This window comes from Seriola dumerili, unplaced genomic scaffold (assembly GCF_002260705.1).
Source record: "Seriola dumerili isolate Sdu_G_001 unplaced genomic scaffold, Sdu_1.0 BDQW01000169.1, whole genome shotgun sequence".
Taxonomy (NCBI): Eukaryota; Metazoa; Chordata; class Actinopteri; order Carangiformes; family Carangidae; genus Seriola; species Seriola dumerili.
In genome coordinates, this window is record NW_019174424.1 from 750,484 (window position 1) to 822,572 (window position 72,089).

A 72,089-nucleotide genomic window follows, 5' to 3' on the forward strand; every position below is an offset into this window, starting at 1 on the left:
AGTCTGCCAGTTCACTGGTGTTGTTTGTCACATTTTCATCAACAAACACCAAGAGAGATTTGTTTGTTCCTCAGGACATGTTAACATCAATGTAAAAATAAAGTAAACCTCCAAGAAGAAACATAACAACATAAAACACTGTTTATGGCACTGTGTTGTCTCTGCTGTAAGTGAATTCACCAAAGTGCCCCCATGAAAAGGATGATCCGTCCTGGTTTGACTGACTGGAAACTGATGTATTAAATGGAAGGTTCATCAAGATTAGAGCATTAATCATGCTGGTGAGGAAATAGCGAGCGAGTCAGGACACCAGAGCTGACAAGCACCATGCTTTTCCCAGAGCAGCTCCTAGAGGAAATGATGCTTGAGCAAATGGAGTCATCGCTGTGGACAGGAAGATATGGAGAATGACAGAATGATAATAAATTAAGATATAACAAGCTGTTTGTTTTTTTGCTGCAGGAAGGCTGTGAGCTATAACTGGATCTGATTGGATGGCCATAGACATTTGTGGTCTATTACAGATGAAGAACAGAGGTCTGCGTATTACTAAACTGTATATGTAGCCTACTCCTCAATGTATGATCCTCAACATCAAACTGTATTAACACAAAAATAACTGAAGTAATTCTAGTGTTTGTTTTCTGCTCTGGAGATTACAGACAAACAGTTCCTGTATGTTCCTTATCATTGGGAATAATACATGGTGTTAGTTATAATTATTAATTATATAATTATTATTCTAAACGACATCAATAAATGTATTCATAGTTATTATAGATGTTAATTATATCTGCATCTATTATATAGTCTGCACTTTATTATCAAACAACACCACCATGTATTACAATCTGACATATTCATTTTGTGAAAGTTTTGTCCACCTACATTTACTTGTGGTGGACGGATTTTTTTTTTTTAAATGTCTTATTTTGACAAATTTGACCGGAAGTGAGAGTCTAGTAGTGTTGTGTCTGGTTTAACGTCAGAAGAATGAAGGTTTGTATTGAAAATCCTAAATATTCACTGCCCTCCAGTGGTCACAGTGAGAAACTACAGCACTACATTAAATTGATGGCTAACAGTGTAAATAACTCAATATTAGTGTGATTATTACAAACAACAACAGGAATAGAAGTGCTGACAATAATTGCTAGTTAGGAGTTGGTTTAATTACTGTTTTCTAGTCTGGAGTCTAACCTGTTGCACACCAGCTTCATGTCAGCTTACAGCTTACTTACTAACACCTGTGAGGAATGAATGTAAGTGAAAGGATTCACAAATACATCCACAGTGATTTTCTCTTTCTCCGTAGAGGTGGTTGGAGTTTCATAATTATCTTGAAGAAAAACAATGTATACATTTTATTTCAATACTCGCCAAAGATAGTCATAAATCTCAAGTCACATAGCCTATGAATGAGTTATAGAATCGTGTATTTGGCACCATGAGTATACACTGCCCTCTAGTGGTCACAGTATCATTAAAGGGCTGTTAATAACAGTTTTATACCAGTCTAACCTCTCAAAGATGTGCATACCATCTTCAAGGCACACATGGTGGCATGTTTACACCTCTGTGGATATGTTTAAAATGAAGTAACCAAACTGAAGTGGGAGTTATAATCCTACTGAAAATCATAACTATTATTTAGATATATCAGCAATTACATTCAGTATACTAATGTTACTAGTGTCTCTATTATGTATGTTATCAAACAGCAGCTCCTTGTAATGCATTATATTAACTTGCCCTGCAATAATACTGCCTCTGTGAGTGTGCGGCGGAAAGAATATTAGGCAAGGTAAGGCAAATTTATTTGTATTGCCCAGACCATTTAGTGACTTATAGACGATAAGTAAGACTTTGATTTCTCCTTAGCAGCAGCATCTGAATAAGCTGTTTCTGTCTCATGGTCTTATTTGGTAAACCAGTGAGGAGAGCATTGCAATAATCAACTCTAGGGGATGTAGAGGCGTGAATGAGTTTCTCTAAGTTTTGGTTTGACACTAAGTCTCTGACCCTAGCTATGTCTTTTGAGATTTAGTTATAGCTTGGGAACACAGCTGCTCTGCTGAATGTTTTTTTACTGGAAGTTTTGTATGTATGTTGTTGTTTCCACCTTCACACCATGGTGAGTGGACGGTAGGCCTAAGTGTATGACTGTTCACTGCCCTCCATTGGGCAACGTGAGGAATTGCAAAGTCTCAGTCATTAATGGTAATAAGAGAAGTGCAGCCAAAATGAAAAGGGCTATTAAGCCGTGGTCATAATTCAGGTAATGTTTCTATTGAACATTTTTAAGGATCTTATTTCATAGGCCATCTTGGCATAAACTCAATACAATATACAGGACTGTATCCTGTATTAAGAACTTCAGTGCTGTTATATGGCTCACAGTTTCCTACCACCCAGGGGCGGTATTGTATCGTTCTGAATCTTCATTCTCTGCCCTGAATTTTTCAGTTCCCTCTGAGAAACAAACAGGTAGCCAGGCTGGAGGTAGGTGGTGCTAATGGCGCAAGGGGCGCAAACTACAGTATAAGTGAATGCATATTCTCCGACCAGCTGTTATGGATAAACGTCGAGGGAGAGGTGATGTCTTCGACTTGAACACGTCTGCAGTAACATTAATGATGCTCTGCTGGAGGCTCTGAAGTCCGTGCACGCTGCGACGGATCAGTTTTGGAGTCGCCAGCAGTGCGCCTCAGCTTGGACACAAGACACACGATCTGGTGGACTGGTTGCATCGTTTTCTTAAAGTTTATATTTGCTGCCTTTTTGAATGCGTTTAGTAAAGTGTGATTTATTCTTTTGCGTGCATTTTGGAGCTGCTAACTTTGTGTTTTTGAGTTGTTTTAGTATGGGGGAGAGCGTGCGTATCGGGCAGATATGTTTACGCTCTGTGGAAGTTTAGCCCTGCGCCCGCTCTCCTAAACTCCCCCATCTGTGCATTTTGATTATCGTACTTCAACTGAACTCTGCAGGAGGTTTAAAACGACAGGGGGAAATGGCCAGCGAGCGGAAACCGCGGCTTTGTCTCATGACAAAAGGGGAGAACGGGTATGGATTTCACTTGCATGGTGAGAAAGGGAAGAGCGGACAGTTCATCCGCAAAGTGGAGTCTGGCTCCCCTGCAGAAGAGTCGGGGCTGCGCCCTGGGGACCGGGTGGTTGCAGTGAATGGGGTTAACGTGGAGAAGGAGACACACCATCAGGTAAGTAGATGAGAATTCAGATTTGTGGCAATAACTGATGTCACAGGACGCCTGTGTAGGGGAACATCAATAGGTGACACTGACTGATGTGTGCATCCCGACACAGTGCGCTATATGACGGTAACAATCATGCCAGCCAGACGCCCACACTACCCTCCTCCTGGCACGATAAACCAACCGTCTGCAAGTTATTAACTGTGAAACTCTTTGCCCACACATAAACACGTGTTGCTTTTATTAAAAATCAGTTCTTGCACTTTCTAATCACAAGCTCCATTTCATGTGACTGTAACTCACCTGCACAGTCCTTTTGTTTGGGAAGAAGGTATGTACTGACAATGGGCTTCAGGCGGACTCACAAGACTGTCTACTTTTGGATCCCATAAGCTATATACAGTATTCACTTCTCCCATTGGTGTTTCTGCTGAAAATCACCAGCTCACTGGTGAATGTGTACACAGCTCAGCTATGCTCAAGTTTTAGGATTCCTTCATTGCTTTTTCAAAGGAAACAATTTTCAGTGTCTTAAAATACCATCCCATCCCTCAGGTGGTACAGCGGATCAAAGCCGTAGACCATGAGACCAGGTTGCTGGTGGTGGACCATGAGACCCATGAAAGTCTGCGCAGCCTGCGCCTCACAGCCACAGAGGAGATGGCCATTCTCGGGACAGGGCATCCCTCCTCATCTTCTCCCCCGGCATCCCCCTCTCCTTCCCCATCCTTGGTCCCATCCTCCCCCAGCAAGAAGCGTGAGAACGGCTCAGTGTCCAAGCAACCGGCCACGCTGAGCAGCCAGGTGCAGAAGCCCACCAGGAGGTCACCGTCGAAGGCTGCAAAGAAGGTAAGCTGGTCCTCCATCAATGCAGGACATGTGGGATTGAGAGTAAAAAGAGTGTTGTTAAACTTTTATCTCATTGTTCTCTCAACTGGGAATAGCTAACAGACCATATGTGAAACTGAGGTTAATTTGAAGTCAGTGAGTCTCTTTTTTATCAGTGTAAACAAGATGGGAAACCAACAAATAACTAGCTTTAGCCTAAAAATACAAGCTTTCCCAGACACTCAAACAAAACATTCCTAGAGATTTGTGTACTCCCAAACACAAGAGTTAAAAATACTAAACACATTAGCGAACAGATTGCAGGTAGTGAGTCAACTCTTTGAACAGACTGTCCTCAGCTCACACAAGCTTTCACCCCAGACTTGTTTTCTCGCTGCTTTGCCAGTTTGATATTAGATTTAAATGGATGGCATGCGAGCTTCCATCCTGTTCTGTAGCCTTCCATGCATGTGTGGTGTGTGTCTGTCTATGTATGTTGTGTCCTGAGGGAAGATCTAAAAGCAGTCCAGATGTTGTGTTGGAGGTCAAAGAAGGCAAGAAAGGGTCAGAGGGTAGGACCTGTCAGAAGTTAGGAATCTGGAAATGGACAACGCAGTGACTCTACAGACCAGGAAATCGTAAAAAACAAAAAAACAAAAAAAACAAAACTATGAATAAGAAGATTTTCTGAATGCCTTTGTTTTATAGCGTAGATATCACATCTATTGTGAAATGATATTCCAGAGGGATAGTTTTTTACAAGCCATTCACAGCTCATCTTCATGTGTTTATATATACATACTTATTGACACTGCTGTATAATGGTCTATAGGCGCTCCCTACATTTATATTTTCTTTCTTCTTTTTTTTTTTTATAATTCACTGTTTGATTATTCCATGTTGACATGAAAACAGGATGTGTTTCCGTCCGCTGTGTCTCTCCTGGAACGCAAAGATCTGATCGTCTTCGGTTTCACGTGCTCCCTATCAGCGAGACGAGGCCGCTCAACTCAACTTCTGCTTTCTGCATCCACACAACATGTGTTTTCACTTAGGTTGGCCCTGCCAATATGTGAGCGGCACTGTTTCTACAAGAGCAGTGACAGGGCCAATCAGTTAAACCTTAAATGTGTGTGTTTGTCTTTGTTCAGCTCTGGCTTTGTGACCTGTGGGGAGAAATCCCAGCACTTGGTGGGGTCGGATTGGCCCCAGCTAAGGCTCAGGAAATGCTTTGAGGTCTCTCGTTTCTCTCAGACTTTAATGACTCTAATGAAAGAATGGAAAGAAAGTTTAGCAGGATGGGCCAAAAGGTATTAGCTGTGCAAAACGAAAAGCAGGAAAATTGGAGGACAAAGATGCTTGAGCTTCTGTTAAACACTAATTGACTAAAAATACTTCATATACGCAGGGAACATTGACAGAACATTGGAGCACTGAAACCTTCCTCTGTCACTTGATTGGTACCTTCTGAGTTTGTAAAGATTTGGATGTCTCTGTGTCCTTTCCCATGACACTCCACGCTGATACAGCATATTATATCTTATACACAGTAGTCTGCAGAGTAATTACCACAACAAAAGCAGAGGGGAAAACAGACTGATCAGCGATGAAGCCTTTAATCACCAACTGAACATATGAGCTAAAAACAACATAAATAGCCTTTCACAGCTGTAATGGTCTGCTCAGTTTGCTATGAGATGTTTCATTCTTCTTACTCTGATCTGTAGGAAAGTGCTGAGAGCAGCACATTTTCTCTCATATTATATTTTTTTAAGTAAAGGTAGAAGGAAAAGAAGGAGGGAGAGCAGACAGCACTTGGACCGAGCTAACCCGGGACTAAGAGCAGCCAATAACAACCTTGAAGATATTTGGGAAGGTTTGCAGGGGAATGGAGTCACACAGTGGGGGGGGGGGGGGGGGGGGGGGGGTATGTGCATGTGCCAGTATGTCAGTGATTGTGGATATGTATGTGCACACAGGGATATGCCTGTTTGAACTGTCTGTTTTCAGCACCTTTACTTCTGCTGAGAAAACAGTCTGTGAACATTCGACTACCAGGTTTAGAGACAACTGGATTAACTGAGCTGCACAGCACGGGTAATACTGTTTTATCTTGTTGTGCTTTCGGTACCATTTACTTTACTTTGAGCAGATTGTGTTTTTAATATTGAATGTTACTATGAAAGAGAGGTGCAGAGGGAGAGATGTGAGGTAAAGATACTGAGGGGAAACCGGCAGGTGCATGAAACAGAGGAAGTTAGCTGTTGGAGTTTGGCTTCTGATTTGGCCCACTTACCAACAGACAGCAGTTGCAGCTGCAGCAGTGGCTAATAAACAGCACTCAGAGGCAGTTAAGGTACTTTAAAAGTCTTACCACCCAATTGCAGCATTAGAGTATAATGCTGCACTTATAACTCAGTCAAATCTGAATTTACAGACATGATACACATATTTTTAGATTCAGTGGGACTTCCTGAAGACATTGTCTCTGATGTCCATCATGAGTAAACGTCCATACATCCACTTCGAAATCACAGAAAAAAGATGTTCCCTACAACTTGCTTGAGAATCATCATGCTTTTAAGTTGTCTTCAGTATCAAAGTCATCCAGCAACAGTTGTGTGTGCATCCATGGTTTGCAATTGCAAACAGGAACTGCTAATAGCTAATTCAGCATACTTTTAGTTGTGTCAGCTTGCCAAAATGTAAACAATTAAAGGCTAAAAGAAACTGGGACTCAAGTTGTAGCCTACAGCTAATGATCTGATTCCATGCCAACATCATACTTCCTGTTTACATTCCTTAAACCCCCCCAGATTATTAAAACTGTAGTTCCAGAATTTAGACCTTAACTACCCCCCCCCCCCCCCAAAACAGAAGGAGATGGGGGGTCTGTGTTTTCCCCACTTTTGTCAGAGGAGGGGCCCACAGTGTCAGGCATTGAAAACCCCTGCTAAGGAAAATAAGGTCTTTTAGCAGCTACAGATTACAGCCTAAGGTCCTACAGGACACATATTATAGACTCCACACACACATACTATCGAGGCATGTACATGGACACAGTAGAAACCTTTTCTGCAACTGTAATCACTTGCACATTTGCCCAATAAATATCCCCAATAGAGGTTTTCTTGTGTGTTTGTGTGTGTGTTCCCCAGGTTACAAGACCCTGTCTGTATTTTTCCTCTGTTTTATGACCACTCATCCCCCAGGTTTCTTTTCTGTTGCATTCCTCTCGTGTTTATCTTCCTCTTGATTTGTGACACAGCAGAGAGAGTCAAAGGGAGACTGTTGACCCGCAGACTCAGTGCTTCTGTATCTGTGTGTCTACATGCAGTTTGTGGAGGTTGTTTTTTTTTAACCCCTTCATTCTCCATTCCCTTACTCCTCCATTTCAAATCCATGGCTCAGTCCAGACCTCTTTTTTTCTTTTTCTTTTTTCGGAGGGGGTGGTGGAAGGGGTGGTGGTGGGGATGGGGATATCAAAATGTTCTCACACTGCTGATTTGAGCTGATTCAACTATCTTAAGTTTTACTGCCAATCGTGATCACTCAATCATCAATCGATCATGATGGGGCCAAAATAGTCACGTGACACACCGCTGGAAGACAATCAAATAGGTATAATGTGAAATATTTGTGTGTAATAATTGGCCCTAACTTTAAATAGAATAATAATTTTATGATTTACGTGTGTTATACTGTTGATAGTGAAATGAAAAATGAGTTTTGTGACATTAGTAACATAATGAGTGCTCAGCAATACCGCGCTTCTGTCCTCTCCTATGCATTTCTAACCCAGTATCACAAACTATAAACCATGACTTAAAAACCATTTTCTCCTTCTTCCTCACATCCTAACAAAATCTCCTCAGCGCTACAGGATTACAACTGAGTCAAGGCTGTTAGAAATCCAATGTTCAGGCCTTAATAGGCCATAACTGTTGACCATGAGCACCAGTGAAGCACACAACCTTAAGCGTAGGGGCTTGTGTGTAGTCGAAATCTGTTTTGTTGTTATATTTAGGCCTGATGACTCGAGGGCCAATGTTGGAGATAAATGCTGCTGTCACTAATTTTTCATACTTTAGACCCACGCTCAACAATTTTTGAGCCTTTTTGTCTGATCAAGTCTGGCTCACAAAACCCATGAGCTGAAGTTACATCAAATATTGCCCTTGATGTTGTCCTCATCAAACCATAGTTATCATCCATGAAACAACTTTTTTATTTTGAAGTAGAGACATCCTTCTTTTTCATGCAGTAAATGTGAGGCTAATGTCAGTGAATTAGAAAAAACAGCATGTGAATTTCCACCTTGAAAATAATCTTGTATATAAATATTATACATTGTGTGTCTTTTACATGCCTTTTAGAATATATCGTAGTTAATAATCGGAAAGCAAAGTAAATTGAAGTGAAATGTATGAAACAGACCTGAACTAAACCACAGTGTGTACAACACTTTAAAGAAATCTTGTCTTGCTCTCAGTCCATCTCTCTGTGACAAGAACAGAGGAAATTGTATCAAATTGAGGCATGAGATCAGTTCTGTCACCTTTTCGCTGTCCTCCCACAAACAATTTTCTCTTCACTTTCCTGTTGAGTCGTTTGCTTGAAGGCACGATGGTAGCTAGCCAACTGCATCAAACATGTTGAGCAGGAACAATGATTGATGCTCAGGTCCTATAGGGAGAAAGGAAGAGGCATTTGAAGGACAAGAACACTATGACTAAGGTATGAGATGGATCATCTTACCTTAACACGCACCTGAGGTGTCAGTGCTCTGTCTCTGTGGTTATCTCTCTCCCCTTTGCACACGCACACATGTACCGAGGCGTGCCATGTGGGTGTGTCATTAACACTAAAGCCCAAGATAAAGTGTCAGGTGTCACTTTCTCACCAGAACCTTTTTTTAACTTGCAAACACATACACATGGCTTGATGAGAAGATAAAGGATGACTTAACTGTTGAGCATGAATCAAAAGTAGCTAAAAAATGAGTGAAATGCATAAATATATGAGTCATTATTATTCCACAGCCACAAAGAGGCAGATATATTGCTGGCTTGTTTATGGAAGTTCTGGGGGAGATATAGTTTGTTCTTCCTGGCCTGAATTTTCCCTCTCTGTTGGTAGTGAGGCCTCCACTACAGGCACAAATGTATTGTGGTCTTTTGTTGTTGTTCTTTCCAGTCTTGCTGCTCTCCTGGTTTGTCACACTGGGCTTGTTAGGAAGTACACATAAAGTTGTTGCTATGGTGATGGTCCGCAGTAGAATTAGTGCGCTGGAAAAAAATACATACGGCAAAATAAACGATTGTAAAGTGTTTGAGAAAGGGAAAGAGGGGGGGTGAAAAAAGGGACGCGATGGAGTTCAGTGGGCCACAAACGCACACATAAATGTGTTTGTGATGCCTTTATTTTTCTCTTTGATGTGGCGTTGCTGAGTTTGACCTTTAATAAGGTTATTTCCAAGAGATTTGGAGCTTAAAGCGTCATATAATAGCTCAGCTCAGACAGATACAGCTCAATATGAAACTGCTGTAGCATCCAGGTGATTGGCTGCTAGCACACAGGTTAACATTTGAACAGCACTTTATGTTGCAGTAAACTTCAGCTAGAGATCATCTGCCCTCAGTAGAGTGCACACACAAACACACACAAACACACACAAACACACACACAAACACACGCACGCACACACACATCTGGTAAACAGTTTTAGAGAGAGGAGGGGTGTGTGTTTGTATGTCTTTGCGTGGTCAAGAATGTAATACAGCTTTGTGTGACATTTGAAGATTCATATTGTATGTGTTATACAGTATGTGGGCTGAACTAACACAAGGTACAAGTTTATGTGCGTATTTGTGTATGACTATGAGAGGAACACATATGGGCTCAAGTTAGAGTCGGTAAGATTTTGAGCTTTTAAAGTGACAGTGTCTTTGTGCAACCTCACCACTGATGTAACTGTTGACACATTTTATTCACACTGTCTCTATTTGATTTTGTGCCGATGTGCTGGCAACAGCCGTGACCAGACGCATTATGTTTTTGGGTCCATCCGTCTCATTCTTGTGAAAGCGATATCTCACGAACGCCTTGAGGGAATTTCATTACATCTGGCACAAACATCCACAGAGACTCAAGGATGAACTGATTAGATTTTGGTCGTCAAAGGTCACTGTGACCTGACAAAACACATTTTTTGCTATAACTTAAGAAATCATACACTAATTATTGACACAATTTCACACAAATGTCTGATAGGATAAAATTATGTTTTATATCCAAAAGGTCAAAGGTCTACTTCACTGTGGCATCATAATGTTCAGCAAAAACACTTTTCTGGTCATTATTCAGCACTGTAAATAAGGAACAGGGGAGATTGTGACCATATTTTACATTTGGTCAGATACTGAATTGGCAACAATAATCTTTGATGCCCACAATGAAACTCTATTGATCGGACAAATCTTCTGTGCTGCTGGGTTGAAGCTGTGTGAGAAGCAGCCATATTTCAGAATTTGTAGCTTCTTTGCAGCAACATCTATATTTCAAGTACTGTCTGCTGTCACGGCTACAGCTTTATTTTGTGATTTTTGTTTTTCTTAATAAATTCACGCACTAATACTGTAGACATAGCGAACAGGAACAACAAAGCTCAACAAAGTCAAGTAAAAGTCTGGACAGAAATGGATGTAAACTGCAACTTGACTGATTAGCGTAGGCATACAACCACAAGGCGGTAATTCTACTTACAAATTCAAATCTTTTCTAGATTTGCACAAACTGTCTAGTGCAGATTCATTTTATAGGTTCACAAATGTTGATTTACAACTACAAACTTTGGAATTATTTGTGGAGATCACTTTACAAGCTCAAAATCTTATTGACCCTAATTTGAGCCCATATTCACACGTGTCACCATGACAAAATTCAAAATCCTTCAACAGAAAACTATAAATGCTCATACATTTGCATCTTGAGGATCGATTCATTTTTGAAGTTGTGGATTGTGGCATTTGAGTGAAAGCGATCTGCGTGAGAAAAGCATGGAAAGAGAGGACAGCGTTTACGGGTCAGGGCTTGAGGTCATGGGGTTAGGGCTGAATAAACACAAATAGCAACACTCGTGGATCTCTGAGGAAGAGCAAAAGAACAGAGGTCGTTGGTCAGAACAAACAGAAGGAAAATGCATCTGTTTGGCATTAAACAGTGATTTCTGCATTGATATTTAGTCGCCATATTACCGTAAATAAACCCACAACTGCAGCAAACATGTTTTCATGTGTCCCAGTTTTTCTCTATCACTTTGTACATGTTGTAACACTGTTGTGACAAGATAAACTGCTCATTTCTGCTTTTTTTTATGTATCAGGCAGCTAAAACATGATCATCTCTGGCTATTAGTTTCTAACCATACAAAATGAGATGATGGCTCAGGTCAGGCTCCCTGACACTGGGAGAGTCACATCTCTTGCTTGCCCTGCTCCTTGGCTCGGTGTCTCATTTTGCCTGGGATAATAGGAAAAAGATGTTGCCTGTCAGTTCTAATGAAACAGCTTATAGTGCAGGAGTTGTCTGGAGGTAGTCAGCACTTCAGCCTGTGTGATCATCTGTGCACGATTTCTGCCACCCAGATAAATGTGCAGGTTGTTTAATGTTCCTTTGACAAAATAAGGCATTTGAGGTTATGTAATGTTACTTCAAGGGCTGAACAGCAGCGGTGCAGTGGATGTGGGAGCATGGAAACAATATCTCTTTTTGGCAAAGAGGAGGCATTTCATTTTTTTTAATCTTTATTTAACCTGGCATGCCAACCAGCCAGTTTTCCTATTTGCTTGAAGTGAATATGAATATTTCAGCTTGCTCTTAGAATAAAACTATCTATGTAAGCTCTCAGGTGAATTATAAATTTACATACATTTTATTTTAAGTGACCTCACATTGGCGAGAGGGAGTGTGTGATTCTCTTCCTAACATCTGGAGCTGCTGTTCAAGGCCCCCTCCCCCCTCTGTTGAATACCAACTGCGTTACATCAAGATGCAGGGGTCCAGATTCAGTGTGTCTGTGTGAGTGTGTGTGTGTGTGTGTGTCTGTGTGAGTGTGTGTGTGGGTGGGGGGGGGGGGGGGTATACCAAATTCCTGGAGTAAAAACATGGCCTGTAGGATGTGGAAGGGTCACAATTGGGGAAAGAGGGTGTGTGTGTGTTGGGGGAATCAAGGAAGAGTGGAATTTAGTAAGGTGGGTAATGTCAGAGAGAACAAGCACAATTGAGTGTATTGTGCTTAACATGTGTGCATGTGCGTGTGTGTGTGCGTGTGTGTTTGAGCGTGAACACAGCTGTGTGTCTCCATCTGTAATCTCCCCATGCAGAGCTGATAATATATTCAAATGTTGCCCTTGTTAAACCAGAAGACGTTGGCCTGACTGCCTGTCTTCAGACGCACAAACAAAAATAATTCTTTGACTGCTACAGGAAATGTTTTTGTCACTGTGTCATGGATTAAGTTACAACGCTTACATAATTTGATATGAAATAATAAAGAGCACCCCCTTTTCCATGATCTCAAGTTTCAATCTGGCTTTCATGCAAAGCATAGCACTGAGACTACTCTACTAACATAGACCAATAATCTGCTCCTTGCTAGTGGTACTCTTGAAGAATCGGGCCCTTATTTTATTTGAATTAAGATCTGCATTTTATACAGTACATCTTAATCTTAGTTTGTTGTCTAAGAGACATTTAGAAGTTGCAGACACTGCTCTTGATTGGTTTACCTGCAGAGTACCTCAAGACCCCATCCAAGGTCCTCTTTTGTTTTCTTGCCAGATAATCATAAAATATCTTTACGTTGCTATGCAGATGAAACGCAACTGTATGTATCTGCAAAATCAAGTCCTTCAATACCATCTGACTGACAGCAAATGTTGGATGTCTAATAACATCCTCCAACTCAATGAAGAAATAACCCTGTTTCATTAAACACATCAGAATTTATTGATAAATTAAATAACCTGGTTCCCTTCATTGAGCCTATAGTGGCAGAAATGTCAGTAATCTTTGATGCTAATCTAATATTATTAATTGTAATATTGTACTTCAGTCCTGTTTTCATCAACTTCCTATTATTTTGAAAATCTGATTGTTTATATCACTTTAAAGTCATTCATGCTTTCATCTTTTCAATAATGAATTATAGTAACTCACCTAATGAATAATGCAGCCAGACCATTAACAGCAACAAGAAACAGAGATCCCTATATACAGCCCTAATTTTAGCCTCTTTGCACTTTCCAGTTGACTAAAACTGATTTTACTCATTACTTTTAAAGCAATTCACAGTCTGGCTCCAACATATATATGTGAGCTTTTGAGCCAGTATGTACATTAAATATAAAGGGCTCCAAACTCTGGAACAGCCTTGGTTTTGCTACATCAGTGACCTCCTTTAAATCTCTAATTGATTTTCATAAACTTCTTTCTGTGCTGTCTATTTTTCTAGTTTGGCTTTTTTAATATTTGTAAAGCACTTTGTAACTTTGTTTTGAAAAGTGCTATGAATGGCTTTAATTTTTCTTATTATTATCACCCAAACCATAATTATGCCGACTATGAAGCTCTAACATTTCTTTACTGAACCACAAATTGTATCTGTAGCAATTAAAACTTGACCCAAATCGTCAGCATTATTTATAGATTGCACTACTTTTGTATAGCTCTTAGTGGGTCAGAATGTGGGAAAACAGACCTGCGATCTCCTGCCATCTTTGAATCATCTGGGACTCATCTCTTACATCCTTTTAAGAGCTCATTAACGCTGGTATTTGATGAGTTTCTCGCAGTTTGGGAAACATACATTTACACGGCTACTCCATCTCCATTTACTTAATCTCATCTTTTAACTATCAGTTGTTGGACGTGAGACTGTCAGCGGAGCGTAGGTTGGCTGTAGCCAGGATGAGGATCGATCATTGTGCTGCCTACACAAAAGCATCACCAGGAAATACAAGACAGAGGGAGAAAAGGAGAAAAAAACACTGTAAAAACAGAGATCTTGAGAGGCAGGCAGCAAGAAATTCTTCATTGTTGTGTCTCATCATTCCGAGAAGTCCTTGAAAGCAGTGACCACAGCTTTGAACCTTGTGTGTTTCTGTTGTTATGTGTTACTGGATTGACTAGCAAGAAATTCACTCTCAATTTCAGCCTTGCTGTCACAACTGTGCTGTTTCACAGGTTTTTGTTTTTTTTTACCTACTCCTGACCACTCAGCATGTTCAGTCCCTTCACATTTTCACAGTTTGTTTCTGCTCCCTCCTGCACTCACAGCTGTGAGCCAGCACACATTCCCACACAACGATCCATGCAGTGTACACACACACACACACACACACACACTTAAAAGAACACACTCATGTGTTTGTTTCTTATGTCTCACTGGCCTCTGCTCTGTTTCGCTGAGCTCACACATCGGCATCTTGGATCAGTTTAATTGCGGCCATGCTTTGCTCTGTCTGTGGGAGCATAGTAGATGCGATGGGAGAGAGGCTTCATATCCTTATGAATCAACTGGGAGTTCTATAGATGCTTGAGTAACACTTGACAAACGACAAGGGGAGGTTTAGTTTATGTGTGTGAGGTGAGGTTAGTATGTGTTGAAAGTATGAGAGAGGATGTGTGTGGGGTAGCAGGGGACAGGAATCCCCTCTAATTGATTCTTTATGCCTGGGAAAGTGGGAGAAGGAAATGTGCATCTTGCAGACACAAACACACACATACACTCACATGCACAGAGGTACGTAACTCTTTGGCCCGGTGTCATCTGTGAGGCCCCTGCAGAGCATGTTTGTGTCTCTACAACGTCACATGTACAGTACCTCTTCCTCCCTCTAAGGGTTTAAATACACACACATACAGGGCTGCAACCATTTAACTATGATTATTTTCATTGACAATTAATCTACAGAGAATTTTCTCAATTAACTGGATATTGTTTAGTCTACACATGTTAGAATAGTCCAACATGTTGGACCCTGGAATCAGAAACTTTGCCACATTTTTGTAAAAAAAAAAAAAAACTTTAATGACTAATCGATTACCAAATTGGTGCTGATACATTTTCTGACTCATCAATTAATCAGCTGACTTTTTAAGCTCTACTCAGATCATCCACACATTTTTTACACATTCAAACACCCTCAAAAAAAACACACAGACCAACAACCACCACCACCGTATACTCCCGAGGGACGAGGGATATCTGCCACACACTGATAACAAGGGTGTGGACCTACACACACACATCACATCACTAATATAAACTGCTGTACAGTCACACATGAAAAACAGATAGATGAAAATAACCAGAGAAGACACGCACACATGCACACACATAGCAGCATATAACTGCTGAATATATCAGTATCGCCAGCAGCCCACACAATTAAAATTGACATTTAAATGCAAATCGGCAGAAATGTTGTATTCTGCAGCCTCTTCAGTGCTGCTGCTGAAAACTACATGTGAATGTTTTGCAACACGAGGCACTCAAAGATAAGAGGCGGAGAGAAAGTAAAAGAAAGAGGGTGGAAGGGTTAAAGAATTTGGGCTGAAGGAAGACATGAAATGCCATGACATGGAGGGTGGACGGATGAAATGCAAAACAAACAGGAGCTTAAGGAAGAATGAAGTGTAGAAAGATAGTGAGAGACAGATGGAGAAAATGCATGGGAGGGGTTTAAACCACCTGTTGGTTGGCCTTCTTTCCTCTCATAGTTTCACTGACATCCTTATGATATGCTCTGACCATGAAAATGAAACAGACACACTTGGATATGTTGAGACACCCGTTATCGTACAGTCAGCTGAAATCGATGAGGGGGAGAGTCTGTTTTGACATAGTCAGTTATCTGGACACTGATACTGAGTATCAGTCTGGCTGGGTTATTTGTCTACATCAATGCTTTTCATGCTTTTTCGTCTGCAGTGTCCACAAGCTGCTGTAGCATGAAAAGGGTCCATGACAATGAAATCAGCTCCATACAGCAGTTTCTCGTGGAAACTAAAGCTGTGACATGTACAGTTGATGCTAAAGAACTGGCCTCAAGAATGAATGTGAAATGACACATTTTCATGCATAAACAGGGAAAACAAATGCCAAACATTCTCAGCTTTCAGCTTCTCAAACTGATTGATTTTCTGTGTTTCTTTGTCATATATACTAAATAAAGATTGGGATTTGAACTTAGACAAAACAAGACATTTGAAGACGTCACTTTGTGCTCTGGGAAGTTGCAGTGTGTATTTTTCAAGTTTTTTGACCAAATGTTTCACTGATTAATTGAAAAATAATCAGCATTTTCATAAAGACACAACATTACACACACATACAGTACTGTAAAGTCACTTCAGTGGGAGAGAAGTTAACTTCAGGCTTCTGAGTTAGTTAAAAGTCACAAAAGCCTTTTTAATAGACAAAATAATGCAAGCTAGAATGTAAAAACTAGCTTATTGTGGTACTATTAAGTCTTAAATAATGAGCTGTCAGCTGAGTCTATAAATTCTTATTTTTCCACAGCAAGGACATTTAGGAGCCAAAAAAACACTTTTCCACTTGGAGAAAATTGCTCTGAGGAATAAAAAGGAGAATTTCCCAAATGTGGTCGGTAGAGAAGATTCGACTCATCTTGTGGACTCATTTTGATGGGGTGTGTTGTGTAGATCCTTAGTAACTCCTCACACAGCCTGTTGAGAGACACAGCTGACCTGAGAACTTCCAGAACCAAGGAATGGCATCAACAAGGGGACATATTTGTTTGAACTATGTGCGATCAGCAGTAGTACCATTAAAGGACCACACCATGGGGCTTTTGCACATATTCTTCACATTACAGCAGAGCCTTCGGTTCATGTGGGCGACAACGAATTCTGTTCTTCAGAGGCCAGTAGTTTCAGCCTTTGTATTTAATTGCTTTGAGTACAAGCAATGTGTTTGGATCACTTATGAGTTTTCTGATTTTGAATTTTTCTTCCAGCACTGATGTTGAACTTCATAAGGCAGTTTAACCATTGAACCTTCAAGAGTGTAAGGAGTAGGAGTGGTGCAGTGTCGGTTGTGACAAAGGACAAAAACATGTGCAGTGAAATATATATTGTTTTTGGCATCTCCAAGGCTCATTGTTTTTAGATCAGAAATGTTGGGCAATTGAGAGAAAAGTATTTGTTTCCTTTGACGTCATAAAGTAACACTATGCTGGAGAGGCAGAGTCTAATCTTGCAAATTATTCTCATAATAAGTCAAGCTGGGCGCCTTCATGTCCGTCATGATCTCATCTGTGCTCAGTGACAGTTCAGCCTCCAGCTACAATATCCCGTACAATATGTTTGCACTCACAGGGGTTTTGCAGATCATTGCAGCTTCAGCCCTGGAGCTTTTCAGGCAACCTGATACTCCAGCTGCAGGCATCCTCAGCAGGTGTTAAATGACAATAAACATCAATATCAGTAGGCTAATAAATGGCTTTTTTGCTGAATGAAAGAACATGGATACATTTGGATCTAGCTCAGTATCTTAATTTCTTTTCCGTCCATCACTGATTTCTCGCTCTGTGAACTTTCTAGCACAATAGAAATGCTGCCTCTTTCCATTTGAAGTTGACTGACATTTATAAAGTGATCATTGCAAAGTACTACTGCTCTTCTTAGAAAAAATAAATATCCCCTGCAGCACAATTCTTGAAAGTTTTGGCCGTGAAATCAAGGCACAACTTCTGCCCTTACAATAATAAACAGCACAATACAGACAGTTATGAGGAACTGGAGATCAAGGCACAATGACAGGCCCTCACTCAGAAGAAGATAGCGATGTGCAGACTGACTGCCACCTATGTATTACCTTCCGACAGAGCCAGGTTAGCTGTTCCCCCCTGATTCCATTCTTTATGCTAAGCTAAGCTAACAGCTGCTGGCATCAGCTACATATTAACCATGCAGACACGAGAGGACACAACAGTGGTATCAATCTTTACATTGACAAGAAAGTGAATCAGATTCATTAGAATGGGGATATTTCCCAAAATGTCAAACTATTCTTTTCATCCACTAAATTGGATTAAATAGCAGGAGTCCAACTTTGAATCTCAAACCTCCATTGACCCAGATTTCTGGTGTAGAGTAAAACTAGTTGCTATGATAGATCTGATCGATGTCAACAGTACATTACAGTACCGTATGACAACTTAATCCATGACTAATACATCAGTTTTGCAATCTGTTTTGCACTGTCGCTCTTTGGCTCTTGTCACGTTATCCTTCCCATCTTTCTCCCTCTCTCTCTCTGTCTATCTCTCTCTCTCTTTCACTTGCTTCTGAGGTATGAGCTCAGGAAACACTTAAACAGCAGGTTCCGCACGTTTACACACACACACACACACACACACTGCGGCAGAGCAGGGGACTTTGTAAACAGATCGCAGCAGGTCTGTCCTGGTAGAGCAGCACTGGACACACAAAAATACACACACACACACACACACACACACAGCTAGCTTTCGTGTCACAGAGCTGTTACGCAACACACCACAACACCAGTGGGAAAAACTGTTGGTTATCGAGTTCTCTGGCCAGTTCTCGTGTTCTCATGTTCTTCTTGTCCTCCACATGCTGTGCATCATCTCCCCCTCTGCCTGCCCTATTTCTCTTTATCTTCTCTCTGTCGTAGCTCATTGTCACTTTTTTTCCTATCCCCCTTTCCTTCATCATCTTTTTAACAAGCCCCGAATCCCTCTCAGTTTTTCTCCAGCTGCCTGTCATTTCCTTTCTCTCTCATTCCCTTCTCACTCCTCTCTCTTTCTCGCCCACTGTGAGCACCGGCCAGGTCGGCTCTGTTCCTCTCTGATTGAGCAACACTTGAAGCAGCTGCATGTGGGGCACACACATGCACACATGCACATGTACACACTAACCAGAATGTCTAATGCAAAGCGATTTTTCTTGATTTGGTTAAGCCCTGTTAAATAATCCTCATATGGGCTTTGCTCAAACTTTTGAGAAGTTGTAGTCTTTGCATCACGGTGTCACACAGAACTATGTGCCGGTGGACAGAAAATAAGCATTATATATGTATGTAGTCCGACTGTTTTAAAATTCATGTTGAAGCTGCATCACTTGTCACTGACAAGTACAACTGGCTCCACTGGTTCCACTGCTGTCTCCATGGCAACTGGTTGTCAACCACGACATCAGCTTAAGTCCCATGTGCTTCTGTTGTTTGTACATCGCCAGGACGTCATGCAACGTCAGCAACATTTCCATTCAGAGCTCCATTTTTAAGCCTCTGGTTTTCCGTTCCATTCTTGTGAATGCGATATCTCAATATCACCTTGAGGGAATTTCTCTCAAATGCTCACTTGGACTGAAAAATTAACTGATTTGATTTTGGTGGTTAAAGGTCAAAGTCACATCACAGTTTGTTGCCTTTTTGTAGCAAAAAGTCTGCATCCTCACCAGCTGATGATCCTTGGCAGGGTAGAGCTAGTTATCCCCAGCATTATAGTACAGTATTATTTATAAAAGTGCAATTAAAATGTTACTTGATCTAACATGGTGCTTGGATTGTTTGGATCCACAGTGTACAAAAGCAAACTTGGACAAGTTAGTTGACAAAAAAGAGACACAATTGCCATGGGTCAGTTGTTACAGGAGTACACTTGACTGTATCCTCCAACTTGATTGATCACATTCATTAGAAATCAGTATTTTCAGCAGTTTTGAACACTTTAAGCTCATGGTAATTTCTTCACAGCACACCCAGCTGGAAAACAGGCTGTCGACGTCTGTAGATTTTTTCCAAGCAGTGAAATAACATTAGCAAACTGGGATACAGTTTTTAGGTCATGGAAGAAGGGGCCATGGAACAAAAACTGATGAATGCGCTTTTAGTTTAACTGCAGATTGGATTTTCCTTGAGAAGGGTTTGACATAGTGCTCTTTTGATTGTTTAAACTGCCATCTACTGATTGACTTATCGATTGATTTCCACCAGCTTATATGCTTGTTACAAGATTCTCTTTAACTTTACCTGTTACTTGCATTCAGTAGATGTACACTTAATTATAGTGTTTTTGGTCAAGAAATTGTTGTTTATCCACAGTGGTGGGTGTGTTTGCAGTACACACATGTAACTGTAAATAGTTCATATATACGCTGGCACAAAACCTGCATACTTTTGACTCTGGGCTCAAAAGAAACTTGACCTTCTGATTTAATAGAATGGGCGTATTAAGTTTACGATAATCCCCTGTGGGAAGCATCCAAGTGAGAGCAATGTTGACGAAACTCTTAACATGCACACATACACACATACACACATACACACACACAAACACACACACACACATACACACACACACACACACACACACACGCATAACCAAACACACTTCTCTGTGTTGTGAGCCAACACTGAGCCAATGATCCTTGGCTGTGAAAGGGTTAACAGCGGTCATGATCCATCCATCGCAGTAGGCCACAACTCAATTATTCAACAAGCTGCGATCTAGTTTCATCAGCTGCCAACGCCACTGCCAGCGGTCACAGAGGGAAATATGCATGTTTGTGTGTGAACATATATGCACTCATATTTAACATGTAAACAGGTATGTCTTCATTCTTAGTCATGCACTACAGAAACCTCAGACCGCCCCCCCCCCCCCCCCCGACAAGATACACAGATACAGCCACCAACATATGCAGACACAGTTACTGCTCCATTTATATAAGAAAATTCTAAAGAAAGGTACAGTTGATTTTTCTACAATAACAGGTGCTTTCAAGCATCTTCTGAACTGTATCATCCGACCACATTAAAGATACAATCGGTGCGATCCAAATGTAATTAAAGGGTGGTCCCATCACTAATAAGTAAAACACAACCTGCTGTAATTCCCAGGTTATCTGACATGTATTTTAAAAGCAGGAAGGAACAGTGGACCACAGACCCAAGTTTTTTTTAGTTTTTTTTTTTTAGTTATGTCAGCCTTAAATTCTAGTCAAAGCTGCTGCACCTGTAAAAAGCTTCTAACCTTATGTGACTATTCAAGTTGCTCTGTAAGCAAAAACAAAAAAGTGTAATTTCTAATGTAATCAAAATTGTGTAACCCAACCACAGCGTTAAACACCAAGTCTTGTGTGTACTCCGCACTCTCCCCCACATGAACTCACAGAGACTGACTGAAACAAAGGCTGATTGTGGCAGGAAGCTGATGGAATTCATGGGATGGCACTTGTCCCTTTGACTGCACATCCTCTCAGTGTGCCACAGTCAGGACACTGGGGTCAGCACATGTGTGTAGTGTTGGGGCCTCAAACTCCATAATGTTCTGTAGTAGGTGTGAAATATTCCATATTGTTTTCCCTTTAGAAAAGCAGTCTGATTTATTGCAGAATTTTCCATGGGAACTTGTTTTGGGCAGCGCAGCAGTTACATGCATGGAGCAAAACATAGATACCGTGTTTTTTTCCTACTGCTCTTCCTCCCATGTGGGACCATATGTGTTTTGAAAAAAATGCCCAATGCTGATAATTGACCACTTTCCTGATGACAAGCTAGTTTGCTGACAAAAAAAGGGGTGGGGGGGGCAGTACATCTATTTCTCTCTCCTATCAAAATATTTTTCACAAAAACCAGTTTTCAAGTTTTCAACACCTACAGTTCAAACAAACATGATGACCACATTTCCTTTGATGGCCTCCCGAAGTTGTGTGGTCACTTCAGGCCCTCCAAACCTCTCTGGCTGAAATTCTTAAAATCTTTCAAACCACGAGTCTCAATCCTTTACACTTTTATCCAGTACAGATTAATTTGTTTTGACACAGAGCAGAGGACGCACGCAGAGTCATGTTGTCACCCGTCATCACTGACACTCAGACCTGCAACAATCTTTCACAATTAGGCTCATGCAGACCAAATCAAAAGTGTCGTAAATGAACACTAACATCAAGAACACGGAGTTGAAGAGATGGCACAGGCCCCAGGGGATGATTAGTGGGGTGCGGAAAGGCATTGAGAGGCAGTCGGAGGTTAGATTGGCAGACACTTGCGTCTCCCCCACATAATGACTCCCAGCTGTGCTACTCTCACTGTTTATGTTAGAGGAGTTCCACTGAAAGCTCTTTTCCTCCCCATCGTCTCTTACTGGAAACTTCCATCATCTTGATTTTTCTGCACCACTCTGCCTCTCTGTTTATCTGTTTATCCGTCTGCTGTATTTCTCCACGTACTCTTCACTCATTCCGTTTCTTTTCTTGAACTCTTTCTCAATCCTCTTGCTGCATCTAATTTTCTATGCCTCCCACGCACTCTCTCCCTCTGTGCTTATTCCCTTCCTCCTCTCCTTCTTTCTGCCATTTTGTTTTTCGTTTTTTTTTTCTCCTTCGACTAGATCCCAGGATGCTTATACATGTGATTTTATATTAATAAATTTTCTCTCCCTTGGAAGATCCACCCCTGCTGCCCAACCCAGGCACTTCCTCTCCAGTCAGGAAAAGGAGGATCTGGAGGGATTCATGAGAGTTGAACTGCTCTGAATTATTCCGCTGTTACTCCCTCTCTCGCTCTCTCTCCTTCCTTCTCAGGGCAAGCTGCCCAGATCGCTGCTACCCTAAGGAATTCAGTGCCTGAAATGAAATTATATGTTGCCATCTGTGTTATTTTTATATGGTTGAGGGACAGAGTGGGAGGCAGTATTGTGGTGATCGCGGCTCGGTCATAACTTATTTACAATAATCGCACAACAACCTGAAGGGCAGATAGAGTTTGCGGAAATTAATGATAAGTCAAAGAAGAGCAGTCCTCTTTGTTTTCTGTCAAGATAAATCATCAGCCATCTTCTCCTATCTAAACACTACACTACCTTTGTATCTCTCTCACCCTGCCCACATACTCCATATGTATTTTTAGCAGGCACATGCTGGACCTTGATGTTAGCTTCACATATGCAGTGGAAACAATAGACCCCTGAGGTTGCGTAACATGATTTCAGATCTGTCATATGCACAGGACATGTGCACCATATTTTCTGGTTCCCCTGCAGGTCACCTAACACCCACTTTACCTGTGTGTTACCTCACGGCTAATATCAGCTGAGGGCACGGAGCTGGCTATGGTCTATCATTGCTCTCACTGCACATTTCTTTTCCCCAAGCATGTAGGTGGTAAATCAGTGTGATCACACTGGAGAGCACAATTATACAGGTTCTATAAATGTCATCACCGAGGCTGTTAGAACTGTTAGCTATATGCTGCAAATCGACGCTTTCACTCCAGAATGAAACGTGCTCTATAATAAAATGTTATAACTTTTCTACGACTGAATGGCAGCACAAAATGAAAACATAGAAGAGAGGGAATCAGGAACTACTGATGGATGATTTTCAAGTAATAAAAGGTTGTTTTTTTTCAAAACTATTTATCACATTCACACTGGATTTTTTTTATAATTTGGTAAAATTGTATTCTTCTATAATACAGTAATCATTAGTGCCTTTAAGTGACATCGCACCCACATTTTTTGTATGAAACACTCACCCTGCAGGCTTGAGAGGTGGTTGTTATAAATGACCACAGTGACTCAGCCATGTGTTTTTTCCACCTGTCTCTTAAAATCGTCACATGCTCTGCAGAAAGCAGCATCTCACTCTGACTTGCCCCATCTTTCTACATAGGTAACGCTGCACCGATTAAGATATAGGCTTTTAAGTATCTTGCAATTATTTTTTATACGATTTATCTATATTCCAGTTGTATATCCCTAGTTTGAATCACAGCTGTTTAACTTTAGATAGTAATTTCCTACATAATCAACTTTATAAATGGTAAACTAACTGCATTATGTGAGCGCACTGTTACATTTGTGTTATACTGGTAAAGTTAAGTTTAAATACATATGCAATGACTTCAGTGTTAACAATATTGTATGTTTTTTTAAAGAATAAATATAAACAGACATTTTTATTCAAACTAATCTGAAACGCACAGTTTTGCAAGTTGACACATGAGATTCTAATGAAGAGCGAAAATGGAATCAGCTTCAATTAAAATCATACTTAGAGGGACAAAGCGAAGGGACGAGGATTTCCACATGGCACTTAAAAAGAACAAATACATACTTCTCTCCCTTTCTTCCAGGAGGCTCAGGCTGAAGCTCACACCCAGGCTCAGTCCCAGTCACGGCCCCAGGTCGACCCATCCAACCTCGTCCCACGTCTGTGCCACCTGGTACGGTCTGAGACGGGTTACGGCTTCAACCTCCACAGTGACCGGTCACGACCTGGACAGTACATCCGCTCCCTGGACCCAGGATCGCCTGCAGACCAGGCCGGGCTCCAGCCACAAGACAGACTCATTGAGGTAGGAAGAAAAACTGTGGGTGAAGGGTGTGTGGGATCTACAGGGGGTGGATACAAGAAGAAACACCTGATGAAGTAATGCAATCCGATACAATAGGCCTGCAGTAAATTCACTTCACTTTATGTTGGCACTGCCACTGAGGTATTACTTCAACTCAACTTTTTTGGCTTGTGGTGCTGTTCTATTGGACTGCATTAAATAGCCATCAATGCTGTACCTGTTATTTTTTCCACTGTGTGTGTGTGTGTGTGTGTGTGTGTGTGTGTGTGTGTAGTAGTAGTATATTCATAACTGAATTTAGGGACCGTCTCAAAAGTCCATGCTAAATAGCTAAGGGAGCTTTTCAGATTTTTCTCAATAGTTTTCTCCTTTTTATTCCATAGACACTTCAGACCAACTTTATTTTCGTCCAGACATCCTGTCTTTGCATGCCCAACCCCTTCTTTTTAAAATCATGCACTCTGACCCAATGAGCTATTATTGCCCTCTTATTTCTATCATATACACTTCACTACATTCATCTGGGCTTCCTCCCTTTATACACACAGCATCCAGTTTTAAAAGATAAACCATGCACTGTTCTATTCCACTACTTATTTCCACCAGAACCATTAGCAGCTACAAAGTTTGAGACTTGTGTTTTCCTAGTTTGAAGGAATATGTATTCAACTACAAATCATGTTTTATAATTTATTACATTTAGGTACATTGTTAAAATATTATGTTACTGTGTATGTTTTGTTTGCAGCTATCTAACTAACTTCTGGTGCAGGCACTACCACTTGGAGGTATAAATCCAAACACAGATATTTGTATGACATAAACCAATACAGATACAGATAGTAGCTCTGTGTTACACCCCTAATATGTATGTGTGTGGGTGGTGGAGCAGTTAGCAGTGTTTCTTATGTGTGTGCTTAATGATTAAGGAGGTGAGGAGGAGACTCCACAGGCTTCGTTTGGTAAACTAGAGGGAGTTCAAGTAGAAGAGCATAAGAGCACAAGATAGTGAGTATTATGTGAATGTTTTCTTGCATGTGTGAACTTGATTGACACAGCAGGAATGAGGAGGATCATGACAACTAATACACACTAATGAGGTGATTATTGATTGATGATACTGGGTTAGTTTGGTGTATATATATATATATATATATATATATATATATACATATATATATATATCTTCAGTGCATTATGATTGACTGGGTGTGAGAACATCCTATGAGAGGCCTCTTGTAACCCCTCATGTTCCCACTTTGGAGAATTATGCTTTTTCTGTAACTTTGTAGGTGTGTTTGTTCTGTATAAGCATGTCGCTGTGTGCCTACACGCCTGATTTTGCTCATGTGCCCACGTTTCCACACAGCCATCCAATCCATTTCCCCCATATAAATCTATATGCACTCTTAGATGTGCCTCTCTAGAGTATTTACTCCATAATACACCAACACACAACACTGCTGGATGCTATTGGGTGTTTGCAGAACACCTGAATGCATCAGCTTGTTGGAAACTAAATCCAAACAACAACACAAGTAAAGATCAATTATGTGTGTATGTTTTCTAAAAATAACAAGTGTAGTTTTTGAAAAATTGAAGTCTAAGGCTACAGAAAAGTTGCTAAGTTTACACCGGTTTTTTGCACTGATCAAATACAGATGTGACCCCATCTTGTTGTCACAGCCGTAATTAAAATGGCAGAAGTCACACGTGTGTCTGCTGTCAGGCCCCTGTTTCTAACGATAACAGGACCTGGAGTCTGGACTCAATCTCTACTGTGTGACTGACTGGAGAGAGAGAGAGGAGAGAGAGAGAGAGAAGAGGCCAGTCACAGGGGAGAATCGGTTATAAATCAGTGTGATCGCAGGGGCTAATGTGGGAGAGACATGGGGGGAGGAGGGAGTGTGTGTATATGTATGTCTCTTCCTATAAAAAACAGAGAAATGGAGACAGGCAGAGTGTGTTGGATGAGAGAGAAAGAAAGCAACAGAGTGAAGATGCAGGGGCAAAAGGAAAAGGGAGAGTTTGAAGTTTTACAGTCACATAAAAGTTAAAGGCCATTGATTCAAATCTCTGAAACGGTTGAGAAGGCGGGTGACAAAGAGCATGGGTGGTAGGTCAGCTTTCCTCTGGTTTATGAAAAATACATGCTGGCAGTAACGTCATCATCTTCATGAGCTGTGTACACACACAGCATTCACCCTTCATTCCCATGACCTTTGCCCTCACTGGCTGTACATCAGGGTTCAGACCAGGCTCCAGAGCAGGCCAAACAACATTTACATTTATTCATTTGGCAGATGCTTTTATCCAAAGCGAACTACAAGCGAGGAGCATCACTGAAGCTTCAAAGCAGTAGGAAACCTTGGTGTAGGCACTAAATACTACAAATACATTGATCAAGGAGATCAATTAAAGACGTTCACCAAAAGTGCATAGTAAGTGCCAGTAAGGGTGTTAGAGGTGTTAGGAGGGGAGGTGCCCTCAGAAGAGATGAGTCTTCAAGAGATTTTTGAAGGGAGGTATGCCCATTAAGGTCTGATAGAAAGGTTAGACAGGGTTCATTTGGATCCCACCAAAAAATGGAAAATGGAAACCAGGAACATACTGGAGGTTTTACATGTTTCAGATGACTGTCCAACAGTCAAGTGAATACAGAACACATCGAAGGAATAACTTGACATTTTGGGAACTTTAATTATTCACATTTTTGTCAAGAGTCAAAGTCTCACTCTCTTGTGTGTACGGTAAATACGTAGCCGGTTATCTTAGCTTAGCACAAAGACTTGAAACAGGGGGAAACTGCTAGCCGGACTCTGTACAAAGGAAACAGAATCTGTCCACCAGCACCTCCAGAGCTCACTGCTGAATATGTTATATCTCCAATAATATGTTCACTGTAGTGGATTATCTAGGGCATCACTAACTGTTTTGAATAGCATGGTAATATAACTAGAATCAAGCAGAGCTTCATGTTGTAACCCACACTTGAGCAGTGAGAGTCTTGGCATTAGAGGATAGTGATGAACTGATGCTCCTCTGCAACATTAGACAGCTCGTGAGAGGGTGTGGAAATGTCCTGTGGCAGGTCACTGTGATGCCAGACATAAACTGAGAAACACACACTCACAGATACACAATGAAGTTAGAACGTAGTCAAGACAGTACCAGACCAAATTCAGTTTCATTAAAAGGAGCTTTACTGGCATGATGTAGGCTATCAAAGATCTGAATGTGTATGAAGTACACAGAAACAAACCTGCGTGTTTTGGGGCTGAAACTCAAGTGATGACAAATTATTTAATCTTTTAAATAAATAAATAAAATGTCCTAAGTGCAGCTTCTCCAAACTGAGGATTTGCTGCCTTTATGTGTTTTATGTCACTGAAAACTAACTTTTAAAAACATTTTACAGACCAAATAACTAATGGATTAATCAGATTAATCTATAAAGAAAACAACTGTTTCAACCCTAGTTTTGTTGTTCCTGATCAACATAATGTGGGTGAGTTTAAAAATATTTCAACTGTGCGCACTGCTATGTATTATTTATGTATTAAGTCACTGTATTTATTCCTGTTTATTCCTTTTTGTTTTATATGTGTGAAAAAGAAACATGTTAAGTGTTTGTGTAAAACTTTGGACTGTTTTTCTGTCTTATCTTTCATTTCCTGTGGGATACTATAAGGTATACTTGATGAAATTTGAAGTGTTCTGGTTTCATGCCATCTTAATAACTCAGTGTATTAGTTTTGTTTGGACTGAAAAATCTGAGCCACGGTTGACTTAGTTGGCTGTGTGTGTGTGTGTGTGCGTGTGTGTGTGTGTGTGTTTGCTGATAATTGCAACCATCTCTGACCATGCGTCAAGACAGCGCTTGTGTTATCTGTCAGCAGCTTGTTAGAGAGGTGAACAACCATTACAGATCCCTCTCTCTCTCTCTCTCTCCCTCTCTCTCTATCTCGCTAGCTGTCTCTCGCCGTCCTTTTCTCTCGCCACGCCCCATTACACTGGAGGTGTATCAGCAGATGATGAGAGCTCAGCTTTCTGCCAATGTCTGGCACAAGCACTGACACCAGTGAACGCCTCATCAGCCTCTCTGCTCTGTCTGAGCTCAACCGTGCGTACGCCGAACCCCAAACATCACGATAGTGTGACATCAAAGACCATAAAAAACTTGTACCACACTTACTTTCCCTATTGTACCCACATACACACCTAATGGGGTTCACGATACCCCACAAATCAGCCCCACAGGGATTTGACACCAGTTCACTCGCATCACAAAACAATGGTACACACACTCAATCCTGCACTGTTGTCTTTTCCACAGAACTCTCTGTGTTATATATTTCAAGCATATAAAACAATGGTACACACACTCAATCCTGCACTGTTGTCTTTTCCACAGAACTCTCTGTGTTATATATTTCAAGCATATGACACTGCAGACAACTTTACAAAATCAAGCAAGCAGTGTGACATTTTTAGCTTTTCAGAAAATGTCGACAGATGGATTGTCATGATAGTTGTTATACAGGCATGCATGGGTCCCAGATGATGAATCCTACTGACTTTGGTGATCTTCTGACTTTTCCTCTATCGCCACCATGAGGTTTACATTTGTAGTTTGGAGTGAAAAAGTCTCGAAAAATGTTGGATGGATTGCAATAAAGGTTGGTATATGCATTCGTGTCCTATCTCAGGATGAATAGTAGTCACGTGGCAATACCTTAGCTTCTCCTCTGGAGCAACTATTTGATCACAATTCCAGTTTGGCCAATACTTTATGACTTGAAAGTTTCCGACTCTATGACGGAGATTAAAAACCATCAAAACACGACCAAAGCATAGCTGACCTTTGCTGAGAAGTCACCATGTGCCATTCACTCTTTCCACAGGATTAACATGGCAGCTATTCTGGGAACATTAAATTTCGGCTAATTTGTCTACCAAAATCAAATTAATTCCAGCCAACAAATAGGCCATACAGTTGCTGAATCATACTTTGTTTTAACTGGAACAGTTTGTACAATATCCTGGAGTTTCAAAAGGAAAGTGTTCAGCATGTAAATCACTCGTCAAGGTCTATGTTACTACCACTGGGCTCTCCATATTAGACAGATGTCTAAAAGTGAGATTTTTGTCTGTCTTTTTGTAAAGCTAAACTAGAGCGCAAATAGTTCAAAGTCGCACACATCTGATGCGTCATATTCACAGATGTGCACATGCTTTTGATACTATTTGTTTTGATCAAGCTCAGGTTAGTCTGTAGCTGCCTCCACACACACACACAAACACACACATACAAACCACAAAAAAAATGTGCCATCAGACCTCAGGTGGCTGGATGCTCCATGACTTTGATGAGACAGGCACTAAAACACACGCACACACACTCTAGTATCAAGGGGTTCCCTGAGGAATAATCCCATGAGAAATAAGCTCCTGTACTGTTCCTACAGCATGTATTAATTAGCCCAGTGGACAGAAAACAGAGTGTATTGTCTTGTGTGGGATGGACTGTAAATGAAGGGCTGTGAAACATGACACAACACCTGTTGTTTGGCCGAATACAAAGATGTTTGTTCTCGCTGTATCAAACTGTCTGTCTGTTCCTGGCTGACTGATGATATGTCTGTCTGTCAGAGGAGAGGAGAGGAGAGGAGAGGTTCACATTTTCCATCTGTTGATCCCACACTTTCTTCATGTTTCTTCCATCTCATTTACAGTGTTGTCTTCCTTCCACTCTCCCTGAAAGTCCTGTAAAGTCTCTTGCACCTACTTTCCTACCGTCCTATTTCCTACACTTATCTCACCCCCGTTTTCCTCACCCACAAATGAGGGCAAGAGCAAACTTTAAGAGTTTGCGCGTTCCATCCTCCTCTTCTGCTTCGCTCCATCCCTTCTCGTCATAAGCAGTGAATTTTAAACAATTTCCTTCTCAGAACTCTGACACCTGAAACCCCCACTATAGCCGGAGCCCAGGAGAGCCATCAATAATTGATTGTGTACCAACACTAACTTGGCGTGGTGCGAAGCTGCCTGCATCAGAGAAGCCAAGGTCTAGACAAAACTGTTGAAACGCAGGCCTCCGAAATGCATGCAGCATCTAGATAAGACCAAACAATAACAGGCTATTGTGTTTTGCCAGCTAGGTGTAGAGGCAAAGGCAATACTGTCAAATAGATGTTCAGTCACATGCACACGTTCATTATGTCCCTTTGTTTAGCTGTTTCTGTTCCCATAACTGACTGTACAAAGTACCTAAGAGAAGTCTTCTATCATTGTGGTTCGTTGTATCTTCAGGCTCCATATTGTCCCATTGCAAGAACTCATAATTCATAGCAAGAGTTTGAGGAACATTGTGCGGAGTGTTTCAGGCGCTCTGAGAGACATGTTGAATAGTCCCATAATCAGTATGTTGATGCATGGCTCCCCCTACTGTGCGCACAGGCTCTCAGCATTGTATACAGTATGTCAACAGTAAAAATACAGTGACAGGACACAGGTTCTGTCAGGTGCTATATTCAAAATAAAGTGAATATATATCGGTTCACTGATCTTGAGATATTTGCTTGTTTATAACTTTAATTTAGAAATCCAGGTGAACTGGGACCCAATAAGAGGTAGTGTGGATCAGCACTGGTCTACCATGCCCATATGTTTCGATATTGTCCATATATTCAGCCTTTGTGGGAGAAAGTGAATCAGCGTTTAATGTAAATTATACTGTTGATGCTTTGTTTCTCTTTCTGTGTTTTAGAGATATGCCAAATCATAAATGTGATTTCTCAGTTTTCCCTTTTTAATAAATTTGCAAAAAATGGAACACTTTCTGAATGCTCTGAATCTGTGTTCTCCAGGTAAATGGCGTGAACATCGAGGGCATGCGGCATGCAGAGGTGGTGGCCTTCATAAAGAAAGGGGGAGATGAGACGTGGCTGCTGGTAGTGGATCCAGACACAGACGAACACTTCAAGAGGAGGGGGGTTATCCCCACAGTCGGTCATCTCAAGGGTAGGACTGCACTACCTAAAAAGGCTATGTGTTGCACAAAAATCAGAATTTCCAGGATGTCCCATTATTGAATATGTTGTTATTATCAAGCAATTGCAGGTATTTTATTGTGTTGAGTTCTGACCAAATCCATGATCCATAATTTTCTATAAAGTTTCCTGCAAGAAAAATGTTTTTTGTGCAAATTATTGGAGCCAAAATTCTGTTATCTGTTATTCAGTTTCTCTTATGTTTAGTACTAAATGACATACTGTAGTTGTAATGGAGATAATGATAATATGATCAGACTGGGCGCTAGTTCAGTGTTTGTCACTAGGTTCACCCCGGGGTGTCGGCCAGAACACCACTTAAGGCCAAGTTTCCAGAGTATAGATAAATAAAGGGCTGAGAGACGTAGATATGCCATTTACTTCCTTTCTTTACCTCTACCTTTGCAGCAACACATACAGGTATTCCAGTGTTCATGCAATAACAGCTGGATGTTATGGTTGTGTGGTTTTCTACAAAGAAAGAATAACAAAATACAATTGAATGAAGGATAACAAAACATATACATACATTACTTTCACCCACATGCAGTAATATGTATAATATTACCAACCTAATATAAACACTAATTGTAAACAGAGGAAGTAACCAAATGGCTACAATTACACTTCTCTCTCTCCTTTACACTATCACAGGAACTACCAAACCCAAAACAATCATTACACAGGTTTCTCAGATATATTAAGACTGTGTTAAGTTAATGCTAATGTTGACATAACACTTCCTGTTATTTATGATTCGTGTTAAATCCTGCTGACGAACCGGCAGGATGCTTTTATTGTGAAACGTACAGACACACTACGTCCTGTCACCGAGTTCGCATAACCTCATTATCAGTACAGGTAATAACCCTTGACACTAACCACTTCGTATGTTAGCTCAATCATAAAACACTCTGAACAATACCAATAACAGGTAATAAATGTATGAACATGTTTTGAACTCGACATGAGACATTTCGATCCGACGTGCTGAGTCAGGTGAGCCGAGGGCCGTAACTAGCGTGCATAAACTCGGCTATCATTAGCATAGTGATCACATGGCGAGCACCTAAGCTCCGACTTCTCCTCCACATTGGCTAACAGAAGTTATCTATAGCTGCATCAACACAAGGAAATACAGTACCACAAGTAATGCAGCGGATAGATACTCACTCTTTCAATCACGCACAGAATCACTTGGAATAAAGTTTTTGCACTGCACAACCGTAGCCCATCACTCGACTGAAGCCCACAACTTTTTTACTGCGTGACGTCAGTTACGATATCTCACCGTCACGTGGGTTGATTCACCCTATAAATTACCAGCACTGAATATATAGATACCTAACAGCACATCAGACATAGAAGCTCCATATGGGCAACAGGACTTAATACTCTAACTCTTAACTTTGAGGCCTTTTCTACAGTAGTCTTTTCTAGGGAAACCTCCTCAGAAACTACAGACACATAAAATAAAGTGTTACCAAAGATTGTTTACGCTGCATATAGTTAGAGGAAAAAATCATGCTTGATACAAGTGATACATTGTTTGATTGTTTTCACAGACTATGATGGTCCATCCATATCCAACGGCTCCCCCAGCCCTCAGATCAATGGTAGCTCCACCACACAGTCCATCAGGTCCACGCGCTCCGACCTCAGCAGCCAGGGCAACAGCACACAGGTGGGTGTGGGCATTCATGTGTGATGCTGTGTTTGGTGCTCTGCGCGAAAAGCCGGTTCTCTCATCCCTTCTCTCTCTGTCTCTGTCTCTGTCTCCTTCTCCGATAATCTCTCTATCCCGGTCTAGCTGGCGGACGATGAGGGCGGCAGGCTGTCGGACCCGTTTGCTGAGATGGGCCTGACTCTCAGCGCCACGGCAGCAGAGGAAAAGATCAAGGTCCATGCCAAAGAAAAGAGGAAGGCACCACAGATGGACTGGATGAAGAAATACGAACTCTTCAGCAATTTCTGAGACACCCCCCTCCAAGGACACTTCAGAGACCAAAGGACAGAGCTGTCTGCAGCCGTCTGCGTGGAGGAGTTTGCGTTGTGGGAGAACGTCCCTCTTTTTACACAGATCATGTTTTTTTCTTAGAGAAAGAACTAAGATGACTCAATGCAATAGAAGATCATTTGTTCCTGGAATACAAAGTGACAAAAGGTTAAAGTTGTCCAATGGATTTTACTTTTTCAGCCACTTCAGAGAATCTTTAACAGCTACTTTTCCCTCATCAAAGTACAATAAAGTTTTGACTGACTGCAGGAACTGTTGCTAAAATCACACTGTTAAGAGGGAGGATCATCTTTAAAAGCTTCACAGACATGTACTTGTATCAGATGGAAGCATTGCAGACAAGTTTTGCAAATTTGCCTAAATCCCCATCACTTTTTCTTTACTTAAATCACCCCAACCACCCTATTGTTGACTTGTTTCAAACAAATGGGGGTTATTTTTATACTTAAAAGGTATAAACAACTATAAATACACAGTATCCCATCACCATGGGCTGCATTTTAAATAGTTTTATGGACACTGTGACATTAATGATTGTGGACATTGTGGGAGTTTTGGCCCATCAGTCAGAGGAAGCCCAAACTTGGCAGAAGATCACTGTGAACGAGCTGAGACCCTCCACCTCCAGCCCACTGGGATGTTTGATGATAACCACTGACAGAGACAAGGACTGGCTGTGTGTACTGGTTATGTATAATGTATGCTACATGTATTTGTACTTTGACATTGAGATAATTGAGCGATCGTCAGCTTAAGCCCACATACGCACCTGCTGAACTGCTTTTAGATCAGCCCTGTTTATACTACGTGTATCACCACTAACCTCTTTTCCCAGATTACGCTCTGGTGCACACGTGATAACAAAGGGAAGCACCACTAACATTACATGTGTTGATAAAGTAAATAATGGAAACTGGAACCGAGGACAGAGGAATACCAAAGTTTTTCAGGGCATGCGGCATCATGAACAAGTTTTGCGTTGTAGAGAGCTTGATGTGCACAGCAGGGGGCAAACTTACACCACAAATAGAGACCTCTTTTGGCTTAGACTAAACAGAGTAGATGTTTGTCCAGATGTCAGTCATCATCTCACAATGTCCCTGAAACAGAAGTTCATTCAGGTGAGGTGGAAGAAGGACACTCAAGATAGTTTGAAGATTTATTCCCAGTGGTATTACTGAAGGAAAGGATAACTGGGAAGTTATCACTCAGATGTAAGATGAAGGACACTTTTTCTTTTATGTAGTTAGTATGTTATATTTACACTTTTAACTGTGATATGAAAGCAAGCTGAGAAATGTGAAGGCAGACGGCTGGGATGATTTTATAACCAGCTGTGGAAGGAATATTTAAAGGCTGGCCAGGCAGCCAACTATTAATGAATCAGTATTAGAGATTGTACAGACTACAGCTAAGTCTTCATGCAGGAATAACTCCAGAATATTAAACTGAATAAATTTTAAAGGGATTTTCTCAGAACAAGTTAGTCAAGTAAGTGTGTCATCTTGCTTCATCAGTGGTTTCAAAGCTTTCAGTCGATTAAATTTAAGGTGAAAGGATGAAATAATGATGTTTCATTGATGGGTGAAACTGTCCTGCAGGCACATTTCAGTTCAAAGGGATAGTTAAAGTTTTGGGAAATACACATGTTCACTGTGCAAGTTAACCAAATCCTCTGCAAGCACCTCTAATCATCACCTTTTCTTTAGTTTGTGCAAAAAAAACTTCAATTTGCCCTTTATGTGGAGGGATAATGTGACAGACTATTTCTTAGCTAAGTGCATTAACTTTCTGTAGTCCTATAGCTGAAAGAAATAAAACAGCAAATTGTAATTTTGTACTCGACAGCTTTTGTACAGATTAAACAAATAACATGTAACATGTTAATTATGAGCTTCCCTGTTTCCAGTCTTTGTGCTAAGCTAAGCTAACCCTCTGATCGCAGTATAGCTTCGTATTTACCGCACAGAAGTGAGAGCAGTGTGGATTTTCCCATGTAATGAATATGCGTATTTGCCAAAATGTCAGACCATTCCTTTAATTAAATAAGGGGCAGGAAAGAAAGTGGGGTTAAGGCTCAAAAGTGCAACTAGCATCAGGTGCAACATGAGCAGTGTGCGTGTGTGTGTGTGTATGTGTGTGTGTTAGCATGTTATGGGGTGGAGCGAGTGTAGGGGACGCACAGAGTGAGGTCAGAGATGCTCTGGAGGATCTAGTGAAAGAGACTGTGGGAGCCATGGAGCTTACTGAGGATTATTACACACATACAGGGACAGCTGTCATACACATGCTCACGCACATTTGCAGCACAATGTTCGTGAGCGTGTGTGCAGATAGAGAAGATATCCACGCCGCAACCCATGCAGTGTTAATGTATTACAACAAGTGGGACTACAAGTTGGAGAAATGTCAGTCATTTATGTGGAGAACCTTTGCTTTTGGTTCCAATTTCACACCCTTGGTTTAACTTCACACAGCCCACGCTAAAAGTAGTGTCTTGACTCATCTCTGAACATCAGTCTGTGTGTGCATTTGGGTTCACTCTGTATATTGTCACAGTCACAGAAAAACACATGTATATACAGTAAAAACATACAGTATATATGGCAGGTTGCATTTTTTTTCAATAAAGTGTGACAATTGCGTTTTTGAATATATTAATTTGATGTTGTCATCCCTCATGCCCTCTCTATTCTGTCCTTGTGAGTCTTGAGCACTCGTGATTTTTTTTCCCATCACTCTCGTCTCTCTCAGACGGAGTTTAGCACTTTGTTTGGAACCTCTTTAAAAAAACTGAAACAGCGAGTGATCTCTTTCTCTCACATTCCTCATTTTTATTGGTCTCGTTTGCTCCTGTTTCCTCTCTCTCTCTCTCCCCTTCAACCCTCGCCCTCTCTGTGTCTCTCTGGCTGAGGATTATGCCGGCGTACAGTTTCAGCCTGTTCTCAGAGTCCTCCACCAGCCAGCTGCTGTGAGCTTTTCAGGCCACGCAAAGGTTAAACAGAGGTCAAAACTGGCATGTTTGTGTGTGAATCTGTGTGTGAAGGGGGTTAGGGAAGTGTATGTCTGTGCTTTTACAGTTTGGTACTGTATCTCCATTGTCTGACACAGCCTGTGGTTAACAGTTTGTGGTTGAATTTTATCTGCATCTACAGCCAATCTGATATGTTAATTCTTAGATAGACGGTGGTGGGAGAAGCACTCAGATCTTTTAATGAAGTAAAAGTTCAGAGGTCTTATCAAAAACAATTTACTTAAAGTTCCACAAGTAAAAGTCTGTTGAACAGAAAAGTGGTCCATTTTATTATATATGATATTAATTTAATGTTTAATACTGATGCTTTAATGTGTAAGCAGCATTTTACTGTTGTAGTTAGTTGAGGCAGAGCTACACGACACTACGTAGTTTAGTCAGTGGTTCTTGATCTAGAGGGAGGATCCAAACAAAGGGTGAAAACATAAAGCTCTAGAAATGATCAACAGAATAAACTTAGTTTTGCTACACTCCTATGTATTCATCATTTGTACTTTTCACTCATTTTAACTGTATTTGGGAAATATTGGATATTTTTTATCTCTTTTGGATTCGAACACTGAAACCAACTGAGAAGTTTAGAGGGGAAATCTCTCAACAACTTACAATGGTGGAAAGCAACTAAGTACATTTACTTGCAGTATTGAGGTATTGTACTCACTTGTACATTTTTTAAATACCATTTTTAAATAACTTTGCAGATTAGGATTAATAATACAAAATCTGATCAATAAATAAATGATCATGTCTTATTACAGGTTAAGATGAGACCTTATTAATCTACAAGCTTCCAGTAGTATTTAAGGAAATAAAAATTAGCTCTACCTTTACCAGCTGCACGATTAAAGTGATGTACACATTAATGAATCAGTAAGTATAATCCACTAACATAATATACAATAATTTGAAAGGGGTCATTCTGCACAATGAGTACTTTTACTTTTGGTACTATATATTTTGATACTATGGCTTTTGTGTTTATTCATAATTTTTAACCCAGGACCTTTTTTAGTTGCATTTCTACACTGTGTTATAGCTACTTTCACTTGAGTAAATTATTTGAGTACTTCTTCCACCAGTGACTCATAGTTATCCAAAACAGTCCAAAAATGGAAAACTACAATATAACAACAACTTAGAAAGACAGACCAAACAAAAAAACAAAAAAAAAAACATCACAATCAAAATACTGTCTGTCCACTAGGTGGCACACCACCAGCATTTAGCATCCAGGAAGTAGGCCAAATCTTGATAGCATGAGGCTGTGGGTACATCCAGTGCCCTACCTGATCTTTGTCGAAATGTAATGCCACACATGGGCAAATTATCAAGCTCCCTGGAGGTTATAGCAAGGCCGAGTAGTGACGCCAGCACATCAAAGGATGGGCCCAGTTCAAAGCAGCCTGCAATTTCAGAGCAGTAAAAGCAAGAGAACAGAAGCAGAGAATAGAGCCACAGGTGGGCACTTTCTGTTTAGCCTGTTTCAGTCAATGCAGGCATTTCTACTTACTATTGATGATAGATGATTGCTTGTCACGCACCCTAGGTTTCTGTTCTCTTGCAGCCTCCTGGACTTTAATTTAACTTTTCAGTATAAACAATTTTTCACCTCAGTTTTCACCTGTGTTTTTTCAGCCTTGCATTTATTCTTTTTTTCTTTTTTTCTTTTTTTTTGTCTCTTGTTCCTTCCTCTGTCCTCCAACCCTGTTCAGTATCCCACATCCCCACCACCATCCCACCCAAGTTAGAGTGCCACCCAATGAACAGTGCCAGGGCTGCCCAGGATGCAGCGGTGCCCACAAGGAGAGAGAGAAACCAGAGACTGACAGGGAGGGGTAGAGACAGAGAAAGAGAGAGAGAGACAGAGAGAGAGAGAGATGGAGGGGGGGGGGTTCCGTCCCTATGGCAACTGTGTGTTTTTTGTTAGTGCTCGTGAGTCAGACAAGCAGTGACTCACAGTCAGGAGGAAACACACACACACACAGTCACATTCATACTCACACTCCCACTCACTCGAAGGGAAGCCAAATAAGGACAGCTACACCAACAAGAACAGAGAGGGAGAGCGAGAGGGCAGGAAAAAAGAAAAGAGAGGGGAATGAGTTTGAGAATTTGTACAAACCCAGAAAAATCAAAACAGAAACAAACAAAAGGAAAAGCAAGAAAGAGGAGAGGAGCGAAGGCAGGGAGCAAGAGAAGGGAGAGTGCATGCGCCAAAATGGAGGGAAGCCGAGGAGCCAGAGGGCACGAGTGCGGGCGCATACCCTCTCCCAAGAGCACCCTTCGCATGGGTGGGGGTAGCGGAAACACACACACAGACACACCCAGTTTGTGCACACCTTGGCTTAACTTACTAAACCAGCCATTTATTGTCTGAGGCCTAAACACGTAGGAAGGCGACCCGGCTGTGCACAAGAATCTTTGCATTTGTTTGATTTTGCAAACCTTTCTCTGGGTGACAAAACTGGAGAAAAAAAGCTGAGCAGGTCACATAATGTTTATGCACTGTGAAAATGAGAAGTATGATTATTCTTGAGTTTGTCATCTCTCTTTCCCCTGAGTGATGGGTTTATTTTCCCATGACCTGTTGCCTGTTGTTACAGTTGATGAGTCTTTTAAGTGATGAAATGACTAAGCTTATTTACACTGAGGAGTATGCAGGTTTACATGTGTGTAGGCTGTGATGTACACACAGTTACAGGCCATGGCTCAACCCACACTAAATGTGTGTTTTGGCTGCTGTTGACCCTGACAGAAAATAGACCACCATGCAGAACCCTCATTCACCCTGCAGAGATGATTCTGTATGTTTTTACAGTAATAAACGATGTACTGCAAGTTCTTGCCGCTTCACATCACGATGCTGACCTCTAACTTCCACTCAGTGACTTTATGACTCTCTCTCTGTCTTTCTTTCATTCTTTTTATTTTCCTCTTCATTCAGTTCAACTTAGTTAGCTTTAATCATGTGATATATTGCCAAAGCTTAAATATGACCAAATTAATTAGAAAGATTATTTGCTAACACGGCACAGTATCATAGTTAAATGTACGGTAATATACAGTAGTAGGTAATCATTAATATCTAAGTATAACCATATGACCTCAAATCAAATAAATATGTCTCCCTCACTGTCTTTTTGGGCAACCCTCCCTTACTTTCATCCTCCCTCTACCACTCCAATGGCTGAAGTTCAGCTCAATTCAGCCAATCAGAGTCCGGTGTTGCTGATCCTTCTTGTCAGGTTTATCTCTGCAGAGATAACACACTGGAAATATCACCTGTCTTCCAACGGCTGTGGGTTGCTTCACTTTTTTCTTTTTTTTTTTGAGTTTCACAACATAAGCGCGGGAAAGCCAAAGTACACACTTTGAACAAAGCTCCAGTTATAAACAAGATGTCTTTCTTGATAAAAATCTGTCTGTGCCTTTCTTTTTTCCCAGTATGACTAAAAACGAATCCTCCCTCATCCAGTTTCATCCCTTCATCTACATTATGTTGCCCCACACACAGCAGGTGAGCAGCAGGTGGAGAGAGCACGCAGCATGGAGGTTGGAGGTTTTATGAGGGAGAACCAGAGGGGTCAAAGGTCACCGCTAAGTGGGTAGGTCCAGCTGGGAAAGAGCATTATAGAGGCTGATGCTGGAGCCGGGAAGCTAACAGGGGAGGGCGGAATGTGGTGCGGGGCTGTAAAGGGTACAGGAATTGGGGGAGAGCGTGTGTGCCTGTTAACACACAAGTGATTAATGAGACGGAGGAAGTCACCCGGCCGTGTGTCACTCCAGATGATGTCAGCGGTTGAATGGAGGAACAGAAACACCATATGGCTACAGATAGGCTTCCTCTCTCATTGACTACCACAAATAAACACAGAAAATTACTGTCTTACACATACAGTATGCTACTTTTAATCAGTTCTTTAAAACGGAAAGAGAGCAACATATCCACAGGACACGTTGCACAACTTTACTTCATTCTAAATAGTTTTTCCTGATGGGTCACTTCTGTTTCTTCTTCCTCTTTTTGTAGCCACAATGCCGTTACCAACACTACTCCCTGCATTCTATTCATAATCAGTTATTACTGCAGTCTACTGCAATCAAAAATCCTGTTTCCGTCCCCTTCAACTTATAGTATTTCAGTTTTCTTACCAAAGTTTCTGTGAACATTGTGCTGTTATTGTCCTGTCACCATTGTCCAGGTGGGAGATGGACTGGGACAACCGGGATAGTTGATAAAAAAGTGTTGACAATCTCATTCAAAGCGATGAGCTCAAGAGCAGCAGTAACTCCTTTACTCGTGACTATTTTATACGCGAACATTGTCATGGCTATATGCAACAGGAAGAGCTGTGGACACCACTCAGGGCTGGAAAAAAACACATCCAAGTTGGTTTTATGGTTTAGAATTATTTTTTAGTTTTATTAACAGTTGCTATTCTCCTTAAAAGATGCTCAAATTGAATAAGATTGAAATAAAAAAATATCTATATTACTATACACAAAACTAAAACTGATGATGATTTAAGTAGGGTTAGTGCATTAACAATACACAGGGTTTAAACAGCCTTTCTATTCTTAGATATACTAACATAAGTATAATGAACATATTTTAGTTATTTCGTTATTTAACTGTATATAAATGCAGGAAATAGCATACTTATTAGTTATATTATATTATCTATATTATTTATCCTGCTTCATAGTGTCCCCCTGCACATCTTAAACCAAACCTACACCCTGGGTCATCTTTATTCCCCCACTTACAGAGAGGAGATAGAGAGAAGACACTCTGATCTTAAGTATATCTGTTTTTAATCTTTCCTTCTCTCTCGCCTCCATGCTATGAGCTCACCTCAAGAAAATCCACCCGTTTCTTCTGTGTTTGCGTTTCCTGAGAGCTCGCCTGTTTACCAGGTTTCACCACCAACCAGACCCCGACAGCTGGACCGCTCCTCATCTGGCCAGCTGGGTCATCAACAAACTGGACAGGACTGGATGGATGGATGGATGGATGGATGGACAGATGGATGGACAGATGGATGGATGGATGGATGGTGGCAGAAATGCCAAGCAGCCTTGGGGGACTGGAAGAAGGAACCACTATCAAAAACAGTAGAACAACAGAAGGGGGGGGGGGGTCAGAGAGGGGAGTTACAGGAGCAGGAGAAAACAAAAGAAAGGAGTCACATCACGAACAAGCGTTAGGGATTCTGTAGGATAATGAACTAGCATTGAGTGGAAGAAGTGAACAAGCGAGAGGGGCAGCGGTCAAGTAAATGAGGGGAGCGAGGACAGAAGAAAAGCTAGTGAGGAGGGGGGCTGTAAAGGTGGTCTAGGCTGGATATTTTTAGCATGTGAAGTGGGAGAGGGCGGTATCTTCTCAAGGGGTTTTTCCAGAGGAGTATATTTAGAGTCGGGATGTGTAAAAAAGACAGAGGGAGAAAAGGAGGGATGTACACTGTACACTAATGCCTGTCTGATGTAAGAGTCTGCAATAGGACCACACACATTCCTTCTATTCTCTCTGTGGCACTGCCCTCGCTATATCTGCCTCTTACTCATTCACCTGTTGAGTCACTCGATCGCACACAAAGCACACACACATACATGCACATGTAATCTGACACCCTAATACACGTATATGTATATTTTCACTACAAATCCAACACACAAACACACACACACACACACACTGATGTTTTTTTACCCTACGACTCACACTCACAGGCCTCTCACAAACTCCAAAACATACAGTGCACACACACATTCTTGACCCAGTTTTCCAACAGGGGAGTAGCTTCTCAACAGTGAACGCCCTGTAGACAGGTCGAACATTTAAAACAGTCGATGCCCAACAGCTTTTCAGCACATCAACTAACACCAGGCATTCCAGACACCGCAAATCAGACAGTGATTTTCCAAATACTAAAGCAGCTAATGTGGTGTACAGTTGAAGAGAGCAAGAGAGAGGGAGACAGCTGAAAAAGCAATGCTAATAATAATGAGAGAAATGAGAGAGAAGAGAAAGAAAGAGAGAGAGAGCCGTGTGGTCTCCGTACAGCTTGCTTAGGATAATAGCATGCATGCTGGCTGGGGCCGAAAGAGAGAGAGAGAGAAAGAGAGAGCGAGAGAGAGAGACGAGAGCGAGCACAGAGCCGCAGTGACGCCATTGTGGTTCCACAGCACTTCCTGTCTACTGCCACAGTGTTTGTGTGTCTTGTCTCCACGGCAACTGCCAATACATAAATACCAGAGAGGTAGGAGAGAGCGAGAGAGCGAGGGAGAGAGCGTAGGAAAAGAGAAAATAAGGACAGACCCGGTCAAAGTCAAGTGGATCCATTCAGAGCTTCCTAACTGGCTGCTTTGAGCTCGTGCTGGTCTTTTAGTGGACTTTATGACCGAGTGCTGGACTGGTTTCCAGTGACCGGTCCAGAATGGATGAGGTGCAGAAAAGTTATGACCTCAAATGTCCCAGGATTGGGTCAGGGGTGGATGGTGGAAGAAGAGGCCGGGAATGGGGGGTTGAAAGTTCTCAAGGCGGCTAATTCAGGGTGTAGCTGAGGAGGAGGAGGAGGAGGAGGAGGAGGAGGGGGAGAGGAATAAAGGGTTGACAGGTTGATTAAGGAGGTTGCTGGTACCAGGACGAGTACTTCTAAGCAAAATACTTAGCACCTAGAGTATTTATACACATTAGAGGGAGTTGAAATAAACCTGATCTCACAGGGTCTGTTCCAGAGGTTAGAAAACCTTGTTTAAAATCCCATTGACATTCGTAACAACACTAATAATTAAACATGCATCTGTGGAGGAGAGCCTTACTCAACAGTATATCATAGGGCTCATTCCACACAGTACAGTAGGGATGGTGAGTCAACTTAAGGTATGGTAAGGACTACAGTTATCTTGAAAAATAATGTAACATCATTGTTTATTCAGTATTTTATTATTTAGCTGCCTTCAGTGACTGCCGTTACCCACAAGCCCAACGTCACAGGTTAAATGTCACAGCTCAACGAAAGAGGCAAGTCTATGGCTGAGTTGAGGCTTCGTTGTTAGCACAGACATATCTGTAGTAACAGCAGGACAGTGAGGACTTTACAGTGTAGAAGCTTTTAAACAGCAAATTACAGGTAAAAAGTTGGGAAACCATTTTTGGATTTATGGATGAAACCAAGTCACGATGCCATGCGTAGCCACGCTGCTGCTCCATGAGACCTGAGGTTGTTTTGTACGCTAAGAAATTAACTGTAGTTTAATTTTTATTAAAGCCACAAAGGTTTTAAGTTATACAAATGGCTACTGCTGTAGTGGAGGGTGATTCATCTTAATAATATGGAAAGTGAACCCCAGGAAAACATTTTGCTCAATGAGAGATTGCATTCAGTTAGCGAAGCTAGTTTGCCCATGGAGCTCTCCTTTGTTAGGGTGCATTGTATGGTTCGGGCAGAAACCACCACTCCAGATTGCTCCAGCTCGGCCTGAAACTCTTTAGATGTCTTGCATGTTGTTTTTTTCCACAATCTGCACCAATCTTTGCAGACCTCTCTCATTGAGTTTTCTCGTAGCACCACATCCCGGGGGCATTATGACTGTGAAACGTCTTGGGAAAATTACAGGAACTTACTTTCTCTGGTGATTGCCTTGTAGCCTTTGGAATATTGTTTGTTTTAGTTATTTTTATAATAGCATTTCTGCCGCTCTCAGACAGCTTTTTTTTCTTCACCATTGTGAAAAAGAAACTGGAAACAATCAGCCTCTTTCTGTCAGTCTGTTTTTTATTTTGTTTTAGGAACTAATTTAAATTCATCAAAAGGATGTCAATAATTGTGTTCAGCGTACATTGTTTTGTTTGTATGATTTCACTCTTATGCAAGGTTGGGGTTTTTTTTTTTTTGTCTTTTGTTCAATAACTTTGGACATTTTGTTAAAATATTCTGGCCTATCCAAAATTGGTTAATTTGCATATATTTGTGAAGATATTGTGATATACAGTATGTCTTTGAAATTCAGGGACGCCAATAATTTTGACAAGGACAGTGCGTATTTGTCAGAAATTCGTTGATACTGAAGGCATCAGTGAAATGTTCACAGACAAACATATTTGTTTTCTTCCAAAATATACAATCTTACAATAAACAAAGTACGATATCTACTTGTAGTGACTACAGCATTGTTAAACCTTTTTATGGTAAAGTTTAGACACTCACAGCACTTGGTTAAGGTTAGGGAAAGATTGTGGTCTGGTTTGACACAGAAAAAGTTCACAGTGACTTTATTTACATATGGAAAAAAATTTAAGTGCCCTTGAGCAAGACAAGACAAGAGTACAGTCGAGCTTTTATGCATGAATCTGTGTGTGATCACTTCTCTGTCTCCCTGTAGATATAAGAGTGCGTTCATAGCCAACGTGTCTTGTTAAATAAGGGTAACACTGATACCTCTCAGATCAGCTGGCACCACTAGAAGCTCTTTTCTCTCTCATTCTCCTGCATTTCTTTCTCTCTCCAAAACCATTTTCCACTGCTTGTTGCATAATTGGATCTGACTCACCATGACAACCAAATGGAGGTTGATTTTTTTTTTTTTCCCAGACCCTGTGGCCCAGATTGGAGTCAGTTACTGTCGTCTGACTCACTGTCTAAGAGGGTCACTCAGCCGAATGTCCGGTGTGACCGACTGACGCACACACAACTACAAACACACACACGCAATCAGTACACACTGCTACATAAAGACACATTTTTACAGACTACTATGTGCTGAAACAGATGCAACAATAAGCATGTATAGACTCAGAACATACTAATAAAGACATGTTTTAAAATATGTATGTACACACACACACACACACACACACACACACACAGATATAGGCCTGCACTCTGACTTCTGAGGTACAACATCAAGGGAGAACAGACAATGGAGCATATTTCACAATGAACTATTAACTAAAGATGACACAAGTCCACCATGACTCCACAAATTCAAGCCTCAGTGGAGCTCATGATCTGCAGTCGACAGAGAGCTTAAAGGTCGGTTTTGTAATGTATGACTTCCTCATTATACACATGCACACATGTACTGTACACTAAAGTGTGTGCAAACACACACACAACCATTGGTACACCTGTCACTATTATCTTTTGAAAATGGTGGACTCATCAGTTGAAGCACAGATATAGATGCGCACGTACACACATACATACACACACACAGTGGGAACGTTTTTAACCATGCTCACATATCACTTGGCTTTACGTAGAGCTGATGATATTTCACAAAACCATAAAGAACAGATTACGGCCCCAGGGGAAGAAGAAGCACAGAGCTTTCTTTCAGCACCGTTTTCCAAACACCACTACGCTCACTGCCAGCAGGAATGATTGCAGAACATAGTGCACCAGTGTTTGCTCTCAGTAACTTGGCATTGGTGACAAAAGTTGCAAGATATGGCTTCTTTTTTTTCTTTTTTCTTTTTTTTTTTTACAGTTTAATACCAGGTCTATTTGAATCATATTCCAGCTGCACCGACAGAACTGGTATTAGCCTTGAACTGAAAGTTGTCTTCTTGTGATGAGTAGGTTTCGAGAGCATCTTTGCTCAGAGTGGTATCATCTCAGTCATTACAGTACTGCTGTTGCGTGTGGCCATATGCTAATTGTGATGTCTTAGAGGCAAAATAAGAGAGGAAAGTGCTTAGTACACATCAAGGTTTAGACCACAGAGTTGAGATGGAAACTTCTTTTCTTTTTTTTAAGGGTTTATCACATGAACAATCAAGTTAAATCGTTACAATATCCAGCTCATCTGACCATCAAGACCTTCTACATGACGTGACAAGATGGACGGTGTAGAAATCCAGATATGCACAAAAACACATGTTGCACGTAAGCGAAAGAAAGACAAGGAGAAGGACGGGAAAAAAGAGAAATTTATGATCCACTCAGTCTTCACACATACCACATGTAATCTTTGCTAACTAACAATCAAAAAGTTAAGGTATTCATTACACTTCATTCAACTGCGGCTGTTATGCAAAGTTGTAAATCCCCGGTGAAGACAACATAGAAACTGAGGTCCATAAACAAAACATTATCCCATCTGAAGATGAACGATGTGTTGCGGTCATGTGTCTTACTGGCATAGTTATTTCTCTAAGCTTGAGTGTATGTGTTGCTAAGAGACACGTTAAGTGTGTGTGTGTGTGTGTGAGTGTGTGTGCGTGTGTGGAATGTGTGACGTCCACTCTCTCACAGGGGCGTGGTTGTCTGTGCAGGACTTCACCACTCACACACACACCCAAAGGCTTCAGGGGAAGAAGGGGAAGTCGTAAAGCCTCTAATAGCCCCTCTCAGAAGCTCGTGTTACTGTCTCTCTGTTGGGGGATTTTGGGGGTGGGGGGGGGGGGTAGTTCTGTGCTTGACAGGTGCAGATCAATCCAAGCTAGGACACAAACATCTCAAACACACAAATACAACCAGGATGATGTTGCAAAGACATACGTTTCTGCTGTTTTCTGATTTTAAAAAAAGTCTTTGAAACCACCATTACTACTGGCTAATTTGAGTCACTGTTGATGCTTTATTGATCATTGTATTGTATTCTCTATCAGTAAAATACAGGAAAGAGGACTTTTCTTGCTGTGACAGGGACATTTATGTCACCGCATGAACTGTGGCACATTCAAATTTGTACTTTCAAGCCCATCTGTTATCGCATATCCATCGCTCTGTCTCACTCTTAAAATGATTTCCACGTTGAAATTCTGTCTAGCTTTAGGTGATGTGGAAAAATCAGCCATGCTTAATCTCTTTTTGCTTACTTCACTGTAACACTGCACTTCTGTCCCACTTAAAGTCCCTCAATCAGCATAAAAATGCAGCTTGAAATTTCCCCAAAACAAGAGACGACACTGCTCCACGCCAACTTAAGCATAAACACTGTTAACCACTGTAGAATTGATAAGATTAAGTCTTAACACAGCTCTGTTTTGGCATGGATATATGTGTATTTAGTGTGAAAATCCTTTCCTTCTCATTGGCTGCACACACATTTAGATTTAAAGCAAGATCTGCAGCTTCGATTTGACTTTAGCTAAACGTATGCCAGCTTTCAAATCACTTCTTAATGCTCGAGTTAGAGACTTGCTTTAACGTAACAACTTCCTGTTATTGTTTATAGCCTTGTTAATATGACTTTTACACTGGGTTTATATTTCTTGTGCATCTTTGCTGATCAATCCCTTTATTCAGCTCTTTCAAAAATGCTTTGCGTTTAAAGGTCTTATATAAATACAAATCATTATGATGAGTACTCTCTCGCACAAGTGTGGATTGCTAGATAAGTAAAAAATAAGCTCACACCTCAAAGGGGTTTCTACAAAATGGTGCTGAAAACATATTCAGACATTTAAATGGCTGCTATTAGAAGGTTTTGAGGAAAGCGTGTCTCTGAGACACTCTGTTTATTGTCAGACAGATGTGATCGCTGTCTGCATGAAGAGGTGATTAAAACATGCAACTTTCTGCAGCTTCATCTCTCTACAGAGCATCTCCAACACACAAAACAGTGTAACAAACTATCTCAGTATGTTTGTCCAGTGAAACACTGCACATTTAGCGCAGTCCTCGTCCTGCCTGCTATTGAGTCAAACAGCCTTTGCTCATTTATTAGCAGCTGTGCGGCCAATTATCTCCCTGCCCCCTTTCCTGTGTTCAAGCAGCAGCCTCTGCCAAGCACAGGGGAGGAGAGGAAGAAGAGGGAGGAGATGGAGGGAGGCAGGGGAGAGAAGGGGAGGGCTCCTCTCCTCTGACATCGTCATAAAGGAATCCCCTGCACTGGGTTGGGTCCGCCCACTCGCTTACTCTCACCCTGTCTGGCTGCCAGACACACTTGCGTTCACACACACTCCTGTCTGCACAGCCGAAGGAGAAACAGACTGACAAGAGAGACAAAGAGTGGGAGACACAGAGAAACACTGAGGAACGGAGAGAGAGAGAGAGAGAGAAAGAGAGAGAGAGAGAGAGAAAGAGAGAGACACAGAGAGAGAGGGGGAACGACAACTGTGAACTTCAACTTTAGAGTATGACACTGGAGAGCATGAGGACAGTGAACATGAGACAGAGGAAAGGAGTAAAAAGAAATGTTCTCTCAGGTAGGTGCAGCATCGTGTCTGCCTCTTCTCAGAAGTTTATTGTTGCTTTTTTACTGCTTTATGACTTTATGATCTGGCAAATCATCTGTACACTTTTCTTTGACTTTTTTTTTTTTTTTTTTTTTTTTTTTTTTTTTTCTATCCTGAACCACTGGTCTTTCACAGAGAGGCACTTCATGCTCACTTTACAGCAATTCCTGCAACCTGTTGATCAGGACAGACGATCACACGGAGTGAGAGTAATGTGTCCCTGCTGTTCAAATGTGCTGTAATATTGGCACTGGAATATTGCCCTGATCTGAGGTCTGCCACTGTGGACCGGCTCCATTACAAAGGTCAGACGTAAATAGTTCCTTTGAATGGGACAGCTTAATTTCTGTCCGTCTGCGTGTCTGTATGTCTGTTTGATTGAAGGATTGTATCGCCACCCATCTGAATGTCTTACTGCGTAACTGGTTCGCTTCTACCTGTTTGTCTGCCTTCGTTTGCAACTGTCTGTTCACAGTCATCCGTCTACCCATGTGTGTTATCTATCTGTCTACATGTCCATCAGTCTGTGTGCCTCTTCTCGGGGTGTTGCTGGCAGCACAGAGTGGGAATAGAGGTCATAAAAAGTTCTAGAAAAGCAGCCGAGAGACGTAATGGTAGTGGTGAAGCGAGGCCGGAGCCGCTCAAACATTCCTCTCATTGTTCAGAGGCCCTGTAAGTCTGAGAGCTCCCAAACCTCCATGAAAGGAAGGGAATCCAGCAGCTACTGTAGCTAACCCAGTTTCAGCTACAGTTCAGGGCCGGCTGTCTCCGTCTTCCTGTCCGCCGTCCTGTCTGGTTCCCCTCTGGGAGTACTGGCCTAGGCCAAATTGGGCAGTGGAAGGAGAAAATGGAGCTGAAGGAGGGTGGCATGAGGCTGAAGCACAGAGTAAAGACAAGATAATAATGAGTTAATTTAGCCCAACTGGGGGAGGGGGGGGGGGGTCTCCTTTGCTATCTACGTGACTGACTGTGAGACTTTAGATAACCTCTGTCCCAAAGGACATGGGAAAGAGGGGAGACGGGTCTGCAGTATTGTTATTCTTCCTTTCTCAGTGAGGAATTATTATGTTGGAATACCTACCAGGAAAAGGCCAGATGGATGGAAGGATGGATGAATGGATGGAGGAATAGGTGGATGAAAGGGGGAATAAATGAGCAGTAGGAGGAGAGAAGGTTGGGGATCTAGCCCTCAAACTTTGGCTTTGGTGGGGTGTCTGGGTGGGTGGGTGTGCCCGGCAGCAAATCTGTAGGAATGGGCCTAGGCTCAGGAAACCGTGGCGTAGTGGAATAAATGTGTGTGTGTGTGCATGTGGAGTTTCTGCATCCATTTGTGTGTGTGTTTCAGTGGCAGCAGGGCGGCTGTACACTAAGTACAGGGCTGGTGGTGGTAAGGGTGTTTGGCAACGACTCAAGCTGTGGATAGGGTTACACGCACTGGGAGCGGACCACGGGCTTGGGCTGGGTTCTTCACTGCTGAGGCTAGCTTTACAGCCCAAAGAGACTTTGAGCTTTTCTGACTTTTTTTTTTTTTTTTTTTTTTTTTTTTAATCTGGAGCTGAAAATACTTCTTTATTCTCAGTCTAATGTCCCACATGTGGCACGTTCCATTGATTCCAGGCCAGCCAACGAACTCTCCCCTTTGATTCAGGAAAACTGCAGCAGAGAAGAAGGCCCATAGAGCACAAGTCCTTGTCTGAATGTCATTGAATGTCACGGCCTCAGCAATAATTACGCCCTCACACGCAACATGAAACAAATACAATCTCACTCACATGCACACGCACACCCAGACACACACTCCGTCTGGTTGCAAGAGCACCAGGGTGTGGTTCTGTGTAAGGTGTGTGGGTTCAAAGATCTAGGTTTAAGTAAGTGGGATGTGCTCTGCATTTTCTCTGCAGTTTTATTGCTGATTCTATAGTTGAAGTTAGGGCTGAATTAGCATCCAAGGAGTTTGGTTATCTGCTGCTTCACTTCTGTGCTTTCTTTTAATTGGTCAGATTGAAAACTGAAAACAGTGTCTTGAAAAAAATAGTTGCAGAGGAAATGCAGCAACAGTTTCTGCTGCGTCAGATGTCTTTCCTCCCCACACTCATCTCTCCACCTTTTTGGACTCAGGTGATCTAGTTAATACAGTTACTCCTCCATGTTTTCTCCCTCCGTAAGAGTCACTTTCTCTGCACTTATCAGTGCAAGTGTGTTTAAGAGGTGTAATGGATACGACAGCAATTATGAAAAGCAAACGTGGCATATTTACACTTTAAGAAGGGAATTCAGACATTATTGTAACCCTTGAGCTCCAGTGTTGACATAATGTCTCCAGGCATTAGACTTAGACAAATTGATTTCACATGAAGCTGAGGTTGGAAACAAACTGCCTTCTGTGAAATTCTCTGATGCAATGGAAAGATACAAAAATTACATATATTTCAGTTTGATGCATAATTATTAACATGTACAACAGCAGTGCAGAACCAGCCTTTTGGTCAGCCTGCTCACTGTTTGCTCTGTTAAGCGGTTCACAGCCTGGAGGTGTGAATGATGTCAGATAGGTATGTATTTGTACTCTTCCTGGTTTATGAGACAGAGTGAGAACCCAAGCTAACGCACATGCCATGTTTGCCCAGCAGCCCACTGACATAACTGTGTTTGTTTATTGATAGTGAGCATGTTTTGTGCATGGAAGCAGATTGTGTCTGGCCTGTGAGCATGTGTGCAATCCTTAATGCATCTGACTGTGCGCGCACACACACACACACACACACACACAAGGGCACAGGGAGAGAGAAGATATGTGTTGAAACAACAAGGGGTTGAGATCCAGCTGTCTCAACAGAGGCTTTTCCACTTAACTGTGTGCCCTTGTGTAAACGGCAATGTCAATTCTGAACTCAGGCTGAAGAGGAGAGAGAAAACAGCCAGTGGCCACGTCTACATTTTGTACCTCCATACATCGAGTGTACGGATATAAACGTTGTAGAACACACACGTAGCGTAAACTGTAGCGTACACCCTAAAACCATCAAAGCAGCCACACACAAGGCCCTAAGCCATGAAGACACTTTGAAACTTACTTTGACTTTACTAATGTACATCTGCTGGAGATCGTCACTCAGTGATACTCATTTTCCTATTCTACGCCTCCATCAGGATGCAGCACTTTGGCACAATTATGAGCTGCCAATGAGTTGCAGCCCACATGGCAGAACCATATGATTATTTCTAACCATAATAAACAACCAATTTGAGAGGAGTGTAACGACAGGATTGCCTGGTTCCTTGAAAAAAATAAAAACAAGCCAGGCCAAATGCAAAAGTGAGACAAGATCCACACAGCGAGTGTTTGAGGTGAGGTGTTGGACTAGGACAGTGTGCGTCAACCAGAATGCCGTCATTACAGGGGAAGGGAAGGAATGAGCTCATAGACATTAACGGCTGCGGGTTTGACGGGGGGAACGCAAAGGGGAAGAGAGAAACCGATGGAAAAGATGAAAAGGCAGAGAAAATAACACATGAGATGAGCCACTGCCAGATGAAAGGATGGCGGGATAGAGGGTTTAGGTTGATGGAGGAGAGGAGTTAAAGAGGAGTTAGCGTGCTGTCTTTGATGGGTGCTGGGACCTTAAACAACCTTCTTTTTTTAAAAAAAAAGATGTCTTATTGTGTCCATATGGAGATAGATCGGCCCGGGTGATGCATGTTTAATAAAACAAAGCAGAATTTATGGAGACGCTTTAAAATAGATAAATAAATAAAATCCAATACTGACTTATTATTATTAACTGTTTTCATTTTCCGTGCACTGAATGACAAAAAAATGTTTATGTAAAAACGAGCTGCGTCACAAAGTTAGATTACATTGATCTAGTCCGGCCCTCAAAAGTGTTTCTCGTACTGTACTCTGAGTCAAAGAGAGACGTTCACATAGTGTATGAAGAGAGACCAGACAGAGGAAGGACCAGCGGTTTTCTAATTTCTTGCCAGTAGCACCAAAATCACAGTGTGTTCTGAGCAGTTGTAATTTGGTGTTATTGGTTGATTGAACCACAAACTGAAAGAAAGAACATTGGCCTGGAGGAAACTAGGAAGCGCACATGAAACAGGGTTTTTGTTCTGTGTGAGCTTCAGCACTGAGTTTTAAGTTTGAAAACCAGTTGCTTTGTTGAGCAGCATTTCAAATATTGAACTTTCTTGAAGACAAGACGTAGAATAAGAAGTAGGTTTTGTGCTATTTTGGGAAGCTCTTTCCAAACTCTCCGACCTGGCTGCAGCAGATTTGTGACAACAATGATACAGCGTTAGTGATAGTGCCCAAGTGCACTGTGTCCCTGGCGCAGCTCTCCAGCAGGCCCACAGTGACAACAGACAGCCGGCTAAAACTTATTTAGAGTCTGGACTTCCCCAAAAGTGTCTCACTGACTCATAGGTTGTACATGGTGGAATATTCATGCTGCTGAAAATAAAGAGACTTGAAGAGGATGGCAAAATAGCATTGAGTGTGGATATAAAGCTTGGAATGACATTCAGTTGTTTAAATGTGTCCTGTCCAGACAAGTATAATTCAACAAAAAGGAATTCAGAGTAATATGTTCTCCTCCAGGGTTAATGAGTGTATGTGCTTGTCCTTTTTTGCAAGTGCTACCCGATATCACTTGACAGGCAATAATAAGAAGCAATAACATGAATACAGTATCACTTTCTGTAACCACAACATGAAAATTCCTGACGATTTCTTAAGAGATTTAGCAGTAGCTTAGCAGCAGAGGAAGCACGGACCAGTGCTCTCCGGCCTTTTTTTTTTTTTTTCCACACAAGGGGCAGAGATAAAGGGGCAGGAGCAGAGCAGAGCCGGGCAAATGTCTTTAAAGGGAGTGCCACTTGACTGACCACTTCCTTCTAACCTAATTCTCCATTCTGTCATTGAAAAGCTATTTTTTGTACGAGGCCACGTGAAGTCTGGGAGTTGTCGAGAACCACGCGCACACAGTACACAGGGCTGACAGGGCGGAGTGACTGTGACCTGTGAATGACAAAGATGTAGAACATCAGACATACTGTGATGGTTCACTCTTTCACACATGTGAGACGGGTGATCAGGCAAGATGGCAACATTTAGTATAAGAGGTAACAATAATGCAGGAGGTCTATTATGGTATTCATTATTTGTATTTGTGCATGCTTTGAGGTCTTCCTCTCACCACAAACTATCGAGTCGCCTCTGTTGACCAGGGGAATTCCTGGCAGAGTGATTTTTGAGACTACAGGACTGAATCACATTGCCAGGGATTTCCAATGGCTGACATGAAAGAACGCAACCTCTTTCTCACAAAGGCAGACGCACACTAATCTATTAACTCACATACAGTCACACCCATGTTTCTGATTTGCATAGTCATACACAAACACACCCAAATTCTCTCACTGTCACGAACAGATGCTCGTAGAACCTGGCTGTGCGGCAGCAGGACTTAACCCACATGTGAACAGTGAGTGTCTGCCATGTTCACAGTGGTTAAGTTCTGCCGCCACAGGGCTGCAGCCTGCAGGAGGAGGGGTGGGTGAGTGGGGTTGGGGGGATGAAAGGTCAGGGAGGCGCCGCATTGCATCAAACTACTGCTATTTGCATCAACACCACACTCCAGACAAGCATGACAGCATCCAGTCCAAAAATAAAAAAAAAACACTTTCTCGATATAAAGTGTGTTTCCGTAGAGCTGGGTTTTTTTTAGTTTTTTTTTTTATCCATTTTCAATTTCAATCAAACTGTAAGAGACTGTAACCTTTCTCGAAATAATACAGGAAACACAAATATCCATCATGTTTTCATTCATAAATTAGCATTAGAATTTACTTTTGTTAGTTGAAACTTGCACTAAATTTGATTGCAAATGGAAACTATAATGTATCCCAGTACTACTTAAAAACGGTGAAAACTGTGTGTCAAAAAGTCATTTCTCTTTCAAAACAGTCTGATGTCAATTAAGAGGCAAATCTGTACTATTTCTCATTTGCAAGATTTCATTCTTGGACACTTTGTATGGGCCCACCAAACTTAGACTCACACCTAATCACCTCTACCGTGACAGAATGTGTTGAGGGTCGACAGCATGTGTGGTCACTATTGCATCGGGAGAGGGTGATGCACTGAGGCCAAGAGGGGTGTATGGGAGCAGGTATGGCTGTCTATAAGCTTCTGGTAATAACTGGTAATCTGTTGAATTAGCTGAAAGTGTGCAGTTTCAGTGTGTGTCAGTGTCTGCTAAATGTCAGCTGTCTCATTAGTGTCGAAGACTGCTCCTGTTCCTTTAGGGCGAGCAATATGTCATCTTATGCCGTCATTTCATATCCGTGGCTGCCAAGGTCTCTCAGGGGCAGTGTGTGCGTGTGTGTGTGTGACTTTCTGTTTGCATTCATATTTTGATTACGCTTACACCTGTTGATTTCTGCATGAGCATCAGTGTCAGTTGGTTTGATGTATGTGTGTGTGTTTGTCTACCTTCCCTGCGTGTGTGGTGTGTGTGGTGTCTGGGTTTGTGACTGTGCGTGCGTGCGTGCGTGTGTCTGTGTGTGTGTGTGTGTGTGTGCGTGCGTGCGTGTAATCACCTCTGTCTGCCCCCTCCTCACCCCCTGCTGGGTCAGTCTCCTGTGCCTGCTGTGCTGATAATCAGTGTGTGACGTCGGCTGGCTCAGTTCAGCAGGAACAGGGGACTGGTCTGATTTCCACACACACAGTGCACGCGCACACGCGCACATGTGGACACTCGCACACACAAACACATATACTGCTCACTTTTATACGACTGTAATGATTGTATTGGGATGTTTACAGACATGTGTAAAGATATTTATCTTGAAATGACTGACAATTATGAAATATTATTTACATTGAGGTTAAACAGTGATTTGTTTTTTTTTACTCACTGAACTACTGTTTGCAACATTTCTTCCTCAACAGATGTTTACACTCATGTTCTATAATGAAACACTTTACTTGGACTTGGACCTGTTCTCTTATTGCGTTTACAGAACATTAAAAGCTACATTTTTCATAAAAACATATTGGCTGTTTTAATCAAGAGTCAATGTGAAAATTTTAAAAGATTTATAGATTTTGAAATATACAGCTTTCCTGTAATAAAAAAAAAGTTCTCCTACACCATTTATTTCTGTCTTTTTTTAATGTTACTTTTATTTTTTGTTCATTTAAAGCTAAGATGACTCTGTCCTTTTTGTCCACAGTCTGTTTGTAAATAGCTTTATCATACATGTATTTGTTTTTCAAAACAAAAAAAATCAAAATCCAGCTGGTCAGTACTGTATTAATCAAATGTGGTTTCATCAATATTGAGATGAATTCAAATTAAATTTATTTTAAAAAGCAGTAGCCTGTGTGTGTCTTGTGTTTTGTCACTCTTTACCTCTCTCTTTCCATCACCACTCGACTTCTTTCAGCGGAGGCCAGGAACAGGGAATCAAATGGGCCACAGACAGCTGAAAATCTGCTGGTTGTTATTCTGAACAAAGATTAAACTGTGAGATTTTTCTCTGACTTTCACTGACTTCTCACTCTTCACAGATTTTTTTTTTTTTTGGCAGCTGACCTAAATCTTTTGTGGTAAAATCAATTCTCACAATGTGTTTTTATTATTGGCTCACATTAAAAATGATATAAACCCAAAGGTATCATTTCAAAAAGAGCTTGCTTTACAGTTATGCAACATTAACCTTTTACTTCCTATGAGCTGTGCAGTCTGATACTTTCGACACAGCTGCATAGCTGAAAGTCTTTATGAAACATACAGAGGGAAAAAAAAAATCAAGAAAACTGAGAGACAATAATCAAATATGGTGTCATGGTACTGTCAATTAAAAAAAACTGATGGAAGACACGCAATTGTGCTACTGAGGTGCTGGCTTGCAGACAGACATCAAAAAAGAAAGTTGAAAGCTGCACACTGATAACTCTAAGACACTTATCTTAAATTATAAAGTACGCATGTACATTTTAACTTGATTGGCATTTATGCTCACCAAGACAGGTGTTAGAAATCAAGGCAATTAAGGTGAGGCCAATCAAAACACATGTCCACATTATCAAGAAAACAACAAGCGCAAACCAGAGAGAAACAGGACAAAAGGAAAAACAGAAAAAATATCTTCCATTGAATTTACAGAAATAATTCACTAAATAGACATGTAGACTATCTCTGCACAAATGATGCTTCAATTCAATATTACAGGTCAAATAGTCATCTTTCAATGATTTTTGATATTATATAATTATTTTTCATATCATGACCTACTGTCACCGTGATTAGTCAGTTCTGAACAATCATTTCCTATACCAAGGCTGTTGTTCCTTCAAGTCATGACTTTAGCTCCATCTTTTAGCTGCACCATAACATTATGTAACTGTTGAAACCTTGTCTGTATTGGAGTGTATTGGAGTCCAAGTTGACTTTGGTTAATTTTTTCTAACTGTCTATGCATTTATTTTTTCTTTCTTTCTTTACCCCATATGCATGGTTGCTACAAAGTCAGCTAAAGTCTGACTTCACATTTTCTCAGTCTAACAAAGCAGACAGCTGCCAGGAACCTAAAATACACGGCAAATGACACAGGTTCCTATAAAAATGTACAAATCCTGTTTTGAGTCATTTACAAAGTGATCACTCAAAATATTAACATTTCTAGAGTGTAAAAAAAAATGTTTTTTCACTATTCATACACACAAATACGACAGAAAAATGTAAGAAATAAATATAGTAGTTTATGTAAAGTAATTTTATCACAACTCCTTTTTGTGCCTTTTTCAAACCCTCTGCTTGCCTGTAAGTCATTGGAAATATTAATAAGTCATGGTTTCTTGGCACCATTTAAACAGGGTTTATAAGCTGTAATTAATGGATAATAAATCATTTAATTCTTTAATTCTTTAGCTCAAGTCATAAGCCATTCATAAGAACAACTTTTAGGTTGCTTGATTGTGGAAAATCCATCTAGTTAAGGCTAGTTCTTTAACGTCGGACTGTATGACCATGATCGTCTTGAAAAGGGATACAGGACATTTTGACCAAAATCATTTTATAAACTGCTCAAACATTAAATTAACATATACAACTGCAGACTTATTCTGATATAAATGTTAATAAGCAGTTTTGGTCCAGATGTCCTGAACATAAGTGGTCCAAAAACGACAAACTTTCATGCCGGAGAAAGATTTGGCAACCTGGTCTTATTAATGGCTGATAAATGATCTATAAATAATTGATGAATCCATTAATTACAGCTTGTAAACCTTTATAAATGGTGTCTTATCAAAAAGTGGCACCAAATGTTTTATGGCCTACTATGTGAAAGCCTCGCATCACTTTCAACTGGTTTTCCCAGCTTGTTTCTACATTATATATAAATAAAGTTTTGTTACTGTAAATAAAACATATGAAACCTGTACAATCTTTTTATTTTCCTGTCACCATGGTGACTTGAGATAATGCACAGTGGTTAAGCCACAGTTATAACAGATTTGATGAAAAATGAGGACGGGACAGAAAGAAGTCATCCGGATGTTTGTCCTTGCTGGGTGGTTACCGCAGCAACAGTGGCAACAGGCCGTCATCAGACTCGGCCAGCTGCGTCAGAGGAGGAGACGGCGGTTCAACTGACGACTTCCTGTTTCTGAGAAAGCAGCAGGAGGTAGAGATGAAAGCAAAGCCGCCTCCCCTTAACTTCCTATCACCGCCTCACTCGTCTTTTACTTCTCTCTTCCATTTATCCATTTGTTTATACCCGCCCTATATACATTTATTGCTCTATTGTTTCCCTGCTATAGCTGAATGTTTATCCTTCTGTTTCAGACGGCCGCTCCTTACTCTGTAAATTTTTCTTCCTCCCACGCACTAGCACTCCCTTACCTGCCGCTACCTCTACAGGTTGGCCAATAGGCTTCCGAGGTGGGAGTTCCTATGGCAACATAACAGGTAAACAGAGGTGGAGATAAGGTACTCACACAAGGGCGTAGGTTTGGTTTCAGAAGTGAGGGGGGACGTATTGTTGACTCAAATGTATGCTAACTTCTGTATCCTTAATGCACGAACCCTACTTAAATACACATTTTGTTTGTGGTTCATTAAAAGTGTGGGATATCTTTTTGCAAGCATCTACATGGATTAGTGAATACATTCAGGGGGCAACTACAAAGAGACACAAAAATGACTACAAGTGTAAAATAACTAAAGAGAATGTGTCATTTATGTCAGTCTTATTGTATGCCGGAGAGTTGGGGGGATTTTTGCATCTGTGCCCAGGGTCCCCATTTTCAAAATCAGTTACACTGTAGATACTGAAAATAAATTATGCATGTTATAATAAACATTTTGACATCATGATCAGATATGAACTTTACCAACCTTTACCGTGCAGCACAAAAGTTTTAACACCTTGAGCCACTTTGAATTATAATAAATATTTCAGTGCAATATAATAATACAGAAATTACATATTAATCATGCTTAGAAAACTTTATCTGAAACAAAAATGTCCCAGTTCGACTAACACCTTCAGCTAAAGTAGGACAGGGCAGCATGACAATGTTTGTTACAGCTGGCCAACCTATATTTACTTTAACCCCCTATATGTTTTAGGGTCCAGTTCATTTGCCAGTGTACTTTCCCTGAACACCTGTCAACCTGTCTCTCTTTGACTTTGAACCACACCCAAATTATGATGTCAAACAGATAAAAATATCTGTTGAGGGACAAGTAGCATTGTGGTAGGATTTTAGGATAATGTCATGTGGGTTCCATTAAGTCAAATGGCAAAACAAAGCAATGTTTAAATGCACCACTCTGGCTTTTGAGAGTATCAGGCAGCTTGACACTCTCAAATTAGTAATGATGGTTTTGTGTCTTCACTACAAAGAGCACTGTGGTTTACTGTCTTTTATCTTTGTTGAAATAATTGAGTATATTTTAGGAGAATATTCATATGTAGAATAGAAATATAATGTAGATCACATTTGTTTAAAAAAAAATGTTTGCACTACCTTCAGCCCTGACTACAGTCTGCAAGTCAATCTTGGCTGTGTCTGAAGTCATCCCATTGTTCACTAATTCACTTCTTCCTATATAATAGTGAAGGAAGTATTAAAATCTTTTTCTGAAGTGAGAAAAATTGCACTACCAATATAGACATGCTTCATTGCAAGTAAAAGCCCGTAATTCATGCGGACCAAAATATACTTATCATACCAATAACAGAAAAGTCACTTCTCAATGATGTGTATTACACTTTTGATTATAATTATTTGACTCATCAATGTGTATATCATTTTAATGTTGCAGCCGGTAAAAGTTGGGTTAGTGTCAATTCCCCTTCAGTGACCAATTAAGTCTTATGTTGACAAATAATAATAATTATATATAATAATTATCATTGGTTTATTATATTTATATGTTTTATATTATTATATAAAGTTATCAAATAAATGTAGCAGAGTAAAAAGTGTTTGCTCATGAATTAAAAATGGGATAGAGGGATAAAGAGAGAAGGGAAAAGTAAAGAGTATAGAACCTGGGTAAAAGTACTTACTTTGCACCACTATCCCTATTAAATAGACACTCAATAGTTTACTCAACAGTGAGCATAAAATCGAGATTTCCAACATTTACTGCAATTTGCATCATCACTGATAGCTGTAGACACAATGGTCATTTACACGTTGCATTAGCATAAAGCATTAGACCTGGACACCAGTTTTCTGACAGTAAATGTAGTGTACTGCCCCTTCACCAAGTCTCCCACTCCTCAAAACACACACACACCTTTGCATGAACAGTTACACATGAATTTGCTCAGAAATGTGATTATGAATATGCAAATGTGCACACACCTATCCACTGTGTATTTCCTCTCTTTTCTCTCCACTCCTCATGGACCCACCCCACCCTGCAGCTGTCCAGCAGGTCAGCTCTTGCTCTGTCCTTCTTTCTCCCTCCCTGTCTGGGTCTTTGGTTCTCACCATAAAAAAAAGCATCCAATCTGGCTGAGAGAAGACATAATTGCCATTATGACTGCTGCGGCCCTGCACATCACAGTGTACTTATTGTTCCGCAGAGAAGGAGGGGGCAAATACTGTCTGCTCTGTGCAGACGCCACACAGTATTATCATAGCGTGACTACAGCTCATCCACACACACACTCACACACACACACACAACGTCTCTATCTCACTCTTTTCAGTCCTCTCAGTCTCTCTGTAATCTTTCCATTAAGCACAGAGCAAACATATGTTTCTATAGAGCTGAAAATGCATACACGGCTGCCTTTTAAAAAAAAAAATCTTTTAACTGTCAAGCCCTGGGTAAACACACTCACACAGTGCCACTGCCAATAGGAAATGATAGGAGGACTGAATGGAAAAGCAGTTTGTACCAAGACAGGAACGCCCAACTCCAGTGTGTGTGTGTGTGTGTGTGTGTGTGTGTGTGTGTGTGTGTGTGTGTGTGTGTGTGTGTGACACGTGGGGCTGAGGTTTTGGGAAAGTTGACCTTCTCCCAGTTCCAATTCCACTTCTCCAACTCTGTTTCCATAAAAGAAAAGGTCAGCATCCCACTAAAAAAAGACACGGACAACTCTAGAAAAAAAAAAAGGGGCTTCAGTGAATATACTATACACACATTTGATACAAAAACTACCTACAATTCCATTCCAAGGACGGCAAATATAACTGGGCTGTGAATATAACAGTGACTCTGTATAGAGGATATGGGAGCAGTGATTAGCCACAGGAAATATCCATTCCCACAATAGCAGACTCATGTATTGCTATGGGAAATGTCTTTATCATTGTTACTAGATTATGCGGTTGATTCTGCTGACAGCAGAAAGGGAGAGAGCTGAGAGTCCGACCTACACTGCGTGTACTCTGCCTGGGTGGGTGAAAACTGCATATCTTTGTATGAGTACGCTCTAACCACACATACATAAGTTGTGATGCTCTTATGAGCCCCTCAGGGGATTCCAGGGGAGGATATGACTGGAGGCGCACCAGACGTTCTTTAAGTTTCATAGAAGCATTCGCCTCTCTTGGATAGTAGCCCAGCAAGTTTGCCACCACTTGTGCATGTGAATGAGATGCTTACAACTGTAGTTTCTCTTCAAACTGTGGCTGCAGCAAGAAAACACAGTGCTGAGTTCTACCTTTGTGCCTTCTAATGCAACCTGCAATTCTTCTGATATAAAGTCTGTTTTTAACGATGACTAAAATGTTCACTTTCATTTCACTTCATAGAATTGTTCATTATACTGTGTGTTTTAGCATTGGGGTCATAGTTAGTGACTGGTGTTTCTAATATTCCTGCCCCCCTCAAGCATGTAAATGCAAAGGACAAAAAATTAGAAACACCTCTCAGGATGACGTGGTCCACCACAACATAATTCAATTTACACATTTCCTACAATGTCACCAATAACTTAACTTTATAAATTGTGTAAAGGCAGAAATTATGGCTGTATTGAACTGTAATGGATATATTACAGGTGTACCTAATAAAGTAGCCACTGAGTGTTGCTCTCAGTGGTACAACAAAAGCAACACTTGCTTTAGTTACTCTTAGCCTTTTTGTACTTTGTGCAACTGAGGATCTTTAATATTCTAAATATTATTTTTCATCACAGGACAGCAGTGCCCTGGTAATGCAATCCTTTATATCCTTTTATACAACAAAGATCACCAACATAGTCATGTGAAATGAAGTGTCACATGATGGACCCCTTGTGGCCTTCTCACACACACTTAGAGCACAAAGACTATTTGTAATTGTCCACATAGACCCCATGAAATACAGGAAATGATTACTGAAAGATTTATTATCATCATTCCATATCATCATCTTTCATCCTGGAACAGTAACAGTAAGATTGAGATAATATAAAATCTGAGAAGCAATAAGGTAATATTCAAGTGATGCAACTGCCACAGCTGAACTGGAATAAATTAACACCCCCCCCCCACCACCACCACCACATACACACGCATACACACACAGAGACAGACACACACTCCCAGCTAAAACCTGATGCATTCTCTGCAGTGTCTCTGGTGCATGCTATAGCATGCTACACATGCGATTTCAGCTGTCAGGATAGAGAGAAAAAAAACTGTACTTGTTTAAACAAGTAAATATTTGTATGGAAAGCATTAAGACAGGAAACCCTCAACATTGCTTCCCATTCACCAAGGAGTTCAATTGCAGCATTGTATGTATGACAACATCACAATGCCGCCTCTTAAAGTTGCCAAGTCGTAACCATGTATTTTCAATGGAAAGGTTCATTAGATCAAACTCATATGTTCAATTAGACAAACAAAGGAAGAACCAGAGCACCAAAGCAGCTTGTTGTTTCTAACAGAGCATTTAAGGAGGCAACCGTTTAATCTGTTTTCTTGCCAGCGGTCAGCTTGTCGGCGTGGAGAGCGAAGGTCTCGGCCACTATCAGAGGGAAGACTAAAGAGGCATCTGCATACACCTGGGAACAAACAACAAAGCAGCATATCACTCGTCTGTAATATTATTATATTTGTGTTATGTTACATGCTAACTACACTTAACCAGAAGCCAGTCCCTAGCTTTCATATTTGTGTTTTGGTCCTCAGATGCCACAATGTACCCTTGGATGAAATGTTGTGTAGACACTGCCACCATGAGGCCAAAGTGTCGACTACAACTCCTGGTTACCACTCACCCTCCTGCTTCTGTGTCAGGCAAACAATTATTCAGTCTTCTCACCTGGTTGCCAGTTCTGATGTGTTACAAAATTATTTCCAAACACATTTATCGCTATAAAATTAATTTCAATGGAAAAGAAAGTTGTCAAATTATCAGCAATTACAAACCTACATACATAAAACATCTTGTCAAATAACCACAACAGCCATTAAGGTGTCATTTTAACCCACATCTGAAAACAGTTCAGGTGCTTTATATAATAGCTGTCAAAAGGCATCTGGGAAATATAAAGAAGACGGGAAGACATCTGAAAATACCTAATTGTAAATGAGGGAACATAATGTTGACATTAGTCTTGGTCTGGTCCTGGCCAACATTGGGATAAATATCAGTACCTTGACAGGTTTTGCATCTGTTCTGATCTTGCCCCAGGATATGGCCTCATCAGGTCTGGCCCCAGAGTCTGAGCCATCGAACTCCTGACCCGTGTTTACATACACTGAATAGTCGGCTCCATTCCTCTGGAGGGAGACAGAGGAGAATCAATGTGTATTTGGTTTGTGAGGAGGTTTGCTTTGCTGGCTCCATTTAAAAAGGGGTAATTGTGTATTTTGATAGTTGCTGTACTGTATGTAATGCCCATCTATAATCAAAGATTACCATCCACAACAAATCCAGGCCTCTGTAAATATAGAGTGGACAACAATATTTTGCTATACTTTATCATAGTTTTGCACAACTTCATGCAAAACATTCTTGCTTAACAGTGGTGAAAGACATATCCAGATCCTTTATTGCAGTAAAATCAGCAATGCTGCAACATAAGAATGCTCCATTACAAGTACAAGGGCTGCACTGACACTGTCACTTAAGTACTATATTATTAAATATACTTAAATTATCAAAAGTATGCATGATTTAGAAAAACAGTCCATGTGACTTTTTTTTCTACTATTGTGTTGTGTATATGTTAATGCATTTATGTTTAAGTAGCATTTTACTAATACAGTTGGAAGAAGAACTCATTTTAAGTATTTTATATAGCTACTGTTGGGTACTTTAATCTATAACAGTGCATGTTATTATATTTTTGTATGTAAAATCTTAATGTGTAAAGATACAAGCAATTATAGCTGTCAAATAAATGTAGTGGAGTGCAAAGTACAGTACTGAACATTTTACATTGTAGTGGAACTGAGGTATGAAGTAGCATGAAATGGAAATACTCAAGTACAGTACTTGAGTAAATGTGGTAAATCAAAGTCAATCACTGACAGCCAATATAAATACTCATAATTTTGCATAATTGTATTCAAAAGGTGATTAATAAATACGATAAAGATCATAGTTACCATGAGATTAGCATTAGCTATGTGATGTTTGACCAGCCCTCCTCCCAGGATGATCATTCCCGTTCTTTTGGCAAACACTGCCTGGCTGTTCAACCTGCGGATATCTGAAATAAAGTCCACATTCACCACATATAGTCCACATATGACCAACTAAGACATCTGTGGTGATCTTGTTCTGTACCAGTAATGTTACTTACCTTCCACTATGTCCAATACCAAGCCGGGGTTCTTATAAGAGTGGAAGTAGATCATGTCACCAAGAGAGCCGTCTGTCAGAGCAGGACTGAACACTGGAATGTTATTCTGAACACAGAATATAACAGCAAATTTACTGACTGGTTTCAGGAGCGCTTAATTCATAAATAAAATAAATTGACTTTAGACTTGTCTTAAAAATTATTTTAATTAACTTCAGACATGACACAAACTCACAGAATAATTTGTAAAAAAAAAAAATTTCAAAGATCTAAACTATTTTGCAGCAACTTGTCTTTATTGTCAGAATTTGAGGCAATTTAATTTTTTCTTTTCTGTCTTGTCTTTTTGGTAAAACAGATTGTAAAATGTAAAATGTATTGTTATTATTCCATCAGCTATTGATCCTGACAACTGGTCCTTATGATACAACACATTATCAAGATAAACCAGCACCCACCTTGTATGCCCAGTAATAGACAGAGTCAGTATTATTGATCTCCTTGCCAAGCCGATGGATCATTTTGGAGGGAGTCCAATGGGTGCCCTGAAAAAATAAAGGTTACATGATGTAAACAATAACATGACAGCTGAATTTGAAACATCCTTTGCAGTAAAGACTTCAGACTAACTACTACTACTACTAACAGTTTTGGGTGAAAAAAAAAACAAATAATACCCTAACTGCACAGAGAGACACACCTCTGTCTTCTGCTCCAGCAACATCTGGTCCAGGATGGGCATCAGCCAGTCTTCAAACTTACAGTAGTTATCATTGGGCACCAATAGGTTCCCTATTCTACATGCAATGAGGACAGAGAGATGAAAAGGAACAGAAGCTGTAAATAAAAAAGTTAGGATCTGATATGCAAGCAATGGTTAATAGTATTGCTACTGATGTTCTCATGTTTAAAGCAACAGCTTGACATCTAGGAAAATATGCTTATTCACTTTCTTGTCAAGAGTTAGTTGTGAGGATTGACACCACTCTCATGTGTGTACAGTGAATATGAAGCTACAGCCAGCAGCTGGTTTATTTTAGCTTAGCATAAAGATTAGAAATGGCAGGGGGCACAGCCAGACTAGGTCTCTCCAAAGAAAACTGAGTCTAACTACAAGCACCTCTAAAGCTTTGCAGGGTGTTATGCACCCTACTATTTCTATTATGTGTCATTCTTACACTTTTAGAGGTGCTGGTGGATTTTTTTTTCACATATTCATCATGCAGATACAAGAGCGGTATCAACCTTCTCCTCTAACTCTCAGCAAGAAGCACACACTGACAAAATTTCAATGTCAAACTATTTATTTATCTATTTATAAGGCTCAGTGTAAAATGCCACCCAAACTACCAACCTGTTAATCCCTCTCAGACGGAGCTCCTTGCCAGGCAGGCTGAAGTCTCCCAAATATGTGTGAGCCAGACACTTGATCAAATCCTCCTCAATGCCTCCAGCTGTGGTAACAATGACATCCACCTAGCAAAGAGTAACAAAACAGATTGTTTAACTAACACGGTCCACCTGTCAAAACTAAGTAGCAACTATACAGATAATTATAACAAGTGCATAAATTTGTACCATTTTGTGCTCTGCCAGGTAACGGATGCTCTCCCTGACTCCGGAGCTGATGAGGTTGGAGGTGTAGCCCAGGAAGATGGTGCAGCCTGAGTTTTTGGGGGATTCACCAGACTCTTTATTCTCATTTCCTTCACCTGCCTCCACTGGCTCAAGACGCTTCTCTATCTGTGGGTGTTGAGTCATTAGAGAACGGTTGTCAACATTGCAAATGTACACTGACAGAGTGATTGTAGATTATTGAATCTGTATCATCTAAAGGGTCAGTTCACCCCCAAAAACAAAAAAATCATATTTATATCTGTTGGTATACAGCCCTGCAGCTAGTTTTCATTGTTTTGGGGGAGAGGACGAAATCTCAAAGACAAATATTTCACAAAGAAAACCAAAACTATCTGCAAGGGAAAAGGGAAAATAAACCCACACACTCTTTCCTAATAGGTTTTCCTCTCACCATGTGGTTGATCTCCTGGACGGCCAAGCCAAAGCTGCTGGCCTGGAAGCCCGTGGTAAGGTAGGACTTCAGCACTGCCTGCAGATTGACCCCCTGGTTGAAGTCGTAGCCTTTGATCTTCGGCATGTCCTCTGGGAGGTCGCAACTGGGCTTGAGGACGGCCTCCATGGCAACAGAAGGGGCATGGTCTGCCATCTCTCCTGCAAAAACAAAGAGAACACGTTAGTGGAGTGGTTATCATCAGCAGAGCTGTGATCAAGAAACAATGGATGTAATCTCTTCTGTCTGTGGTGACAGGTTGCAGCTCTGCTCTGACTGACATGTACAGCACATGACTCTGAGCAACATGCATCTAATGAACCACAGCAAAATCTACATCTGATCTAACAATATTAGCCTAACTTATTAACAAAACGTCCTGAAGTTCAGGCTCTTCAGAAGACCTCTGGGTGAAGAGCTTTGGGCAAAGGCACTGCTAAAGAAAGATTATTCAGAAGAAGTATCTTGATTTAGGAATTATTTGTACTGTTTTTTTTCTTCTTTTTTTTTTGGGGGGGGGGGGGGGGGTGACAAAAAAATGTATCTGTTTTCATCTGGCTGTTCATTAGACTTTATTTCAGCACCATGTGCTGTTACAACAGCTCTGTCTTTATGTGGGACTGAATTAGATGTTACAAGGTTAATATTTTCTGCGGTTTACAGAGTTTTATATGTGCACTGTTATCTACATTAAATGTATGGAAAATCATGTTCAAATTCAGATGTAAACAGTGAAAGACAAAACTTAAGCTTTCATCTGAGGGGCAAATATTTTTGCTGGAAGGCCACTATTTGCCTACCACTGTCTTTTGGTATTATATAACACGACTTTTAATGTTTAGCTATCTACCTATTGTTTAGATACACTTTTGTTCACTGGACATTGGGAATAAATGAAGCACATATTGTGTTTAATTATTGCTGAATAACTTAAGTCAAAACACGAAGAATCCATGTGGCGCGGTACTAAGTGGAAGACGAGCTAACTATGAGCTGCCTGTCGACCTGGCTTTAATGAGGATTAAAAATTTGAAGACAGATATGAAAACGTACCTAATCTTGAAGAGCTGTTAGTTGATTAAGGTAGTTGAGTAGTAAATGGCTGTTACCAGACCAAACTAAGGCAGTTTTAAAGATTTGTATTTCTGTAAACATCGCACGAGTCGCTTGCGGCAAGTTAGCTCCCACTACGGAAAGTGTGAAGAGACAAATTTGATCAAACCGCCTTTCTGCTGCAAATCCCCACATTTAACATTAACTTGAAAACAGTCTGAAATGTTTTGTCCTATCCCGTTTAAATACATTCATATGTTTCTATAAGCTTTATTCACCTAATTCAGTTATATGTTTAACTATGAAAATTTTCAAATACGTGTTTGTTAATCGGGGGTCAATATCACAATTGATTATTAAAAGTGTATGTAAACCTCCATAATTTTACATCAAGTAATTTGTGTTTACCATGTATCTTATATAAATGCTTCATTGTGAAGAATGGTTTATCTCCAGTTCTACGTTATTGTAGCAGTTTTTATGACCATCATGTCATGGCCAGACCTACACCTAGAAGGCTGTTTGAGCTGGACCAGCGTGGTTTAATTGATTCCACATAAGGTTGGCTGTTTAAACGTTAATGGTGCACAACGTTTAACAAGTTCAAGTTTAAGTTTTGCAGGTATAATTTCATTCTACTAGAAACTACACCTGCTACACCTGATAAATGTACATGTAAAAATCACAATTGTCAAGTACCTGCCATCCTACAGACATTGTTGCATTGTCGCGATAAAGGCCTCAAATGCCCTACCTATCTATTACTGCATACCGATTATCCTTTTTCAGACAGCATACCTTAGCCAATAATCTTTTCATCAGCAGCGTCTGTGAAGTGGTGTGTGATGTTTGTGACATTTCCAACACTGTTGTATGACCTTTTATATCACAGAGCCTTTGAACTGCGCCCAACAGTGAATAAAAAGAGGGTACAGGTCAAAAAGGAAAGTCAGGACCTTGTCGGACCAGACAATCCTGCACAACCTGAGCTGACGTGTTGGATCGGGTAAAATACTACTCTAAATCCGTTTCCTGCTGCTGCTTTTGGTGTTGAGGAAGGGTGTTGAGTCCATAGTTGGATTTTTGCTAAGTCTTTATACTGAGGGGAATGTCAGGAAAGACGTGTAGCAGCAACAGTATGGTTCAAACACAAAAACTGGTGGATCAACTTCGGGTGGAGGCAAGCATGGAGAGAATCAAGGTATGTAAGAATTATCTATTAACTACATGCATGATAGCTGCACATCATCATACAACATGGATAAGTCAAGACCAGTTGTCTGAAGATTTCTTTAGTTCAGAATATCTTACATCTTACAACATGCTTCATGTCTCTATAATTAACATCCAATGTCCATTGAGTATTTAAATTTTTTAAAGGTATTACAATGTTCAAAATCCTGTCAAATGCCATCCTGTCCACCTTTGTCCCAGCAGATCTCCCTGACAGCAGGAGACTTGGTTCAGTACTGTCAGGACCACAGGCGCAGTGACCCTTTGCTCACTGGCATCGCTGCCTCATCCAATCCTTTCAAAGATAAGAAGACCTGTGTGCTGCTTTGACAGTCCTGAGTGAAGATAACCAACACATTACATGGACACATCATGTCTGAAGATGTAACCACAGATTTTTTTACTGTCAAATGTGTTCCTGATAAACTGCCCTGTCACCAGTGAGATAGCAGATTGTTTTAACATCTACCTTTTCCCTTAAAGCATCTCCTTTGAGGATAAACATCACATATAGTGCACTTTGTGCATCTGATATTGTCTAAATTAAAGACAGCACTATGATAAAAATACAAATAATGGCTTTACTTTTACTATTGACTTTATAACCTTAATTAATTTAACTCCTTTACATAACAGCATAACTAATTTATGTGTCCCTTAAAATTTACAACAGTAAGGAATTACCTGGGTAACTGGAAACTGCTCAGATCAAGTTAAGTCAACTAAACCTGCTCCATAAGGGCAGTGAACAAATCCAGCCAATAATTCAGACACTAGATTTTCAGGCCATTTAATGACATCTGTGGAAACAGTCTTTCAGTGTGTTTTAGCATACGTATATATTAAGTGCTGTGCAAATGATTTATAGTTACATTTATCCAAACAACTAGACAGGCACACAGACAGACAGACACACACACACTCTCACACACACACTCTCACACACACACACACACACACACACACACACACACACACACACACACACACACACACACACACACACACACACACACACACACACACAAAAGGCATTTGCAGACATACTTACAAAATGGATAATAGTGATTAGTACTACTGACTGTTCAAATAAATAGCTTTACAAATACAATCAGTGTGTCACAGAAGGTTTGGATCCAAGTATTTCACTGTACATGAAGAGTAACTCATTTTGTACAATATCAGTTCCAGTAATGGATTCAGTCAACTTGTGAGCATGTAAATACTTTTACGCCTTTTAAATGTCTGCATTTTCCACGCTGTTTGAACAAACAAACAATTAAAGGAGGAGAAACAAAATTCTTTAAATGCAGTGTTTCTTGTTGTTTTTTTTGTTTTTTTTTAAAGCTTTCAGTACTTGCACAAAATGACAAATAATAGATGCAGGAAACACGTTTCCTGTATTTATGTGTTTTTTTGTCTACAGAAAAATCTAAACGTAATCAAACGAGGACAAAAAAAGAAGAAAATTGGTTGAGAGTTTTTGGTAAGTGACCACAACCTTCCCAAAACAACTCTGCTATAGAACAATAAAAACACACCAGGAAATAAAAATTAGCAATGCCACTAAACATCTGGTAGCACTATCTCTGAAAACATTAGTTTCACACTTTTTAACATGAGTTTGGCAGTGCAGCAAAATAAAATCATTTGTTTGGCCATATGTACCACAAATGTCTTTATTTCCAATCTTACTTTTTCATATTAATTTGTTAACTTATTTACACTTACATTTCTCTTGATGCAATGCTTTCAGAAAGTGTTCAGGCCCCTTCACTTTTTTCACACCTTATTATCTTGCATCCTTATGCTAAAATCGTTTAAATTTACTTTCCCCTCATCAATCTACACTCAATACCCCATAATGACAAAGTGAAAACAGATATTTTTACTGATTTATTAAAAAGGAAAAACTGAAATATCAGCATTCAGACTCCTTCCTCAGCAATTAGTTGAAGGACCTTCAGCGATTAAAACCTTGAGTCTTCTTGGGTATGACACAACAAGCTTTACATACCTGGATTTGGGGATTTTCTGCCATTCTTCTCTACAGATCCTCTCAAGCTCTGTCAGGTTGGATGGGGACCATCGGTGGACGGCAATTTTCACTCCAGAAATGTTCGATTAGGGTTGGGCCACTCAAGGATGTTCACAGAGTTGTCCCTAAGCCACTCCTGCATTGTCTGGGCTGTGAGCTTAGAGTCATTGTCCCGCTGGAAAGTGAACTGTCAGCCCAGTCTGAGGTCCTGGTTTTCGTTAAGGATATCTCTTTACTTGGTTCCCTTCAGATTTCCCTCAACCTCGACCAGTCTCCCTTTTCCCTGTTGCTGAAAAACACCCCCACACCATGATGCTCCAAGTGGTTTTCATGTGTCTATTCATTACGGTCAAGGTGTAGAAAAGTCTCAGATGATCAAGAGAAAAGGGAGGCTGCTGAGTTAAATTTCAAGTGTCAAAGCAATGGGTCTGAATACTTATGTCAATGTGATAATTCAGTTTTTCCTTTTGAATAAATTGTGAATAATTTCTAAAATTCAGTTTCCCCTTTATTTTTATGGGGTATTGAGTGTAGACTGATGAGGGAAAAAATTAACTTAAAGGATTTTAGCATCAGGCTGCAACACAACAAAATGTGCACAGGTGTTAACCAGCCATGCTGCAAGTAAAGAGAACTGTTTCTTTTTTTTTCCTTTTATTTCAGCTACTTGCCGT

The 72,089-nt window shown here is 40.7% G+C and overlaps 4 protein-coding genes across 5 annotated transcripts in view; 2 read left to right on the forward strand and 2 right to left on the reverse strand.

Annotated features, from left to right (window-relative positions):
• Positions 1 to 2,573: 2,573 nt before the first annotated feature.
• On the forward strand, positions 2,574 to 36,181 carry LOC111227127 (Na(+)/H(+) exchange regulatory cofactor NHE-RF2-like). Its single transcript, XM_022752537.1, has 6 exons — positions 2,574 to 3,217; positions 3,767 to 4,060; positions 24,234 to 24,455; positions 31,325 to 31,478; positions 33,073 to 33,191; positions 33,318 to 36,181. The coding sequence occupies exons 1-6, from the start codon at positions 3,011 to 3,013 to the stop codon at positions 33,480 to 33,482; spliced, it is 1,161 nt and encodes a 386-aa protein (XP_022608258.1). The 5' UTR covers positions 2,574 to 3,010; the 3' UTR covers positions 33,483 to 36,181.
• Positions 36,182 to 62,592: 26,411 nt separating this feature from the next.
• On the reverse strand, positions 62,593 to 68,273 carry dhps (deoxyhypusine synthase). The gene is made up of 10 exons (XM_022752539.1): positions 68,145 to 68,273; positions 67,053 to 67,252; positions 66,602 to 66,766; positions 66,378 to 66,499; positions 65,724 to 65,820; positions 65,482 to 65,568; positions 65,024 to 65,129; positions 64,827 to 64,930; positions 63,870 to 63,995; positions 62,593 to 63,274 (listed from the first exon to the last, which is right to left on the reverse strand). Exons 2-10 carry the CDS (start codon positions 67,245 to 67,247, stop codon positions 63,179 to 63,181), a joined length of 1,098 nt encoding a protein of 365 aa, XP_022608260.1. The 5' UTR covers positions 67,248 to 67,252; positions 68,145 to 68,273; the 3' UTR covers positions 62,593 to 63,178.
• A 973-nt stretch (positions 68,274 to 69,246) lies between these two features.
• Positions 69,247 to 69,707, forward strand: LOC111227309 (guanine nucleotide-binding protein G(I)/G(S)/G(O) subunit gamma-12-like). Its single transcript, XM_022752743.1, has 2 exons — positions 69,247 to 69,345; positions 69,582 to 69,707. Exons 1-2 carry the CDS (start codon positions 69,253 to 69,255, stop codon positions 69,705 to 69,707), a joined length of 219 nt encoding a protein of 72 aa, XP_022608464.1. The 5' UTR covers positions 69,247 to 69,252.
• fbxw9 (F-box and WD repeat domain containing 9) overlaps positions 69,642 to 72,089 on the reverse strand; it is a 6,023-nt gene continuing 3,575 nt past the window's right edge. Inside the window, exons 7-8 of one of the 2 annotated variants that reach the window (XR_002665326.1) lie at positions 71,395 to 72,089; positions 69,642 to 69,712 (exon numbers count right to left, since the gene is read on the reverse strand). The exon at positions 71,395 to 72,089 is cut by the window's right edge and continues 177 nt beyond it. The gene's annotated coding sequence lies outside the window, so the exon portion shown is untranslated. Of the gene's footprint in view, positions 69,713 to 70,697 lie in introns of those variants that run through there. The other variant, XM_022752436.1, reaches the window with a different exon arrangement.

Excerpts from the sequence above, each read along its gene's own strand:
- LOC111227127 (XM_022752537.1), top strand. The coding sequence starts at position 3,011 with ATGGCCAGCGAGCGGAAACCGCGGCTTTGTCTCATGACAAAAGGGGAG. Across the intron at positions 31,479-33,072 it reads CACAGTCGGTCATCTCAAGG|ACTATGATGGTCCATCCATA; the intron begins GTAGGACTGCAC and ends TTGTTTTCACAG. Across the intron at positions 33,192-33,317 it reads GCCAGGGCAACAGCACACAG|CTGGCGGACGATGAGGGCGG; the intron begins GTGGGTGTGGGC and ends ATCCCGGTCTAG.
- dhps (XM_022752539.1), bottom strand. The coding sequence starts at position 67,247 with ATGGCAGACCATGCCCCTTCTGTTGCCATGGAGGCCGTCCTCAAGCCC. Across the intron at positions 65,821-66,377 it reads CGTCTGAGAGGGATTAACAG|AATAGGGAACCTATTGGTGC; the intron begins GTTGGTAGTTTG and ends CATTGCATGTAG. Across the intron at positions 65,569-65,723 it reads TGCTGGAGCAGAAGACAGAG|GGCACCCATTGGACTCCCTC; the intron begins GTGTGTCTCTCT and ends TTATTTTTTCAG.
- LOC111227309 (XM_022752743.1), top strand. The coding sequence starts at position 69,253 with ATGTCAGGAAAGACGTGTAGCAGCAACAGTATGGTTCAAACACAAAAA. Across the intron at positions 69,346-69,581 it reads CAAGCATGGAGAGAATCAAG|ATCTCCCTGACAGCAGGAGA; the intron begins GTATGTAAGAAT and ends TTGTCCCAGCAG.